General features: G+C 41.6%; 1 protein-coding gene and 1 pseudogene across 1 annotated transcript in view; both read left to right on the top strand.

Moving 5' to 3' along the window:
* Nucleotides 1–6,455: 6,455 nt before the first annotated feature.
* Nucleotides 6,456–27,882, top strand: LOC114267854 (nigrin b pseudogene; annotated as a pseudogene).
* A 43,406-nt stretch (nt 27,883–71,288) lies between these two features.
* Nucleotides 71,289–72,089, top strand: part of LOC145819153 (uncharacterized) — a 1,293-nt gene continuing 492 nt past the window's right edge. The window contains exons 1-2 of the mRNA XM_082913113.1: nt 71,289–71,426; nt 71,739–72,089. The exon at nt 71,739–72,089 is cut by the window's right edge and continues 492 nt beyond it. Coding sequence (XP_082769239.1) covers nt 71,289–71,426; nt 71,739–72,089 — 489 coding nt within the window. The remainder of the gene's footprint in view (nt 71,427–71,738) is intronic.

Genomic DNA, 72,089 nt, shown 5'->3' on the forward strand with positions numbered 1-72,089 from the left:
ACTGAGATGTACAACCCCAGATCCAGCAACTGGAAAGTTGCCCCTAGTCTGAATAGCACTGCACTGGAGATCACAACCGAGCTCTTGAATGCAGAATAGACAAAGATGACCAACATGATCACATGGACAAAGTTGATTTGGAAGTGTTTATGGCTGGACTTCAGAATGAAGTTGCCTACGTATCCCGAAAATGGGAATCAAGCCGTACGTAGTTCGGTTTAGGTTCACTCATGTATTAACACTCTCCTTTTGCGCTCTAACTTTTGCCAATGCCACCCTTTCTGGGTTTTCAACCTTGCGAGCTTAGTTTTTATTATTTTAAATTTTTCATGTTCTTACTTTTGCCTAGGTCGCCCTTTCGGGTTTTCGGCCTAGCGAGCCATTCAAGGATAGTATTTCTTTAACTTGTCCATGTTGATCGGCTGGGAGAACTCAAGGCCATCTAGGTCCATCAGAACGACAGCTCCACTCGACCAGATAGACTTGATGATGTAAAGGCTAGTCCAATTGGGTCTGAACTTGCCCCTAGGGTTGTGAATGGGAGCTCGGTTGTCTTTGAGCACTAGATCCCCCTCTTTCAAATTCTTGGACTTAACCTTCTTGTTAAAAGCCCTGGCAATTCTTCATTGATAACCCTGAATGTGATACAGTGCTTTCAGTCTTCTTTCATCAAAGTGCATGAGTTTTTCGAACCTGCTTTGTTGCTAATCTACCTCAGCTATCTGACACTCAGCCAATACCCGTAATGACGGAACCTCAACTTCGATAGGTAGAACAGCCTTCATCCCATAGACCAAGGAATACAAAATTGCCCTAGTAGAAGTTCGAATTGAAGTCCGGTAGCCCCAAAGAGAAAATGGTAGCTTATCTGGCCAGTCCCTAGAGGTTTCCACCATCTTCTGCAGAATGTGCTTGATGTTCATGTTGGCGGCCTCAACTGCTCCGTTGGTTTGCAGCCGATATGTAGATGACTTATGAAAAGCCACGTTGTATTTCTTCAACAAGTCGATCACCTCCTTCTTGAAGTGGGAACCATTATCCGAAATAATCTCATTCGGGACCCCATAGTGACAGATGATGTTGTTCCTAATGAACTTAGCGACATGTGATGCCTCCAACACAGCGTAAGAGTGGGCCTCAACCCACTTCGTGAAGTAGTCTATTGCTACCAGAATATACTCATGCCCGTTAGACCCCTTTGGAGTGACAACCCCAATTACATCAATTTCCCAGACTGAAAACGGCCATGGTGAAGTCATGTTGTACAGCTTCAATAGCGGAATGTTCATGCGGTTTGCATGGATCTGGCATTTGTGGCATCACCGAACAAAGCCAATACAATCCTCCTCCATGGTTGACCAATAATAACCCTGTCTAAGGATTTTTCGAGCTAGCATCACCCCACTCATGTGCGTTCCACACTCTCCTCCATGGATGGCCTCTATCAAGTGCTTGGACTCTTCAGCATCAACACACAGCTTGTACATCCCCAGATGACCCCTCTTGTACAGTTTACCCTCGCAGACGATGAACTGAGCAGTCATTCTTCGGACTACCCTCTTATCTTTGGCATTTGCCCCTGGTGGATACGCTTCCTTTTCCAAGAAGTTTCAAACGTCGTAATACCAGGGGTTTTGATCTTGTACCTCATCTATGGCAGCAATCAGCTCGTAGGCCGGCACGAATTTCTGTTCAATGATGATCGGACGCATCCGGACTCTGAAAGAAATGTCTATCATAGAAGATAGAGTTGCTAATGAATCAACAAACCTATTGTTCTCTCTTAACAGATGAGTGAAGTTCAGTTTTTCAAACTAAGGAATCAGAACGTCCAGGGTCTGGTGATAGATTCTCATCTTTTCTTCTTTAACTTTCCAATCACCTTTAGCTTAAGATACAACAAGGTTCGAGTCCCCGATGACATCAACCGTTTTGCCCCCAGTTCTAGGGCGGCTTCCAATCCAGCAATACATGCCTCATACTCTGCCTCATTATTCGATACTTTGAACCGGAGTTTGAATGCTAAGGGTATGCGCGAATTGTCGGATGCTATCAGCAACACCCCTATCCCATACCCGTATTGGTTTGACGCTCCATCAAAGTACATCGTCCAAGTCTTTTCTTCGACATGCATAATGGCCTCATCTGGGAGCAGATATTCAACTGCTTCATCCCCTTCAACTGGGTGGTCGGCTAGGAACTCCGCTACTGTTCTCTCTTTCACTGACTTGCGCGTCATGTACTTCAGATCAAATTTGGATAGCAGAAGCAACCAACGAGCTAGCCTACCCGTAAGTGCCGGTTTCTCGAAGAGATATTTGATGGGATCTAATCTAGAAACCAGTATTATAGAGTGAGCTAATAGGTAGTGCCTTAACTTCCTGGTAGCCCATACCAAGGCCAGACAAGCCTTCTCCAGCGGAGTGTAGCGGGTCTCGTAATCCAGTATTGTCTTGCTCGGGTAGTAGATAGCCTTCTCCACTTTGTCCTTAGACTCCTGTGCAAGCATGTAGCCCATTGTCGTTTCGGTCACTGATAGGTACAGAATCAACGGTTTCCCCGGCTCAAGCAGTGACAACACAGGTGGGTTCTATAAATATTGCTTGATCTGCTCGAAAGCAACTTGGCATCGGTTGTCCCATTGGAACTTCTTTCCTTTCTTCAGGAGACCAAACAATGGTTCACAAGTCAAGGTTAATTTCGCAATAAACCGTCTTATGAATTGCACTTTACCCAGAAAGCCCCGCACCTCATTTTCAGTCCTTGGTGGTAGCATTTCTAAGATGGCCTTGATTTTGGAAGGATCGACCTCGATACCCCTTTGTGTGATCAAGAACCCCAGCATTTTTCCTGCTGTAACACCAAATGTACATTTCTGAGGATTCAGCCGTAACTGATACTCTCTGATTCGTTGGAAGAATTTCTGTAAGGCGGTGTAGTGGCCCTCTCTTTCCTTGGACTTGACAATCATGTCGTCCACGTACACCTCAACCTCTTTATGGATCATATCGTGCAAAATTGTGGTCACAGCCAGTTGATATGTAGCCCCAGCGTTCTTCAAGCCGAACAACATCACCCTATAACAATAGGTTCCCCACAGGGTGGTGAAAACAGTTTTCTCCCTGTCTTCGGGTGCCATCAAAATCTGATTGTAGCCTGAAAACCCATCCATGAACAAGAGCAGTGCATGCCCAGCAGTGAAGTCCACTAATTCGTCGATACGTGGCAGAGAAAAGTCGTCATTCGGACTGGCTTTGTTCAAATCCCTGAAGTCCACACATACCCGAATTCTGTCGTCCTTCTTCGGCAACAGAACTATATTGGCCAACCAAGTCGGGTGCTCAAATACTAACAGGAACCCTGTGTCGATCTGCTTGGTGACCTTTTCTTTGATTTTCAGAGCCCAGTTTGGGCGGATCCTTCGGAGCTTCTGCTTAACAGGTCAGGCCTCTAGGTCAAGAGGGATCCGGTGCTGTACATTCTCAGGATCGATTCCAGGCATGTCTTCGTAGGACTACGCAAAAACATCTTTGAAATCTTTTAATAAAGCGACTAAGCGCTCGCGCTCCTCTTAAGACAACGTGGACCCGATCTGGACCAGTCGCGGGTCCTTCTCAGTACCAACATTAATTGTGGTGATTTCATCAACCAAAGGCTTTACAAACCTCTCCTACTCTTGATCAATCAAACGTTGTAAAATCGTAAGAATTTCTTCCTCGTCGTTTTCATCAAAATTTTGGAAGTCTTGATTAATGCAATAAATTAAAGGCACAAAAAAGTACTCGAAAGCCACAGCCGTACCATTCTCATTAATAACATCCAGTCTATCTAATTCATCTATTACAACAAACTCAAAGGAAAAAGAAAAAGACGGCCTGGACAGGACAATGGCATCCGGGTTATTACCCCCAAGAATACCGGACTCAGACTCAGACGAGCTGGAACCTGATTTTGACTCCACAGACTTAGTGGAATTAGATTTCGGCTCACTACTTGACCCGAAACTGCTCGATAAAAAGCCCTCCTCGTATTGCCAGACGAGGGAGGGTGTGATGGATGCATTGAGAATGACTGAAGATGGGCCCACAGCCGCTTCATTTCTGATCATGGAAACTGAGAAATTATCCCCCAAGCACTCTGGTACGATCTGAGGAGCTGAGAGGAGACAAGCCAGTGTAACCCCCATCTCAATTTCTGTGCTCTCGGAATCCTCCTCCTTGCACTACTCAGCCTCAGCTGGTGGGTCTGTCTGCTCTTCGGCAACTTCATCCCCGGACAACTAAAGATCAAAAAAGAGTTCGAAGCCGGGTAAGCGCCGCTTCTCTGAATTCATCCAGGGCTCTGGAAAGCTGCAGAATGGGAAGTCTTCCCCCTCCCAGACAAAGCGTCCATTCAGGGTCCCTTGGATAGGTCGGTGCACCAACTCGTAATGCTTCCCGACTTGCTCTTCCCTGGCTCTTCCGACCATCTCTCTTCTTTTCCTCGCCCAATCTTCTTTGGTAGGCAGATAACCTAAGCCAAAGGCATATGGGTTATGTGACACTTTGGCCGATGCTGCAACGCCCTTCCGGCCACTTCGTCCCAATCCCATCCCAGGCATGTGCAGAAGCTTGTTCATAAGGTAGACAGATTATGCACTAACGTATAGCCCCTCATCAACCCGGGCCTTAGCTAGGGTCAATTCAGACAAGAATACATCCTCCGTGCCATGCTCAATCTCCAAAACTGGTATAGAAACCTCTGGTAACAGATGTATCGAAGAATTCCCAAATATGATGGCCACCCCCTTCTCTTGGGGATACTTCAGCATTTGGTGTAAGGTAGAAGAGACAGTTTTCACCTGGTGCAGCCACGGCCGCCCAAGGAGTAGATTAAAGGTTGCAGGAACATCCAAGACATGAAACTCAATGTCCTGTTGCCCTGGGCCAATCTGAGTCTTAATCCGTACAGTCCCCATCACCTCTCGGCTGGTATTATCATAGGCCCATATCACCTGGGCCGTAGGCACAAAATCTGCGAGCTTCAACTCGAAAGCATATGCCGTTCTCGACGGACATACATTGATTGCGGACCCCGTGTCGACCAAAACCACCGGTATCCACTTCTCTCTACACTCCACAAAGATGTAGAGTGGTTTGTTATGATCTGAGCCCTCGGGCAGTAGTTCTTTGTCAGTGAAGGTCAAAGTCGGGGAAGCTCCTCCCGAGAAAACCAGCCCTACCAACTATTCGGGTGTGGTATCAATTGAAAGCTTGGCCCTATCCGTGGCTGTAAGGATGGCCTGTCTGTGAACCCTTGAAGCCATAAGTAGTCCCCAGATGGAGATGTCTGCTTGAATTTTCTTAAGTTGTTTCAATACAGCCTCCACCTCCAACAGTTTTTCCTTCTGCCTCTCCGCTTCTTTGTCCTTTCCGGACGCCTCCGGCTGGTCCATGTGTGGGGGCTTGAAGTATCGCCCACTCCTGGTCATATGGTAAACCTCCTCAACGTACCAGGTGTCATCCAGTTGGTTCTGCCCCGAGTCCTCGTCAGAGTGGGCAAGACGTAAGTCGTCGTCTTCCTACCACATCCCGTCGCAAACGACAGACAACTGTCCAGTTCCATTGCAATTGTTTTTGTGCTCACAGCACATTCCGTCCCTGCAGGGGCTTGGGCCTTCCTAGCCCTCTCAAGATCCTCGATCTTTTCTTGCTCAAGATGCTTCAATGCAGCCTTCTGTTCAGTATCTACTGTACTCAAACTGCCCGAATCCCAAGTAAAATTCTTAGCACCGGTCCTTTCCAGTGATTTCTCCTAATTCTTGGCCATTCCGGCCACTGCTGATATCCCAGCTTCTAATTGCCCCGTTCTGGTTGAGATTCTTCAATAACATCTGGCTGGTCACTAAGCCACCTTGTATTCTCTGCCGATCCATCCAAGTCGAACCAGTTGATGTTCACATCTCCTGAATCCTGCTCGTTGAAGAACTGCATATTGGCAATATCCTCTTCCAGCTCTGCTAGGTCATCTAATCCCTTACCACGTCCATCCTCCCAAACCACACTGATCTCTGCCCTAACTGGCAACTCTACCCTCGGCTTAACTTGATCTGTTGATGTGATATAACCACTCGGGTTGTACGCAAAGCTCCCAGATCCCTCAAGCTCTAAATCAACATTCCCATCTGCCTCCAAAGTCATCCCGGTTCTGTCTTCGACAGTCACCCCTACCGGTTCAGGTTGGGTTTGAGAGATGCTCAACATGCACAAGTCCGTGCTGTTTGGGATGAACACCTCAGGCTTGGGTAGGTGGGAGGGTGTGATATATATGCTTGGGTCATATGGAATGGCCGTAGTTTGGATCAGGTTGATGTGTTTAGGTGGTGGAGCTCGGTTATGTGGTGGGAGTGGGTTGGTGGTGACATTTGGCTTCTCTAGAGGTGCAATCACCTTGTTGTCAATGAGATCCTAAATCTCATGACGCAGTCTGAAGCACTAGTCAGTGTCGTGACCATGCTGTTAGTGAAAGGCACAATATTTGGCCGGGTTATGGGTTGTTGGGAGGTTATTTGGTAGTGGGCGCAGTTCCAGAGGCTTTAGATGCCCCTTTCTAATTAGAACCCGAGAGCTTTGGACAAAGGCATATACAACGGGGTAAAAGCCCTTTAACCCCGGGGTGGGTATTTTGCTGTTTGTGAGTTGGTACCGGACGCACCGGTGAAGGGTGTAGCTGTAGCAGTTTTTTTGGTGGTGGTAGTGACCATGCCTACATCAGAAGTTCTGACAGCTGCAGCACTACTCGTGCCTGCATTTGAACTACGTGTAAATGCCCTCTTGGGCTGTTCCCTGTCTTGGTCGATCAGACCCTGCTTCATAGCGTCCTCAATTTGTACCCCAATCTCATGTAAATTCGCAAAGGTGGAAAGGGATAGGACGATCATTTTTTGCATCAGCTTGGGTTGAAGGTTGCGCACAACCATCCTTATCTGATCCTTCTCCAATGGCCGATGTAACGCCCTCAAAATAAAAGCATTAAACCCATTAAATAAGACATGCATTGAGATTCAAAAGTTCCACATTCTTCCATTATATCAGAATTCTATTACATAAGTATTACATGTTAACGACAAAAGCAAATGCCCTAAGGGCTTACAACTTTCCAAGTTAACACTTGGTTACAACAAAAGAGTACTAACTCATACACATTAAGCCCTTGGCCTGAATTTACATGTAATACATCAAAAAGTATAACGACAAAAGTATGTTCGCCTCAAGCCTCCCAAGCTATGTCCTTGGAGGTGGCATGCTTCCTGTACCTGAAAATGATATTCCCATATAGGGTGAGCCACAGCCCAGTAGAAATATACTAAACCAACCATGAACAATGACTAAAATATTAGAAATTGATAGATGGTCAACACTGATATTATCACATAAATCACATATTTATGCCATACGACTTATGAGTCCAAGTTACCTTTCATTTTCCCTTTTTCAACAGATAGGCGTATAAGCACTACCCACGTTCTCACCAGATATGTATAACAACAATATCCACAGATAAGCATAAAGGCTATATCCACATTCTACAACAGATATGTATAACAACAATATCCACATTCACAGATAAGCATATAAGCTATATCCACACTTCACAAAGATAAGCATATAAGCTCTATCTTCACTTTTCTAGACAAGCATATGAGCTGTATCTACGGAGTTCATCCCCTATCTCCTCCCAACACTATCCGGTTTAGAGGTACATCCCCTATCTTCCCCTAAACCGCGGAGTACATCCCCCATCTCCTCCTCTACACATAACGTATACAAACACATTGGTTCTATATACAATCACACAATACAAATAATTAATGTATTCTATCAACCGTCAAGTTCCATGACACATTCCATTGATTAGTTTCAGTTTGCCTAATCATCATGCATTGTCTACAACAATCACGACTATCCTCCACCGATAGCCCAAAGCAGTTATTTCTAAACAGAAAATAAATGCACAATGGATATTCAATCAACATTTCATTCCCTCATTTCTCACCATTAATTATCCCAATTAATCAACAATGTAATTATTCAAAATTAGCATTTCAACCCTTAGGTTCCATTTTCATCAATGATTTAACATTTAATCCAATTCTCTATGCCAAATGTGCATTCAGGTTTATTGTGAGTAAAACCCCAACTTTTGTAAAATTACACAAAAGCCCCCAAACTTTCACGAAATTACCAAACCAACCCCATCATCTCAAAATACCAAAATTTAAAGACAAAATCCATAGAGAGGAGTAGGATATCCCTACCTCGAAGTTTGAGCCAAAAAGGAGATGAAGGCTCGAAGATCAACGTGCTCCAAATCCAAACTTTTTCAGATTAAAACAAAGCCCTCAATGCCCTCTATCTTTTTAACAAAGGCCCTAGGCTAGATTCACACTCTAGGGAGATCAAATCTTAGAGAGACTATAAGTGTAGAGAGAGAGGGTCACGGATCTAGGGTTTGATCAAAAAGAAAAGTGAAAAAGTGATGTTTAAAGTCGCTACTGCCCGCTGATATAAAACACTCTCGCTCGAGCGAAGACTTGGTCGCTCGAGCGACCAGACACAGAAAACCCTCGCTCGAGCCAAGAACCACTTGCTCGAGCCAAAAACTCAAACCTTCAGGTCTTGCAACCAGAAGCACGCTCGAGCGACAGACCTCTCGCTCGAGCGAAGAACAACCCAGACCGCTCGAGCCAAGGAAAGCTCACTCGAGCCAAGAAACACGACTCTCAGGTCCAGAACCAGGTGCAAGCTCTCGCTCGAGCGAAGCCACTCTGGCTCGACCCACCAGACACAAACTCAACTCTCGCTCGAGCGACCAACTCCTCGCTCGAGCGAAGGTCCAAAAATCTGGGCAGCAACACTAGGCTCCCAAACACAACCAACCTGTAACAAACCTACCCAACACATCCTATAACTCAAATACGAAGTAACAAGGATGCAAACAAGATAATAAACAACTACCAACATCCACGGACACATGTCCGGATCATTGTACAACAAGGGTAAACCCGGGATCGCTATAACCTCCCCCCCTTAAAGAATTTCGTCCCCGAAATTAAGCACAAGTTTTTAAAACAAGTTTCCTCCATTTTAAACAATGTTACATTTTAACATTCCACACTCCGACCCATTACCGGCCATCCCCTCCCTTTAACAAGAGGCATTCACAATATGTAAATAACATATGTACTTTCAACATGCATTAACATTGCGCGTTATCTTTCCAATTTCAACAATATATTTAACAGATATAGTGTCACAAACAACTTCCATAAAAGGCAAGTTCCCAAGCATACTTCCAATAAACCAAAACATTTTCAATGTTTCACAACTTAAGACATATAAAAAAGCTCTTAAGTTCAACAACAGTTCAAAATGTAAATACAAGATTACAAATCAACAAACAAGTCCGGATATTTCTCGCGGACTCCCAACTCACGTTCCCAAGTGGCCTCCTCCACTCCGTGATGTTTCCACAAGACTTTTACCAAAGGAATGGTCTTGCCACGCAGGACCTGATCCCGCCTATCCAAGACCCGAACCGGTCTCTCCTCATACGAGGCGTCCTCATCTACCTCTAAATCGGTCCAATCCAACACATGTGATGGATCTGGCTCATACTTCCGAAGCATACTCACATGAAACACGTCATGCACTCCGGACAACTGCGGCGGTAAGGCTAACCGATAAGCAACCTCACCAATCCTCTCAAGGATCTCAAAAGGACCAATAAACCGAGGGGATAACTTCCCACTCTTCCCAAATCTCAACAGGCCTCGCCTAGGTGATATCTTCAGAAAGACATGATCACCTACCTCAAACGCTAAAGGCCTCCTCCTACGGTCAGCATAAGATTTCTGCCGACTCTGGGCTGTAACAAGCCTCCTACGGATAAGCTCAACTTTCTCCGTCGTCTCCCTAACCAACTCCGGACCCAACAAAGGTGCATCACCCACCTCGGCCCAACAAACTGGAGACCTACACGGTCGGCCATACAAGGCCTCAAACGGTGCCATACCGATGCTAGACTGAAAACTGTTGTTGTAGGCAAACTCTACCAATGGCAAGTGCCTCTCCCACGTCCCACTGAAGTCCAGGACACAACCCCGAAGCATATCCTCGAGGATCTGAATAGTACGCTCGGACTGCCCATCAGTCTGAGGATGATAGGCCGTACTAAAGGTCAACTTAGTGCCCAAAGCACTCTGCAAACTCTGCCACAACCTAGCAGTAAAACGAGGGTCTCTATCTGAGACGATCGTCACTGGGACCCCGTGCAATCTCACTACGTCCCGAACATACAAGTCGGCAAGATGATCTACCGAATCTCTCACGCGCATAGAAATAAAGTGCGCCGACTTAGTCAACCGGTCTACAACCACCCAAATAGCATCACTACCCCGCTGAGTCCTCGGAAGACCTACAACGAAGTCCATAGTGACATGCTCCCACTTCCACTCGGCAATAGGCAAGGGTTGCAACAAACCCGCTGGCCTCTGATGCTCGGCCTTCACTTGCTGGCAAGTAAGGCACTTCGATACGAAAACAGCTACATCTTTCTTCAAACCCCGCCACCAAAACTGGCGACCCAAATCCTGATACATCTTAGTACCGCCCGGATGCACCGCAAGGCGCGAATGATGAAACTCTCGGAGTACCTCCTCTCGACAAGACTCCGGTACAAACAAACGGTCTCGGTATCTCACACTCAGGTCGGGATACACCGCCAAACCCTTCTCAACTTTCCCACTGGAAATCTTCTCTCGGAGGGATTCCACCTCAAGGTCACCTCTCTGTGCCTCTAACACTCTAGTCACCAGTGTAGGCTGCGCAACTACAGAAAACAAGGCCGCAGCCTCAACAGATTCGCCCAGTAGCAAATCAAACTCACCAAGTGCGCCCAACATCTCCCATTCCCGGATGGCTATACTAGCTACATCACTAATGGTCTTCCTACTAAGGGCATCGGCCACAACATTGGCCTTCCCGGATGATAATGCAACTCAAAATCGTAATCCTCGATGAACTCCATCCACCTCCTCTGCCTCAGATTCAAGTCTCTCTGTGTAAACAGATACTTCAAACTCTTGTGGTCCGAGAACACCTCGAACTTCTCACCATAAAGGTAGTGCCTCTAGATTTTCAAGGCAAAGATCACTGCTGCTAACTCTAGGTCGTGTGTGGGGTAATTCTTCTCGTGTTGTTTCAACTGACGTGAACCATAAGCTACCACTTTCCCCTCTTGCATTAACACACAACCCAAACCCTCTCGTGAGGCATCACAATAAACCGCATAACCCAACCCTCTCTCCGGAATAATCAAAACTGGAGCGGTGGTCAACCTAACTTTCAGCTCTTGGAACGACTTTTCACAAGTCTCACTCCACACAAACTTGACTCCCTTCCGAGTCAGTCTAGTCAACGGTGACGCTAACCTGGAGAAATCTTTCACAAACCGACGGTAATACCCAGCCAATCCCAGAAAACTGCGGATCTCAAACACACTCTTAGGCTGTGCCCAATCTTGCACTGCCTCAACCTTGGATGTATCAACAGACACCCCTTCCCCGGATACCACGTGGCCTAAGAATTTGACTTCCCTCAGCCAGAACTCACACTTCCCAAACTTGGCATACAGCCTATGGGCTCTAAGCAACTCAAGCACCACTCTCAAGTGTTTCTCGTGCTCCTCCTCAGAAGGCGAATAGATAAGGATGTCGTCCACGAAGACGACCACAAATCGGTCTAAGAACTCCCAGAAAATCCGGTTCATCAAGTCCATAAAGACTGCCGGTGCATTGGTAAGCCCAAATGGCATCACCAGAAACTCGTAATGGCCATACCGCGTACGGAATGCCGTTTTCGGAATATCCTCCTCCCTGACCCTCAACTGGTGGTACCCCGATCTCAAGTCTATCTTAGAGAAACAACGGGAACCCTTCAACTGGTCAAACAAATCATCTATACGGGGCATAGGGTACTTATTCTTAACCGTAGCCCTATTCAACTTTCGATAGTCGATACACAATCTCAAGGTCCCATCTTTCTTTTTAACAAAGAGGGCTGGTGCTCCCCACGGCGAAACACTAGGGCGAACAAAGCCCTTATCTAACAATTCCTAGAGCTGAACTTTCAACTCAACCAACTCTGCTGGAGCAAAACGGTAAGGTGCCATGGAAATCGGCGCCGTGCCGGGCACTAAATCAATAGAAAACTCTACGTCTCGATGAGGTGGCAAACTAACAAGATCTTCGAGAAAGACATCCGAATACTCACAAACCACCCTCGGCAACACAAGCTGGGTCTCACCACTCTCACCACTCTCAAAGCTGGCAAGTAGACTACTAAGCTCACTATGCTTTCGCGAATCATACCCCGGTGGCAAAACACTACCAACCCGGTCTCCCAAGAAATGGAACCACTCCCCGCTCAAGGTACATAACGTAACCCTCTGGCGGTAGCAATCGATAACAGCCCGGTATGACGATAACCAGTCCATACCCAAAATAACATCAAAACCCTTCATGGGCATGACAACAAACGGAAAAGTAATCCTATAGTCGTCAACTTCTATATCACATCCTCTAACACCTTGTTTCAGGATCAACTCACCACCCAAAGGCGATACCACACAAATAGGAGATGCCAACAATGCTAACTCCAATTCCAAAACAGATGCAAATGCAGCAGATACAAAAGAATGAGATGCCCCCGTGTCTATCAACACATTAGCAACCGAGTTGCAAAACAGAAAAGTACCTCTCACTACTGATGGAGCCGGTACTAAATCCGGCGCGGTAACAGCATACACGCGCCCCGTAGGCCCCTGGTCTACCTGCTCACCTCTCGGAGCAAAAGACTGCTGCACAGACTGGGATGACGAAGCTCCCGGATTGGCCCTCGAGGCCTGCACAGACTGAGCTGGCTGAAAACCCTGCGTCTGCCTAGAACCAGACGCTCCTGAAGTGGCACTCAACTGCGGGCAAAACCTCTTCAGGTGCCCAGGCTGTCCACACTGATAACAAGACAAGGGCTGCCCCCTGCCCGAACTCTGACTCTGCGGTCTAGCTGAAGAAGAAGCAGCTCTCTGACCTCCACCCTTCAACGGGCAAACTGAAACCTTGTGACCCGGCTGGCCACATTTGTAACAAGTAAACTCCCCCTGACCACCTCTCCCGGAGCCTGCACTCGGCACTGGGAAGGTCGATCTAGCAACACCACCCTGCGACTGCTGAGGGTTAGAACCCCTCTGCCTCCTGCCATCAGCCTGGCCATCTTGGCTCCTCTTGAAGCCTCTCTGCCCCTCATCCTCCTCCTGCATCATAATCTCCATATGAGCAGCTGCATCTACCAGGTGTCTATACTCTCGAATGTATGACCCACCAATTCTCAACTTGAGGCCCCGCCTCAACTTCCGCTCAAACTCAAAGCAACGGCGTTCCTCAGACGCCACCAGTTCCGGTGCAAACCTGGACAAACTGGTAAAAGTAGCCTCAAACTCAGCCACTGACAAGCCCTGCTGATTAAGCCGGCTGAACTGATCCCTCAGCTTCTCCCTAGCTGCTGCAGACAAAAACCTCTCCTGAAAAGCATTCACAAATGCCTCCCAAGTACCACCAACACGAGCCTTCTCGTATTTCCACCATTGACCCGCATCTCCCTTCAGCTGGAAGGATGCCAAGGTCACCTTCAGTGCTCCATCCTCGATGGCAAGCATCTCAAACGTCTTACTCATTTGCTCTAACCACTCATCAGCCTTCAGTGGCTCCTTCGGATCCCCGACAAACTCATCCGGATTAGACCGGAAGAACTCCCTCTTCAAGAAAGAAGGCCCTGCCTCAGCTGCCTGATTCCCTGCTCTGAGAATACCCAAAGCCCCTGCTATCTCTCTGGCCAAAGCACCCATGGCCTGCTGACCCACTGGCTCGGCCACATTGGCCTGACCAACTCCCTCCTGCACAGCCGGAACCTCCTCCGGTAACGGTACTTCCTGCCTCGCAGGTCTACCACGCCTAGCACCTCTTCCTCGTCCTGACATCCTAATAAAGGTAACACAGAACATTAGCACATTCATAAATGTGCCGAAACTAAACACTCGCGTCCTAATACATGGACAACTGTAATTCACTCCACGTAAGCACATAAACACATAAGCACTTACGAATTTCATTTCCGGATAATGATAGTCCCGAGGCATTACTAGAGTTCCAGTTAGAAACAGCATTGATCAAGTGCTTTTCCAACAAGACTCACAGAAACCCAAGGATCCAATCAACATCCTAGAAATTAAATCCCATACCCACATAGTCACATAAGCATGTTACCAAGTAAGCACATTACATGTGATACTACATCAAAGTCTCTATCAAGCGAGACAAACCCATTGTGATCCTAATCACTTCCCACGTACCCAAAGTATTCGAACCCGGTACGCTCTGATACCAAGTTGTAACGCCCTCAAAATAAAAGCATTAAACCCATTAAATAAGACATGCATTGAGATTCAAAAGTTCCACATTCTTCCATTATATCAGAATTCTATTACATAAGTATTACATGTTAACGACAAAAGCAAATGCCCTAAGGGCTTACAGCTTTCCAAGTTAACACTTGGTTACAACAAAAGAGTACTAACTCATACACATTAAGCCCTTGGCCTGAATTTACATGTAATACATCAAAAAGTATAACGACAAAAGTATGTCCGCCTCAAGCCTCCCAAGCTATGTCCTTGGAGGTGGCATGCTTCCTGTACCTGAAAATGATATTCCCATATAGGGTGAGCCACAACCCAGTAGAAATATACTAAACCAACCATGAACAATGACTAAAATATTAGAAATTGATAGATGGTCAACACTGATATTATCACATAAATCACATATTTATGCCATACGACTTATGAGTTCAAGTTACCTTTCATTTTCCCTTTTTCAACAGATAGGCGTATAAGCACTACCCACGTTCTCACCAGATATGTATAACAACAATATCCACAGATAAGCATAAAGGCTATATCCACATTCTACAACAGATATGTATAACAACAATATCCACATTCACAGATAAGCATATAAGCTATATCCACACTTCACAAAGATAAGCATATAAGCTCTATCTTCACTTTTCTAGACAAGCATATGAGCTGTATCTACGGAGTTCATCCCCTATCTCCTCCCAACACTATCCGGTTTAGAGGTACATCCCCTATCTTCCCCTAAACCGCGGAGTACATCCCCCATCTCCTCCTCTACACATAACGTATACAAACACATTGGTTCTATATACAATCACACAATACAAATAATTAATGTATTCTATCAACCGTCAAGTTCCATGACACATTCCATTGATTAGTTTCAGTTTGCCTAATCATCATGCATTGTCTACAACAATCACGACTATCCTCCACCGATAGCCCAAAGCAGTTATTTCTAAACAGAAAATAAATGCACAATGGATATTCAATCAACATTTCATTCCCTCATTTCTCACCATTAATTATCCCAATTAATCAACAATGTAATTATTCAAAATTAGCATTTCAACCCTTAGGTTCCATTTTCATCAATGATTTAACATTTAATCCAATTCTCTATGCCAAATGTGCATTCAGGTTTATTGTGAGTAAAACCCCAACTTTTGTAAAATTACACAAAAGCCCCCAAACTTTCACGAAATTACCAAACCAACCCCATCATCTCAAAATACCAAAATTTAAAGACAAAATCCATAGAGAGGAGTAGGATATCCCTACCTCGAAGTTTGAGCCAAAAAGGAGATGAAGGCTCGAAGATCAACGTGCTCCAAATCCAAACTTTTTCAGATTAAAACAAAGCCCTCAATGCCCTCTATCTTTTTAACAAAGGCCCTAGGCTAGATTCACACTCTAGGGAGATCAAATCTTAGAGAGACTATAAGTGTAGAGAGAGAGGGTCACGGATCTAGGGTTTGATCAAAAAGAAAAGTGAAAAAGTGATGTTTAAAGTCGCTACTGCCCGCTGATATAAAACACTCTCGCTCGAGCGAAGACTTGGTCGCTCGAGCGACCAGACACAGAAAACCCTCGCTCGAGCCAAGAACCACTTGCTCGAGCCAAAAACTCAAACCTTCAGGTCTTGCAACCAGAAGCACGCTCGAGCGACAGACCTCTCGCTCGAGCGAAGAACAACCCAGACCGCTCGAGCCAAGGAAAGCTCGCTCGAGCCAAGAAACACGACTCTCAGGTCCAGAACCAGGTGCAAGCTCTCGCTCGAGCGAAGCCACTCTGGCTCGATCCACCAGACACAAACTCAACTCTCGCTCGAGCGACCAACTCCTCGCTCGAGCGAAGGTCCAAAAATCTGGGCAGCAACACTAGGCTCCCAAACACAACCAACCTGTAACAAACCTACCCAACACATCCTATAACTCAAATACGAAGTAACAAGGATGCAAACAAGATAATAAACAACTACCAACATCCACGGACACATGTCCGGATCATTGTACAACAAGGGTAAACCCGGGATTGCTATAGCCGAGTTGTCATCATGGAGGCCTTGGCCCTCCATCGAGTGACAAAGTCAGAAAAGCCTTCTTTTGGCTCTTGCCAGGTCGCCTCAAGATCATGGGTCGTGACCTTGATCTGAGTGTTGTATGAATATTCTGCGACAAAGGCCTCAGCCATTTCCTCGCAGCTCCTTTTCACTGAGTCCTCCAGCTTGGCGCTCTAAATGGCCGCAATACCCGATAGGGTTCAGCCGAAGAGTGATAGTTTCTGGAGTCTCATCAAGCCCATCGGGCGCAAAATATCCGAGACCAGTGTCAGATGAACCATAGGGTCACCCAAACCGTCAAAACGGTCTATGTGGGGCATCTTAAACCGGTCCGGCAAAGTCACCGCCGAATCGGTGTATCCATCCTCTATGTCTGGAATGGAATTGACCCCCTGGGCCCGTTTAAACATCTTTTCCAGCTTACTCATCTTCAGAGCGGTTGGGTCCATCTCAGATTCAAACGGTGTATCTGTTGAGAAGGCCGGTGTCTTTGAAATCTGCGGTAGAACTGGTAGCGGGACTGGCCCTGTTAGAACGTCTGTATTCTCCAGGACATGAGTTGTTTCCCTGGGTGTCGGAACCCTAGGTGGGGGTGGGGGTGGATGCGAAGCAGATGATCCGGCTTGTTGCGGTTGCGGTTGCTGCTGTTGCTGGAGCCTGCCAATCAGTTTTGTTTGCTGGGCTACAACCTCTGCCTGGCGGGCAGCATCCCGTTACATGGCCTGCATGGTCTCTTGGAGCTGACACATCATGTCCTCCATTTCGACTGTAAAGTGTGGATCTGAATGAACCTGTGTATGTCCCCTCTCTGCGGTAGAAATAGAAATCAGATCCCTACTATGCATAGGTGGAGTAGACAAAGACCTCTGAACTGGTAACTGCTGTATTGGTGATCTGTGCCTGGATGATGTCCGTCTCGTAACCGGGGGTAATGACACAAACACTGGTTGTCCGTCAACTGGATCCTCGGATCGATGAAGCCTTCTACCTCTAGTCCAAAGTGCTCGGGGGGTATCTGCCTTTTCGGAAGCAATTGTGCTATACTACCTTGCAAAAAGATAAATAAAGCAAAATAAGGAAACAAACAACCAAAAAAACGGACAGCATTTCGGCTTAAAATAAAGACAACACACAATTGACATTATAAGCTGAATACACTGTTCTCAACACTGATCACCGCCCCCAAATCACTGCCTCAAATCTGGTACCCACAAATACTGATGTCCTCAAACTGATACTCAAACTTGCAAACTAATACATGCGTTCCTGTAGAGACACACTCTAAAAGCACATAGAAAGCAAGTGAGAGCCAAAACACCCCTATGGTGGGGTAGGGTTTTCCTGTCCTATTTTGTCAGGAGCTAGGGTGTCACTACGCATGCAGCGGCTTCAAACAACCTACAATCGGGTAAGCAACCTGTCCTAGTTTGGAATGGTCACTATGGCTTCCGATAAGCAACTAGGTCGAATGGTCAAAAAGGGTGCCTCGGTAAAAATTGAGATTTGTGTTCTAATCGTGGCAGAGCCCGTAACGGGTCAGCCTTATGGCACGCTTTTCCAAGCAAGCCTTCAGTAGACCGTTCAGGAATAACAGACGGTAAACACGATGTCCTAGGCGCACCAATGCAAAGAAGCACATAAGTGCAAACAAAACAACATATCATGAGTTCGAGTCAAGTTCTCTAAGTCCCTAGCAAAGTCACCAAAAACTGTAGACCGCCCGAACTCACTCCACGCACGAGGGCGTGAATTGTGTTCTAGCTACTACAGTTCAAACTCCTATCACGGTTCTGAACCTAATCTCACAAAGTGCAATGTAAGACTGATAAATAACCCACGAGTCCAATTTGGCAAATCATTTTGGAAATCAAATTTTGAATAAAAAATGTCAAACTGGACTATTTTCCCAGATTACAGAGTCGTCACCCAAATATTTTATTTTGAAAAATTTAGGAAACTCTGACTCGTGCCTAAGGCCACGTGTCCGTCATCACCAAAGTTGCCTCGGCTCGGGAACTTGGGTACGAGGGTAGAAGGTCATGAAATGAGCACCCCCGCTCGCCCGATCAAAGGATCGGCCTCTACTAAACATGATATGTTGTTTTTAAAAATACATGTGTTCTTATTCCGATTATTAATCTAGAATTACTATGTGATGCGCACAACATACAAGTATAGACTAAATCACTCAATTTAGACCAAAACATCTCATGTTTGTTTTTCGAAAATGGTTTGAAGTTGCTACTCGCAAGTAGGCTAAGACGTGGATTTGCCACCCTCAAGTGGGCTTAGAAAACAACATGATTTTGTCACTTCGCAAAGTGGGCTTAAAACGCACATTTTGATGAATTGTTCCAATTCAAGCAATGAATCCTTTATCCACAGGCATTCATGCAGTTAATCACATAAGCATATAGCCTCATGGAAAGCATGCTATCATGGCAGTTACTTACACACATGCAAGGATGCTAAAGCATAAACAATCACCGAGTACTCCGAGCCAAAACAGAAGGTAGTTAGTAATCAATGCATGATCCTAGATATGTCAACAATGCCTAATGCAACACATGCAAAATGCAACTAAGTACGCTCGACTATATAGGATGGCATATGAATGCAGCTTGATAACATGTATTCAAATTGGTATTGAAATACAATGCAGTTTGTATGATGCACCGAGCCCGGTGCATGCAATACAAATGAATGAATGCACACATGCAAGTCATAAAGTATGCTAATTGAAACATACCTAATCTAACCACTGAAAGCAGGTAAATAAAAGAGAGAAAGACGTGGGGTTGGAAGACATTCACACACACATGCACACTTATTACAACAATACGCACTCTCGCAGGAGGGTCCGAATGAAAGCTAAGCTAGTCTAAGCTACGCTACTTAACTACTCTAATAATCTAATTAGACTAATTATTACACAACCAAATCGAATAACTAGCTACAACTAATTATTACAAAACTTCAGCTAATTAACAAATGAATTAATTAAATAACAAATTCATGCTAAGCATTAAAGTATGTGAACTAGGCTACATCAGCTCTGCCTTGAAGAAATTGAAGAAGCATGCCAGGTTCCCGTCCCGAAAAGCTCTCCAAAGCTCTTTAGAGGCTCTGCTTGCAGGGTGTCTTCCAGTGCTTGCTGCTGAAACTTACCAAAACAGTGCTGCGGAGTGCACCAGTGGCCTGCTGGCCATGAGAGGCTGCAGCCGAACCCCTCTGCTGGCCAAGGATGAACATTGCTGGCCAAAGACAAAAGAGTGTCGGCCATCAGTGAGAGGGTGCTGGCCACTGGTGTGCTGTGACACCAAACTGCAATAGAGCACAAAATAGCGAAAATAGAGGGTCTCCCTAGAACATGTATGTACCATGCCCCTCCAAATCATCTCAAAACATCAAAGGAGAGGCATAATTGGATCCAAGACCATCAATCAAGCATCCAATACGTGATGGCCAAAGATCCAATTTGTACAAACTCAATAAATGCATGACAAACAAGACACTTAGGCTATCTTCTTATCATGAGGGATCAAAGGCAGTGGAGACCAAGGGAGATTGGCTCATTTCATCATGAACCAATCTTCCTCGTGTTCAATACGACATCCGATTGAACACAATACAAAGCAAGCAACATGACATGCGAACAACATGCTAATCTTAACATGAAATGCAAGATTCTAACATGCAAACACTCATGCACAACATGCTAGAATACTTAAGCATTAAAAGCTAGTGGAAGACACAACACTAGAATCATGCAAAGCAATGCTCGATGGACTAAACCAACACCAAACAGACCCCATGTATGCCAAAACAAAGGCCTAAGCATGTTGGAATTGAAGCTCAAAGGACTAGACAAGCATGCATACATGTTGGGCCACAAACAAGGTACAATGTTCAACTCTCAAACACAATCAAAGAGTGATATACATGAGAAGATGGCAATGCTAGATGCTCTGAAATCAAGTGTTTAATGATGCCAAATCACATAAACACCACAAACAAAACATGCTAAAAGGCTCAAAACTCAAGACTAGCTAAGGCACTTATACCATAGGCATACCAAGCAAGCCCAAAAGGGCCAAGATGACTCAAACCAGTCCCAAGATAGGTCAAAACAAGGCCAAAAAACATGTTGAACATAGCCAACATATGCTAGAATAAAAGGCCAAAACACCAAGTAAGCTAGGCCAATGAGCATGATTACACTACAAGTGTAAGAAGCCAATGAGGGATGCTCTAACAAACCAAAAATAGAGTTGTATCATGGAAAAATAAGACCAAAAGCACAGTGAGATGGTAGCCCAAAAGCTTAGGCATGCATGCATACAAGTTAGGCCATGATCAAGGCATAAAGCATAACTCTCCAAAAACATTGAAAGTGTGAAACATGTGAGAGTATGACTACACCACACACACTGAAATCATGGTAGAAATGAGGCCAAAACATGCAAACAACTCAAATAAAGCATGCTAGACACTTTGAAACTCAAAACTAGTGAGCAAGATTGCACTATGGCTATACAAAGCAAGGCATGCATGACCAAAACCACTTAAAACAGAGCTTAAGCATGGAAAAACATGAGTAAAAGCTTGCTGGAGCAGAGCCACAAAACATGCTAAAATGGTGGTCCAAGGCATACAGCATGTTAGGCTAACTAAGAGGATTGCACTACAAGTATGAGATGCAAGTAAACAATGACCAAACCAGTCAAAAACAGAGTTATGGCAGGTTCAAAAGGTCACAAAAACAAGCTTGAGTAAAGCTACACAGGAGTATAAACACATGCTCATTTGGTGAGCCATCAAAACATGCATGCAAGACAAGAGGAGAGGGAACCACCCCCTCCCATTTTGGGTCTCAAAACCCACTTTCCACCACTGAAATTCCTCTAGAATTCAGTGGTGAAAAGGCCAAATAAAGAAGAACTCAAAGGCCTTAAAGGATGGTACAAAGCAAAGCAAAATAAGGCACATAAGGGGGTGAAACACCCCCAACACCAAAGAGGCCTCAAACAAACCTCTTAAACACTTGAAAACAAAGCTTTTTGTAGTTGAAAGAAAGGCCTAAAACAATATGCAAGGATGACCAAATAAGCAATGAAAATAAAGCTTTAAAGAGGATATGAGACTCACCCTTGAAGCACAGCAATAACAACAAGTTTCTGAGGCAAAACCAAGTTGAAACCACTCAAATACAACCTCCAAGAACCTCAGCTCAAGAGTGAAGGTTTTTAACTAGGTGTTGTAGTGCAAAAGTGAAGAGAAAATACACTTTTAAGGCATAAACAAGCACAAATATAGAGAGAGAAGGAGAAATATAGAGAGAGAGGGATATGTTTAGCCCTAAAATTGTTGAACCTCTGTAAAGGGGGAGGAGCCTCCCCTTATATAGAGCAATGCAATGCAAAGCTTGTTAAACAAGCTTGAAATGGCCTCCATCCCTCCATGCACGTGTATGGAGAGGATGGCTCAGTGAAAACCAATTGGCTCAAAAGATCTAGCATGAAATTTGCTGAGACAAGGTGTTCTGCCGGCCATCAATGGTGGCCGACAGTGCCTCATTCATGGCCGGCAAGCCTTATCAATGACAGGTAGGGATAAATGCATGGCGGGCAGTGCCAAAAAGTGGTCGACAGTGCACCATGAGAAGCAAGCTGAAAGGACCAAGACATGGTCCAAAAATGGGGCAGAGAGGATACAAGGTTTAGAAAGCTCAAACCTGTGACGTTCCGCCGCGAAATTCGAGTACTCGATGAGCAATCGAACTTGTCATTGGATGTACCTGCAAGCATATCCAAGTCTTGAGGACGGTCAAAAATGGGGTGTCTATAGCGTTTTACAAACCAAAATTTCAAACCAAATACTAAGTGCATCATTTAACTCAGATTTCACACCAACTATATTCAATCAGACATTTTTACAAGCACTTCTAATACATCTTTCAATCCATAATCTTCTCCATAATCTTCTACATATTTTAAACTGATTTAGTTTGCTTGTTGATTTACATAATCTTCTACCTTCTAATTTTATGATTTTTTTTTTCTCCTATAATTCATTTGAGAAGTGGTTGTTTTAGTAAATTTTTTTTTAATTTCTTGTTTTTTGGATAAAATATTTTTTGGCCTTTTGCTATAAAATATATATATATATATATATAGGAAATAAGAGTTTGGTTTTGCTAAAGTAGAAAATTTGAACTTTACAAGTGAAGTTTGTGCATTATGATATCAATTTGCACTCTCTCAGTGATTTAAACCGTTTATCTGATATGATAAGTTAAGAAAAATAGGTATGCAAAAAATTGAATTGATTAGGTATAATTAATCACAAAATCAAATCACATATATCTTATAACAAATGGATGATATATTTGTAAAAACATGTATTACTCTATAGATAAAAATAATCTGATAGAATGACAATCGATATTGGATCTTTTTAATTTTTACATTAATAATTTTCTTAGTTAATTGTATAAGACGAATGATTTAAATTACCAAAATGAGTTTAAATTAGTTTCATAATGGGTCAATTTCATCTTAAAGTTGAGGTTTTCAACTTTAGCAAATGTGAACTCATTCGGTTTTTGGATAAAATCTTTAGTTCCCAAATGAGGTCTATAAAATTAGCCAGTGAAATTAATTATCTGACGACCTTAAACTTTGATTCAGCACGGAAAAAAATATATATAGAAAGATTCAACTTTCATTGAGTGTTTTTTTTTTTAATTTAAATTTTCGTATAGCAATATTCATTATCTATGAATTTATCCACAAGATTTAAAATCTTTTCACTCTCACTAAATATGATTCCTATACTTTTGCTTTTATTAACACATGAATTTAATAATTATATTTTGAAATAATTTTGTATTGTTATCATCTTAATATAAATTTCTTATATCATGGGTATGGTAAATCATGTTCGCTCGATGTTCGTACTAGTATTAAAATTAAAAAAAATAAAAAAGAGCGGCCACATGGACAATGAGGGCCGCTGGCCATGTGAACAATGAGGGTGGCTGGCTTTCGCATGGAAAAATTATTGATTGGTTTAGAGTTAGCACCTGATTATACCCTTTATCAATTATAATTTATTATTTTTTTTCTTATTTTGTAATTAGTTAATATAAATTTGTGAATTCTATCTCTTCTATCAATCACAATATTATTAAGACACCATACCGCAATACCCCAAGACCAACTAATAACTTCTCCTGCACACAATAATCTGACATAAAGAATTGCCCTCGTGTTTCTCGAGTTGAGCATCAAATTACATGAATATAATAACTTTTCCAGTACACAATAATCTGAGATGAAAAGTTGCCCTCGTGTTCCTCGAGTTGAGCATCAAATTACATTAATATAATAACTTCTCCTGCACACGATAATCTGACCTGAAAAATTACCCTCGTGTTTCTCGAGTTGAGCATCAAATTCCATTAATATAATAACCTCTCCTGTACACGATAATCTGACATGAAAAGTTGCCCTCGTGTTCTTTGAGTTGAGCATCAAATTACATTAATATTATAATATTCCCAACATTTCATCTAGAGCCAAACACACTCCTATGTTAAACTCCCTTTAGGATATCTAAACCCAACTTCAAACTTGATAGTAGGTGTGACCAAACACCCCATTTCAACACAAAAAAAAAAAAGAAAAAAAAAAAAAAAGAAGAGGTGCATATTTTTTTACTTCATTGTCTTCATTCTTCCCTCTCTTACTTCTCTCTACATTCTTTCTCGTTTTCCTTTACTTTCTTGGTGTCCAAACACCACACCCTTGCTCCACCCTTACACCATCACCTTAACCCACCATCTCCACCACCTCTGGCCACCTTATCTCGCTGGAAAAAGGGTCCGGTCAGCCACTCCTTCACTCCATCCGAAAATAGCACAATAGAAGTACCAACTCTAGATTTTTCTTAATCTTTTAAAGAATCAAAGCTTGGGGTTTATTTTCTTGATGGATTAGAGGCTTGTAATTGCTAAGAATCTTTCTCTAAAAGTTTAGTTTAAGGTTTTACATATTTTGAGTTAAAGATGATGAAATTTTTTCTATTTTAGATCTATTGTGATTTGGGGTTTGATTGTTGAGTTTTATACTCTCAATTAGTTTCTATGAATATTTTACATGTAGAAAAATGATCAATTTGATGGTTGTTTTGGAGATTAAGATTTGGGTTAATCTAGGGTTTGAATGTGATGTAAAAATAGAGAATTTTGGTGTTAGGAAATTTATATGTTGAAATTGATTTGATAAATGGTGAATTGAGTATCTCTATTCTATGGAGGAATTTTATAAATGATTGAAGTGATTTTACTTAAGTTGTTGAGTTTATGAAAAATGTTGATTTTTGACTTTTGTAGTTAATTGATGGTGATACTGTGCATATAAATTGATTAGATATTTAAAAAGTTACTATCTCAAAAATGTACAAAGAATGAGTGTTGTGGAGATTGGATAAGTTATTTGTTTGGGTGACTTGAAGTTGGAGGAGTTCTTTAGCTTGTCATTCCATAGCATAACATATTTAGGATTATTTTTGTAGATGTTGTAATTTTCATTGAAAGTTTTTTCCTAATTTTAGATCCTATTTACTAATTGTTAGGATTGGGGAAAGGCGTCTCTACACCTCTTGGGAATTAATTTGTAGAGTTTCAAATCTACGCTTTTGCTATTTTTGGAGGTGAGTATACTTATCGTGGAAATTACCTTACCTCTATCTTTATTACAAAGTTTGAAAATAATTTTTAAATTAAAGGAATTGAATGATACATTTCATTATGATATATGTATAAAAAGAAAATCTATAAATTTATTGAGGCCAATGGTTGAGTTTAAATAAATATATGATGTCATTTGTATAATGAAGCATTAATTTTTTATGAGAATTTATTTAAGTTGAGTCCTTCAAATTTTATGATGATAATGATTGAATGACAATGAAACATTATGCGATGGTATTTATTTTATTGATCATATAACCCAATATAGCCTTTGGGGCCACAAGGGCCAAAATGCTTTGAGGTCCTGGGGACTGAAATGTTTTAAGGACCATAAGGGTCGTTGTATATATATGAGAGGTCCCGGGGACCGAAACACTGAAATGAGAATTGAAGTGCTACAATGACATGAGTTATGTTCCTATGGTTATGTTTTGTGTAACGCTACTGTCATCACCTAAGTCGCGAGGTAACGCGACCCTAAGGCTATGTAATTGTTTGTATGATGAACACGAAATATTAATGTATTGAAAAGTTGCATTTTTGTTTACTTTCATTATTCAAATGTATTTTTTTTTTTCTGCCTTATGAGATTCCTTGGAAAAATCTTGATAACGTTTTATGAAAATTTTATTTCATTATTTTTATTTTTTATTATTTTGTATAAATTTCAGTTCAATTAAGCTCTTATATTTATTATCTTTATTTTGAACGCAATTGGAAGGAGCAAGTTTTATAACTCCATAGTATTAGTATACTCATTGGGCTTTAGCTCATTCGTTTTAAATAATTTATTTATTTATTTATTTTTTATTTTTTTTTTCAGATTCATAGACTTTTGTGTGGCTCGCCTCAACTTGGAAGATTAGAATTTTTTTGAAGGATCAAAGGTGGGCATCTTGTAGTTGAGGTTTTGCTTAGAGTCATTCTAGGATGTAAGTTTATCCTTTATTTATTTATTTTTTATGAAGGAGATTGATTGTAAATATTTGCTTAGAAAGTTGGACGTATTGATGGATTCGTGAATAGTATGTTTTATTTTTGGGGAAGTGATGCTTGGGAACTATCTTGTAGCATGATGATATTTTTGTCTTTGAATGGATCATCTCATATATGTTGGACAATTGAAAGGTCTTATGCACTTTTGGTGATGTGGTGATGTGATGTAAGAATTATCCAGGAATTGTTGTGTATAGGTACTATAGCGTTTGCGGTGTACCCCCTTGGCGGGGTTTTGCCTTGCCAAGATTGGGTCATTACAAATATAATAACTTCACCTGTAGATGATAATCTGACATGAAAAGTTGCCCTCGTGTTCCTTGAGTTGAGCGTCAAATTACATTAATATAATAACTTCTCCTGCACACGATAATTTGACATGAAAAATTGCCCTCGTGATCCTCGAGTTGAGCATCAAATTACATTAATATAATAACTTCTCCTGTGTACGATAATCTGACATGAACAGTTGCCCTCATGTTCCTCAAGTTGAGCATCAAATTACATTAATATAATAACTTCTCCTGCACACGATAATCTGACATGAAGAATTGCCCTCGTGTTCCTCGAGTTGAGCATCAAATTACATGAATATAATAACTTCTCTTGTACACGATAATCTGACATGAAAAGTTACCCTCGTGTTCCTCGAGTGAAGCATCAAATTACATGAATATAATATATATATCATACATATACATATATATGAATATTTATCCTCACAGCAAATAGCAAGTATAGCACCGTTTAAAAAAAAAAAAAAAAAAAAAAAAAAAAAAAAAAATAGCAAGTATAGCAAGATGAGAGTGTAGCAGCAATATTAAACATTGTTCTCGCAATTTGCAGCCTTGGAATCCAAGGTTACGTCCCGTCCTATCCCTCCATCTCCTTCAATGTGACAGGTGCCACCTTGATCATATACAAAGACTTCATGTGGCAACTGCGAGAAATCGTGTCATGGAGAACCCGTACAAATAATGATCTACCAGTGCTGAACCTCGAAAGTGATGTGTTGGTTGGGCACCGGTTCGTTCTGGCCGGTCTCAGCAATGACACTAACCACACAGTCACCTTGGCAATAGATGTGGTGAACCTTTATGTTGTGGCTTATTGTTTCGATAACGAATCCTACTTTTTCGAAGACGCTACACCACTTCAACTCAGCAATTTATTCAACAGCACCCATCAAAACCAGTTAGACTTCAACAACAGCTATATCAGCCTTGAGAAAATCTCAGGAGTTAACAGGACCGAACGTCCTCTGGGACCAGGTCCCCTACTTGACGCCATCGCAGTGTTGTGGTACAGTGGGAACTTGCCCCCATCGGTCATAGCCGAATCGCTCATTACGTTCTTTGAGATGGTCTCGGACGCGGCAAGGTTCAAATACATTGAGGAACAAGTCCGCGAAAGCATAACCCGTGCAAACACTTTTACACCAAAAGGTTTGATAGTGAGCATGGAGGACGAATGGAGGTCTATGTCCAAGCAAGTTCTGCTTTCGCCAGATGGAGAAAACTTCATTAACTTCGTTCAACTTCAAAATGACAATAACTAGGCCCTCAAAATAAACAACTTTACTGCACTCAGTCGCTATACCATGATAGCGATTCTTCTCGGCAACCAGACTACTAGTAGTAGTTATAGCAATATTGCTCTTGCCGAGGACTTCGTCAACAACGAATTGCTCAAACTCTGAAACTGCGGTAACTGCCTAAACCCCACATGTCGCCCTTAAATAATTCTAGGTAACCTCCTTTCTTCCCAAACTGGTTTAAGAGCATAAAATAAACGGTTACCCTTCATCTTCCTCCACAGATAAGTCTACTTTGTATTTCGTTTTGGACTCCTTAGTGTATTTCCTGATCAATGTGGGGGTTAATGTGATATATTGGCATATGGATTTCTTCTTCTTCATCTTCTTTTTTTTTTTTTCTTTTTTTTCTCTTATGTTGCATCTATTTTAATATATGTTAGAGGCCCCACACACGCGAAAAAAAGTTATCAAAATAATATTGTGAGAAAGATATATGAAAAAAATTATAATTAAAGAGTAAGATTAATAATAACTTCAATCAAACTGAAAATATATACAAATATTTTAAAAAGTAGTACAATATTTACAAAATATATACACGTATTTAAAAATGATATATGATGAATCTATAGAAAATTTAATTTTGGTGGCATGAGACTGAGAATATAATTGCAAATCCTACAGAAAAAAAAAAAAAAAAGACGGAAAAAAAAAAGATATAGACCAAATTAGTATAATTTAATTTATTGTGCAAAGATTAAAATAAAAATTTACTTCATTCAAATGAGAAAAAACTATAACTTTAATTTTTTGTTTATGCAATTGATTGATTGTGTTATATATGAAGACAACGAATATTAATATCATTATTTTTTTTTAAACGAAAATTAAAAATTAAAAACTTACATTTTAACATTGAGTCATGTGATTCAAAATTAGATGTCCGATTCAATAATCTATTAAAATTGTTTTGACACAAATCTGTGAAAATATTAAATTACATATAAAGAAACAAATAGTGAATTGATCTTCTTCATGTTGTCACGGTAAAGACATTTTATGATTCTTTAGAGTGAGAAATTGGTATGTGTAATAAATAAATTAAAAAAAGGAAAAATAGAAGAAAAAAAAAATTCAGTTTATGAAAAGAAAAGAAAAAAAAAATCAAATAACGCACATTTTTAGAGATCTCCCAAAAAATATATAGAAATTAGTATTAAGACATCAATAAGATAGATAAAAAAAATTAATATGAGCTGTGCGGTGCACATAATTAAGCATATTCTATCTTTTTTTATTATTTATTTTGTATGTCAAGATAAATTATTTTTTTTCAAATATCATAATAATTAAATTAAAAATACACCATGAAAAACAAATCTTTCTCAAATAAAGTCCATATAAAATTAGTTATTATAATTAAAATTGAATTTGTGTAAAACTTTATATATAAATGAAAAATGCATACTGATGTGATTTTTTTTGGAAAAAAGTAAGCCTTAGAATTAGGAGTGTAAAAATGGCTCGCGGCCCGGGGTAGGTTGGGCCCGTTTGGGCTCGGGCTCAAGCCCCTAGGCCTGGGCCATCATTTTGAAGCCCGGCCAGGCCCATTGGTGCATTTGAGGCCCGGCCCACAAGAGGCCTAGTGTCTTTTTTAGTGAAAAATAATAAAATTTTGGTAGAAAAAATTTAAAAAAACAAAAAAAAAATGGTCAGGCCCCCCAACCCTGGCCCAAGGCCACCCCATTGGCCTGCCCAAGGCTCAAATACCCCTGGGCCTAATTTCTTGGCCTGTAGGCCAATTCGATCCAGCCTGAATTTTAGCGGGAGCTCACAAGGCCCGACTTGGGCTAGGCCGAACCAGATTTACACCCCTAGTTAGAATGTGCTACATAAGAAACAAAAAAACACTACTTATATATATATATATATATATTTGGAGCACATATTTATTTTATGGGTACTCGGTTCATAAATTCAATTTAATTTTTTTTCTTCTAAGAATCCACACTTTAAAAAGTACATTAAGGAGTTTTTTAGCATTTTTGTGTTACAATGGAGTATTACATTTGGGATTATATTGATTGGAATGTTACATTTGGAAAAAATACACTAAAGAGTTTTTTTGTATATTACATTGGAATGTGTTATATTGGAATGTTACGTTTAGGGGGAAAAAAAAATACACTAAAGAGTTTTTTACCATATTACATTGAAGTGTTACGTTCTTATTCATAATGTGAGATTTGTTTCAGAAAAGGAAAAATCCAAGACCTTTATAGTGTGGATTGCTTAAATGTGTTTGGAGAAACACACTTTTATCCCTAAACAATTAAACTCAAACGTGTAAGTGACTATTATTTTGTATAATTTTCACTTTAATGAGACTTTTAGGTTCAGAAGAAAAAAAGAATAATTAAATAGTTCATAAGATCACATTTAGAAATTTATTGGTGCTTTAACTGTAAAATAAAACACAAACATGAACCAAAATAGAGACAAAAAAATAAAGGAAAAAAGTGTTTTTTTATTTTTATTTTATTTTAATCACAATGATTCATTATTTTTAATAATTCATAAGAGACTTTTGTGACATAACCAAAATTATTTATAATTATCACTACAAATATAAACCCCATAACAAATTCATAATTGTTTTTAGTAGAGAATTGTGTACATAGTCTTTTTAAAGATAAATATTTTAATAAATAATAAAATTAAACAAGATAGAGGAGCCAAATTAAAATAAAATAATCAAAATGAAGAAAACCGAGGAAGGCATAAAGGGGTGAATTTTCCACAATACCCCTTTAAAAAAAAATTGAAGTAAATCACTGTAGCAAATGGCTTAATTCTAGTATTACATAGTAGAAAAAGGATTGGGCTTTCCATTCGCTCGTGATCAATCTAGAGGGTATTGTTGAATTCGCGGGGCCCATCACAAGATCATAAGTCCCGTTTCGATAATCTGAACCGTTCAATATATAGAACTCGTTGAGTATTGTATACTTGTAAAAAAATCACGTTGATCGGATATCGATAGCTATCTCATCGGATCAGATTTCTATCAAACGTTTATTTTTTTACCATTCATTTTTTTTTTATACAAAACTGATTTGATCACATAACTATCGATATCTGATCAACATAATTTTTTACAAGCATATAGGCCCTGTTTGGTAGAGCTGTAAGAAAGTGCTGATTTCTGACTTATAAATTAAGCATCTTCTACCCCACTCAAAGAATAAGCTGATTTCTGACTTACAAAAAGCTATAAGCTGCATTGTTAAGCTAAACCAAAAACATCAAAATAGCTTAAATAAAGCTGAAAGCTGAAATAAGCAGCTTTTAAGCTGCACCAAACAGGCACATAGTACCGGACGAGTTCCACACACGGTTCAGATTATCGAAACGGGACTCGTGGTGGACCCCCATGGGCTCAACAGTACCCTCCAGTTCGTCGTGGGAAGCGAGGCCCTTGAAAATAGAAGTAACCATATGTAGGGTTGGAAATTTGTTTGACCTGGCCCATCTAGGCCCGGGCTCGGGCCGGCTCATATTGGGCCTTGCATGCTCCCGCCAAAATTTGGATCAGCTCGGGCCGACCCATGGGCCAGAAAATTAGGCCCAGGCCTAGGCCCTGGCTTATTTAGGCCTCAGGTCAGGCCGGTGGGCCTGGGCCTTGGGTTGGTGTAACATCCCGAAATAAATGCAGTATGCCATCCAAAACAATAAGTAAATAACAATATGAATCAGAGTATAATGTCTTTTTATTACATGAGAATGGATTGTACAAAAATGTGACACATGCGATATACATTCATAAATAGTGCATTATGAATCTACAACATGTGTTACGAATCAGTAAAAAGAGATAAAAGCTAAATATATAAATCATATTTCCTAAAGGCTTACATTTTTCCAATCCAAGGCTTGGGTACATCAAAGTGAGTCCTAAGCTTAATACAAATAAAGCCCTAGGTTTGTACAAAAGTGAATACAAAATAACAAAACTGAGTCTTCGGCTCCACAGTCCTTCCAAGCTAAGTCCTTGGTGGAGACATATCACCAGCACTTGAAAATGATTTTCCCCAAATAGGGTGAGCCAAAGCCAAGTAGAAATAATTTAACACAATATATGAATCTTAACAAGGATATAAGGGTGGAATGCATAAGCAATGCCCATGTCAAAACGGTTTACATTTCTTTCTCAAAATCATGCCATGCTTTATTTATATCACAATTCTCAAATCATTTTCTCTACCATAGGGAACAAGGGAAAATTCTCCAACCAGTACAACCTTTCACGGATATTTCGTCCGCGGGAAACCGTCAAATGGAACCCATATAAACGTAGTCTATACAAGCACTACTATTGTCATTTTACGGATAATTTTTCTGTAGGAATCGGCTCCCATGTATACGCACGCTTTTCGGGACTTTCACTCTGGACACACAGGTCAACTTAATTTGGTGATATACACATCTTTCCAACATTTACCCCTTTTTCTCAAAATCATATATATTTACAATGTATTAAATGAGCAACAAATGTTCAAATCATATGGATAAGAAATTAGTTTCAATTCACCTAATCCTTATGCAATTTCTATAATAATCATAGACATCCTCTACCGATAAATATTTCTAAATAGATATAAAATCTTCAATACAGATAAACTTTCTAAAATTTAAGATGCGAGTGATAATACATATCCAATTCCACCATCCATATCAATATCCATCTAATTTCACATTTCCAACATCAATTCCATTTATTTATACAAAATAAATATTTGGGACATTTAGGAAAAAATCCATTTTCTTCCAAAATCCAACCCAATCATCAAAATCAACAATTTGTTCACAACTCAATCTCATTTCCACTTCCACAACCATTTTCCATATAACCATTTGAAAACCCCTGTTTTGATTTTAAACCAAAACCCTAGGTTTGTTCAAAATCCTCAAAAACCACATGATTGTTTATGAAAAACAAATAGTTAAGTTAACAGTCATAAAAGAGTGTAGAGAATCCCTACCTCAAAGCTAGAAGACCAAGGAGAGAGCAGAGAAATCTCTAGGAAGCCGAAATCCATTTGGTAGTCAGATGAAAACAAAACTCTAGGTGAGCTCTACCTTTTTAACAAAGAGAGTAGGGTGGAGAAATGAGTAGATCTTGGTGTATTTGTAGAGAGAGAGTAAGTCCTAGAGAGAGAAGGTCTCAACTTTGGGGTTTTGAAATATTTAGAGAGAGAAAGAGATGAAAAAGTGATGTAAAAAATGACTTTTACGAACTGATATACGCATAGTTTGCTCGACCGCAAAAAGTGTCGCTTCAGTGTCCAGACACAATAAGTTGTTGAGCTCGAGTGCAAGAAGTGACGCTCGAGCATAGATTATACACTCCAAGCAGTTTTACAGACAGCAGACCAACGCTTGAGCACAAGAAAGGCCGCTAGAGCCGAGACCACTCGAGCGCGATAATCACAGCTTGAACGTAGAATACACTCTCCTAGTAGTTTTGTAGACCTGCAAAAGTATTGAGAATTCAAAAAGCCCGCTCGAGCGCAAAAATTGACGCTCGAGCGGAGGAATAAAATTTTGGACAACAAAAGTTTGAAAACCAAGCTGCCAACCTGCTCCAAACGTAACCAATACAACCTAATAGCCAAACTCAATGAGGGAAAAGAGGAATAAGATAATGTGGGGAAGTGGTTCAGAAATACTCCAGAATTCAGTCAGACGTCTTTGATTCTCTGATTGCCACTTGAAAATGAGATGAATACTCCGGTCGGGGGTGCCAGAATTAGCACTCCGACGGACAAGTCAAAATTCTCTCCACTTTCCTTCTATTTTAAGTTATCTAATCAATTATCACATACCTCCTTTGGCTAACATTCCTCCCTCTTTATATTACATCTGGGCCCAAGGGTCGAGCCCATTCTTAATCTTACACATAGTAACGTAGTTGGCCCTCTTGTTGAGGGTTGGCTTCTTACATGGCCGATTCGTATATTCGATTTCATGAGCCCCTAGTCAAGGCCGAATTGTCTTTGGCCAGGTTAACCAAATGCCTTGGCCTCTTCCTAATTAATTGAATTTGGCCTCCACAATTGCCCCCTAAACATCCGACTAATACCAATTAATCGGCATGTTTGGTTTTACGTATGGAAAGTCGAAAATATGACGCTCGCACTTCGTCCAACACTGAAGTGTCAGAATGAACGCGGTTTTAGAAATTATTATAACTTCCCGCCCCTTCGTACACATTGCTCATTTAATGCGATTTGAAGTCGCGCTATCCCTTCGAATATTTTCTGAATATGCAAGGCTTTTTGGTTGTCTTACAATATCTCTCATTCACGACCTCTGCGATTTCTGGCTGCTCCCTATTGTCCTTCTCTCTCTAACCTGTAAGATCTTCTCTTTTTTTCCATTTCTTCCTCATTCCAGCTCGCATTTTTTTTTTGTTCATTTCTAGTTAGCATATTTGAATGGCGAAACATTTGAAAGATCTCCTTTCTACGGACCGTGTTACCGCCTTTCAATGCCATTTCTCGATTCCAGATGACGTCCATCTGTCACTCGTGGCGGACAATGTAGTTGACATAGAGAGGACTGATGCACGTACGATCATCTTTTCCCTCCTGTCAATCACTGAGGGTGGAGTTCGTTTCTCCCTTCGCCTATTTTTGAGGGCCGTTCTTCGCTATTGGGGTCTACTCCCTTCTCAACCAAAAGTAAATTTTTTCCAAATCATAATGGGCATAGTAGAATTAAATCGCCGACTTAGGATTAATCTAGGAATCCATGCTATTCAGCATTCTTATGCCTTGGCGAAATCTTCTGGTTGGCAGGGACGCTAGTTTCTCAGGGCCAAGGACATTGATCACCATCTGGTGACTATGCTTGCCAGCTCTGGTAAGCATGTTGACGACATCATGGTCATTGTTCGAGGCAATTGGGAATTCGGCGAAAGAGAAGACTGCCTAGATCTTGTGCCTAGACAAAAAGGCTCACCAAGTGGCCGTACAGTCCCATTTCTTTGCGCATTTCATGTATGTTTATTCAGCTTCGGTCCCATGTACTTATCATTTCAATTGTGCAGGTAACGATTTAAAGAAAGCACTTACTTCGGCTGACGATGTTGTGCTTGGGCAAGTCAAAACCGTGCTTAGATTCTTTGGCCATCCAAACCTCAAAAAACAAGGGTGCACATGCTGTTACGATATGACCCAACATATTTGACTTTTTCGGCTGCAAATCATATCCCAATTTCGCGGGGTGAATAGCATCTTACGGCGTTCATTTTCCCAAACTTCAAGAGCCTTAGGGACATCGGCCTTGAAGGTTTGGATTTAGATCTAGGCGGTGAAGTCGGCGATCAAGTCACCGAATAGCCAAACAAGTCCAACTCAGACGGGTTTGAGGGTCATTCGGGAGAGGAAGTTGACGTCACTCTGAACTCGGCTTTTGAAGAAGTTGGCTTCGACCTTCCATCCACCTCAGGTCGAATTGACACATCTTTAAAAGACATTTTCACCAATCTAGGGGATCTACCCAGCACAGACCTTGAAAACATGGTTGGGGAATCGCTCGTACAAATGGCGAGAAGGAAAAATGCTGAGAAGATGACGGCCCGTAGGAGGGCCAAAATTGCTAGAACCGAACTCCCACCGCCTGCTCCTGTTGTTCCAGTTGAGGGAATGGAACAAGAGACTGTTGTGGCCAACTCGGTCACTGAACAACAACCAGCTGACTTAGCTGCCGAACAAACGGAGGAAAGACGCCCGCCAAGACTGAGGCTAACTTTTCTGAAGAATTAACCAATAAACGGCCTTGAATATAAGAATCCCAAGGCTTGGCGGTTCCATTTGCCATCCAACCCAGAATGAAGAATGCGCCGGTTACTGCCGATGCGTAGGCTATGAAAGACCCCGTCGTGGCCCTAAGCTTGGCTTCGTCGATTTCTTTACCAATAGATAAGGCCGCGTTCCGTGCAGAATTGGATGTGGTTTCTATAGCATTAGCTGCTTAGTCGGCGATATTGGTACGTAATTAGCAAATTCCATACTTCATTTCATTTGTATGCCGACTAACTTACCCATGATTTGTTTTTGGCGGCAGGTAGAATTACAAAAATTGGCCGCCGTCATTATGACGCCATTGAGCAAATCGGCTCACTCAAAGCCGAGATCAAAAATGAAAAGGGGAAAGCTAAAGAGGCATTGGCCGAATTGGCGGTGGTGTCTCTTAAGGCCGAATATGAGGCGAGGAAGGCAGAAGAGGAGCGAGCTAGGGCTAGTGCTGAGGAAGAAAAGGCCAGACGCACCGACCAACTCAGGGTGGCCGCCGAGGAGAGGGTGACTATAAGTGATGATGCGCTCAAATTGGCCAAAGAGGCGATCACAAAGCTAGAGGCCGATTTGGAAAAATCGAAGAAGGCGAAAGAAATCACCGACTCCGAGATCTCCAAGGCGTTTGATGCCGAAGAGAACGCGACCATAGAGAAGTATGTGGATGAGGTTTTGAAGTTTGAAAACAGAGGATTCAAACACGACTAGCTTAAAGCTCTGGCTGCTGCTAACGTGACATTGGAGTAACCGATTCCATATGAGCAGCTGGAGGTTAAGCTGTTGGAGTCAAACCTCGAAGAATAAATAGTGCTTATGTAATTTTGCTTTATGTTCAGTATCTTATGTATGTAGTTTTTGTAAGTTTTTGCTCATTTTGTTTGTAAGTTTTTTCTCACTTCGTATAGAAGTCATTTGTAGGGCAGTTTTAATGTGTAAAGTGACGGTTTGTTTTCGTATTCAGTTTATTAATGAAAATTGCCTTTTTGCCTTTATTCTAAATTTGTTAATGTAAATTGATGGCTAAATAGAACAGTGTAGTGAAATTCGGCATTAAATTTGCCCTTGCATGTGGCTATAACATAATCTGCTGAATCAAATATACGGCTCAATTGCTAAGCTTGTCTGGCCAAGTGGGGCTGTGTGTCGTGATTCAGCTATAACATCATATGCCGGCCAAATATTTATATATTTTCCCTTGCCCCATTTAGGTGCCGTTCTAGAGCCAAATAAGACATACAGCTTGTAACTTTTGACTTAACATAATTCACCGATTAAAATATACGACGAAATTGCTAAGATTGTCTCGCTGAATAAGGCAGTGTGTCGTGATTCGACTATAACATCATATGTCAAGTATTCATATATTTGTCCTTGCCCCATTTGGGCGACATTCTAGAGCTAAATAAGATGTACAGCTTGCAACATTTGACTATAACATAATTTTGCTGAATAAAAATAGTTGGACGCCGTTTTAGAGCCAAATAAGACGTACGACTTGTAACATTTAACTATAACATAATTTGCTGAATGAAATAGTTGGACCTCGCTTTAGAGCCGAATAAGATGTACGGCTTGCAACATTTGACTATAACATAATTTGCTGAATAAAATGGTTGGACGCCGCTTTAGAGCTGAATAAGACATACGGCTTGCAACATTTGACTATAACATATTTCGCTAATTAAAATATATGGCTCAATTGTTAACCCTGTCTGGCCGAATGGGGCAGTGTGTCGTGATTCGGTTGTAACATAATATGCCGCGTATTCATATATTTGCCTTTGCCCCTTTTTGGACATGTCGTTCCAAACCCGATCACAGACGCAGAGTTAGCTACGAGGCGCATCGAAAATTCTGCATCCATAATTAATGAGAGAGGTATCTAGTATTTAAGAGGTCCCAGGCATCGTGGAACTGATTTAGCACAAACGACGAAAAAGGTAGTCGATAATTTGAGAACGAGCAGAAACTTGAGTGTCGTGAGCGGGGCCATAGATGTCTTAAAGATTATTCTTCAACAGTAAAGAAGAAGGAAGAAGATAGGCAGAGCGTGACGCTGAGATGCATCGTGATGCTAGCGGCGAAGCTCCAAGAACAGGAAATATGACAGCAGAGGGAAGAGAGAGACGTAAGTCACCCAGACGTTGGAGTAGGTCCCCCTGAAGAGGTGAGGTGGCGCGGTCCCCCAGAGATGGGGTGCAGCAACGAGGGGGCTTAAAGACCGCTAGTGGGCAAGCCGCTCCACGGAGTGAGCCGAGCAGACCATCGTGCCCACTAAATTTTTCGGTCTTTATTAGGAACAAGCCAATGACCGAAACAGACTCAATAGTCCGTGATCCTAACGTGGCGGTGAAATTCACGCGGCAAATATTTCTGCCAGAAGTGCAGCAGTCACTAGTCGGGCGGGGTGATTATGAGATTTTCAGGGAAGGCATACATGGATCGATCCGAGGACTGTACAACGCGTATGAAATCAATATACGCTTGCGTGCGGTAAAAAGAGAGCTCGAGCAAAAGGAGGGACGCATTTGGGATTTGGAGCGCCACGCGGAGAAAGCCAAGGTGGTTGAGTCGCAGTTGGCGTGTGCCGCAAACTCGGTTGTCACGGACAAAGTCAACTAGCGCCTACTAGATCATGCTGTGGCTGATAACGAGATGACAAATATGTTCACTAAAGAGGCTATAAGAACTCGGGCCTATGAAGAAGGCTTTTTTTACAGCCGAAAAATCGGCATTGAAAAGACTAAGGAAAAATTGGCAGAAGATGTTTGTCAATGCGAGAACCACGGCTTCAAGAATAGTTGGATTAGGGCTTTATATGTCGCGGGCATCAATTTGGCATCACCACTATTTCAGAATTACAAGTTTCCCTCTGAAGCTTATGATGCCGAGAAAATCGATGATGAAGAGGATGCCGAGTCGGAGAAGACTTAGATATCAAGAAATATGTTGTACTTTTGAATTTTGTTAAAAGCCACGTACTTTTACTTCTTTGATGAAATAAATAAATATTTGTTACATTACTTTGTTTAATATTTTTATCAACGTGTGTGATAATTGCATGAAGGATTACTCGGCCGTTTGTGGTCACGCAAGAATGGCACTCCGAATTTGGAGGCTTATTCGGCCCAAACGTGAGATCCATGAAGGGCGCTCCGAATTCGAAGGCTTATTCAGCCCGATCATGATATCCACTAATATCGCTCCAAATTCGGAGTCTTTGTGTTGGCCAATCGTGATACCCACAAAGGGCGCTCCAAATTCAGAGTCATTGTGTTGGCCAATCGTGATATCCATGAAAAGCACACTGAATTCGGAGGCTTATTCAGCCCGATCGTGATATGCACGAAGGGCGCTCCAAATTCAGAGTCTTTGTGTTGGCCAATCGTGATATTCACGAAGGGTGCTCCGAATTCGGAGACTTATTCGGCCCAAACGTGAAATCCATGATGGGCGCTTCGAAGTCAGAGGCTTTTTCATTATCCAACCATTATTAATGAGACAGTGATAAAAAGGGCATTGCATTGCGGAATTTGTAAATATGTACATGTTAGCATAACAGCAAAAATTAGAAATAAACTAGCACACCATACAAGTTGGCTTAATGATAAAATTTACGCAAATGTGTGGAATTCCAGGGTCGTGGCAAACTTCTGCTAGCCATGTTTGTAAGCCGACACGCCCCCGTTCCAGTAATTGAATCAATTTGATAAGGACCATCCTAGTTGGGGCCTAATTTACCGTATGTCGATTCTTAGTAGCAGGAAGCACTTTCTTGAGGGCCAGTTCTCCAGGTGTATAACGACGTAACTGCACAAGCTGGTTATATGATTTGGCGAGCTACTGCTGATATCGCGCCATGCACGCAAGAGCATGATCTCGGCGTTCTTCAATCAAAGTCAGATCTAGGGCTAACATCATGTCATTGCGGCCCATGTCAAAAACCTTGGATTTCAGTGTGGGTAGGCAGATTTCAAGAGGGATAATTGCCTGTGTCGTAAAGCACAAAACGAACAACATTTCTCCAGTAGATCGCCTTGAAGTAGTGCGATGAGCCCACAATATGCTGGGCAACTTTTTAACCCATCAGCCCTTGTCTTTTTCCAACCGTTTTTTAATGCCATTCAGGATCACTTTATTGGATGCCTCAGCTTGACCGTTCCTTTGTGGATATGCCAGCAAGGAAAAGTAGGGCCGAATACCGTATGTGTTGCATAACTCCCGATAGATGCCGCAATCGAATTGGGTACCGTTGTCGGAGACAAGTGCTCGGTGTACCGAATCATGTTATGATGTTTTCCACACAAAACGTTTAACATCGACATGTCAGATATGTGCTAATGCCTCTACTTCGACCCACTTTGTAAAATAATCTGTTGTGACTATCAGGAATTGCTTGTTCTCTGGAGCCCGTGGTAATGGTCTGACGATATCAAGTCCCCACTGAGCGAACGGCCAAGGACTAGTAATGGAATTTAATTCTTCGACAGGCAGATGAATTAAAGGAGAGAACTTTTGGCATTGTTCGCACTTCTTTATGTACTTCTCGGCATCTATTCGCATGGTTGGCCAATAATATCCCTGCGTTACAGCTCGATGGGCCAATGAGCGTCCTCCAGAATGGGCACCACAGCTACCTTCATGTATTTCGGCCAATAGTTCCTCAAATTTATCTGGGTGAACACATTCCAGGTATGGCCCAGAAAGAGATTTTTTGTAAAGCTTTCCCTGTGGATCCAGATAGTATCTCAGGCCTTTAGTTCGCATCTCGTGGGTTTCTTTCTTATCCGTTGGGAGCTGTTCTGAGGAAAAGAATGCAGCGATAGGGTCCATTCAACTTGATCCTGGTTCAATGATGTTAATTTGAACTGGTTCAGAAGAGGTGATGCTCGGCTCTAAGATGAACCCTACTTCGATTGTTTGTTTGACTTCTGAGTTAATGGCGGAGGCTAGGCAAGCAAGGGCATCCGCATGTGTGTTCTGATCCCGAGTTATCTAATTCAACTCGTGGTGGTCGAATTTTGTGAGCAAGGAATTCACCGTTTTCATGTAGGCTGTCATGCGGTCATTTTTAGCTGCATACTCTCCTTTCAACTGGTTGATGACTAATTTCGAGTCATAGAGAACAAGTAACTGTCGTGCACCAAGGTGAAGTGTGTTATGAAGGCTGGTTAGCAATGCTTCATACTCGGCCTCGTTATTTGATGCATCAAAGCCCAGTTTGACCACTTGCTCGATTATTGCCCCTTCCGGGGTCATGATTACTACGCCTACCTCGCTACCACGTCGGTTAGATGATCTGTCACAGTTTATCTGCCAAATGTCTCCAACATATATTCGCTAGTCAGGTTTAGGTTGTACTTGCTAAGACTTGAAGTCGCCATGGCATCCCGTGAACTTGGCTACAAAGTCGGTGAGCACTTGCCCTTTGATGGTAGTTCTAGGCAAAAACTGGATATCGTACTGGCCGAGTTCCAAAGCCCATTTTGAGACTTGCCCTGATGCTTCCACACTACGGAGCGCTGACCGGAGGGGATAGTCCGTTAATACCCCTATGGTGTGAGCTTGAAAATAGTGCATCAATTTTCTTGCAGCCACTATGAGAGCAATGATAAGTTTTTCAAGTGGTATATATCGTGTTTCGACGTCGACCATTGCCTTGCTTACATAGTAAATTGGTCGTTGCTCCCCGAGTTCTTCCTTTAATAGCACGACGCTGACCACCTGATCAAATATCGCCAGATACAAGATGAGCGGATCGTCTGCCGATGGAGTTGCCAAGAGTGGTACTGATCGAAGATAAGTTTTCAAGCTGTCCAGCGCGACTTGGCACTTAGGGGTCCATTCAAATTCTTTGCCCTGCCGAAGTGTGTGAAAAAATTGTTAGCAGTGATCTGAGGAACGGCTAATAAACCTATTGAGGGCGACGGCTCTCCCCATTAACTTCTGAACTTCTTTGACCGACCGAGGGGAGCCGAGTTCTAGAATTGCTATGATCTGCCTCGGGTTGGCCTCTATTTCGTGACAGTTGACAATATAGCCAAGAAATTTGCCAGATCCAATGCCAAATGCACATTTTGAAGCGTTCTGTTTCATCTTGTGCTTTTGGAGAATGCCGAAGGTCTTTGCTAAATTGACTATATGGGCGTGCTTTTCCTTGGATTTCACCACCATGTCATCGATGTATACTTCCATGGTGCAGCCGAGTTGTTCTTTCAACATAGTGGTAACTGGTCTCTGGTAAGTTGCCCCGCATTTTTTAGTCCGAAGGGCATGACCTTGTAGCAATAGGTTCCCCTTGGGGTGACGAATGCAGTCTTTTCTTGATCCTCCAGATGTATGGCAATTTGATGATAACCTCTGTAAGCATCCAAGAAGCTCATACGCTGATGATGTGCCGTTGTGTCCACAAGTTGGTCGATTCTTGGAAGAGGAAAACAATCCTCTGGATAGGCCCTGTTCAAGTCCGTGAAATCGACACAAACATGCCAAGATCCATTTTTCTTCTTTACAATCACGGTATTGGATAGCCATGTGAGATAAGTAAATTCACGAATTGCCCCAACATCAAGCAATCTGTCAACTTCATCAAGAACGGTCAATGCATGCTCCGTGGCTAACCACCGACTTTTCTGAACAATCGATTTGACTTTTGGATCGATGTTTAAACGATGCTGGGCCATGAATGTATACTTCTTGTCCGAACGTCTTGTGCGCCTACTATCCACTTGATATTGTTCGTTTGAACAGTGCAAACATTGGCCGCTTGAATGGCGAGAATCACGCCGGTTGTCTCGTTTAGTCCGAGTCTGAGGTTCGGGGCTCCTAGACAGAACGGAGCTAATTGGTTGAGCCAGCCCAGATGGAGCCTATTTAATGACTTTATGCCCAGCCTTGACGCGTAGGGCATCGTCTTCCACCTTACAGTATTCTTCAACTTTCTTCATTAGCGCCCAGACTGTTTTGGGAGGCCATCTGGTCAACGAGCTGCGGAGAGCACTATCAGGGTGTAATCCCATCTTGAAGGTGGTAGTGGCCATGGAATCATTGCAGGCATCATCCACCAAGTTGAAACATTCCCGATAGCGCACCGAATACTCACAGAGGGTCTCTTCTAGTTGAATTTGCATTGCCCAGAGAGAATCTGCTTGCTTTGGATGAACTTCATTGGTGATGAATCTTGCCCTAAAGGATTTTTGGAGTTAGTGAAAGCTTTTTATCAACGTCGGCTCCAGTTTATAATACCATTTGACGGCCAACAGTTCCAGGCTGCTTGGAAACATTCGACACATAAGGGTTTCATCATTCGCATGCAATGCCATCGCTTGTTTATAATGACGAATGTGGTCAGTGGGATCTGATTTTTTGTCGTATAGAGTGAATGTTGGTGCTTTGAACTTTTTAAGCAACACAGCCTGGCGATGAGTCGCACGAAGAGGTCGTGCCTATCCTCTTCCTCCGAATCGTCACTTCCTTTCCCTCGCCCGTGTCGTACATATGGACTTCCTTCGGATGAACTAGATACTTCGGCTCACCTCTTCTTTCTAGGTTCCTGAGATGGTGAGTCGGAATCACTACCGTTATCATGTTTCCGAAGTCGACGTCGTCGATCATTCTTTTTTGGGGATCGACCTCGGTCATGGTGTGCGGCCTATTGGGATTTGGCTAACTCCAGGGCCAATTTCTTATGCAAGTGCTCGTTCTCAGCCATCATATCTTCTAGACGCTGTTCGTTTCGTTTTGATTGATCCATGATCATCTGCACAGTCTCTTACACAGAAGTTGAGGGTGAGGTTTGAGTTACTGGGTCGAAGTTCAAGGCCCATTACGCGGTGATATTCTCCGATCCCAGCATGTTTCTTAGGGCAATGTCATCTCTTGGTGTAACATCGTCGGCATCTATCGAAGGATCATCGGTCACGCCTACGATGGATGCATTTGAGTACTCCCATAGATGGCACCAATTGTGGCGAAGTGGTTTGGAAATACTCCAAGATCTAGTCAGATGTCTTTGATCCTCTAATTGCCACCTAAAAAAGGGATGAACACTCCGGTCGGGGGTGCCGAAATTAGCACTTCGACAGACAACTCAGAATCCTCTCCACTCTTCTTCTATTTTAAGTTATCTAATCAATTATCACATACCTCCTTTGGCTCACATTCCTCCCTCTTTATATTACATCTGGGCCCATAGGTCGGGCTCATTCTTGATCTCACACATAGTTACTTAGTCGGCCCTCCTACTGAGTGTTGGCTCCTATTCGGCTCCTTACATGGCCGATTCGTATATTTGGCTTCATGAGCCCCTGGTTAGGGCCGAATTATCTTTGGCCTGGTCGACCAAATGCCTTCGCCTCTTCCTAATTAATTGAATTCGGCCTCCATAGACAAGAACAACAATACAAAACCATGAAAATCGAGTCCAGAATATCAAATGGGTCGGGTCTAAAACCAGAATCGCTATAATCTCCCTCCTTAAGGAATTTTATCCCCGAAATTACAGTTTAAACTTTAAAACCATGTTTACACCAATTACAACAATGATAATCAATCAATTCCAATACTATGATTCATCCATCGGTCATTCATTCTCATCAATATGATAAACAAGTTCTCAATACTGAATATACAATTCATATTTCCAAAACATATACAATGCTTAAATTTAGTCAACATAACAAAAGTTTCAATATATGCTTGAACATTAACAAATAGGTCCGGATACTTCTCATGGACTTCCAACTCATATTCCCAAGTTGTCTTCTCAACTTTGTGATGTCGCCACAATACTTTAACCAAGGGAATTGTCTTGCCTCGCAAGACTCGGTCTCCAGTATCCAAGACTCTTATCGTTTTGTCACGACCCCATTCCGCCCAGTAATCCGAGATTACCACAGGCCAACTTACCAAGCTCACACAATCAGAGTATACATATGGGGCTTACATGTGCGGAAGCAATAAATTTAAATCTGATTCGTCCATAAGAGCTGTGCATAGATCAAATGAAATGGCATACATTTTAACATGGTTTTACAACTTGAATACAAATAAAACAAAGTGCAAGTTACATCTTGATCAAAAGGCTTCTCAAGTCGACATATACCAAAGACATGAAATAGAAAGCTAAGAATCATAATCTTCAAGATGCTAGCAAAATATGAATCCAAACACAACTTGCAAAATACATCTAGGCGTCACCGCCTTCTTGCTCGTCACCTACATATATATGAAGAGAGGGTGAGCTTGGATACTCAGTGAATGATATTAGTAATAAAGGTTTGAATGAATATAATTTGAGATCTTTATCAAAACAATACATATCATAGCTTGTACAAAATCAAGGGATGAACCAAGTTCATCTATCAAGTCTTTCAAAGCTTCAAGGGATGCTTACTAGCATCAATATAATACAAGGGATGACATTCCTGACAAAACAAGGGAATAATCGACCAAGAATAGATTAGACAAACCCACCCGTACAAGACCGTCAGTGGCAAGAGAAATATCTCAAGCAAGGGTACTAGTTGCATTATAGTCCCCTAGCACTAAGGACTTTCCAAGAATGTCATCAAAACAAGATAATACTTGATACAAAACTAGGGATAATCATTCATACTTAAACAAATACTTTTTCAAAATGAAACAAAGCAAAGCTTTTATCAAACATTATAACATAGCTTCATTAAAAATACCATTCACATAGCTCTTCAGGTGTAGGGCTTAAGGCAAGAATCCAAGACCTACAAATACATGGCAAAGTCCACTGAATGCATTTCAAGAAGACAAGAAGTAATGCTCAAAGATGGTTGTGCAATGCATCCTTAAAACAAGCTCTACATGAGCGTAAATGATCCCGGCATTTCTTTCAAAACTAGGTCAAGACAAAGCAAAACATGTGCTGGGAGTTAAAACACTGTTTTTCATCTCGGGAAAACATGCTGGGTACCAACCAAGTCTTGGCCGAGGACCCACACCTCTTGGTCGAGGTGTGGTCCCGGTGACTACATTCAGGGAAATGAAGTCTGGAAAATCTGGGTTTCCTTATGGAGAACACGAAGAATATGAACATGAAGAACATGAATGCTAAAATCATAACTTCTTTATTCAAAATCTGAGATTTCATGATATGAGTTCAAAAACATGGACCTGGGAACCCATACTTGAAGATTCCATGAAAACAAACACAAAAACATGGATCTTGATATAAACTTTCGGATCAAAACGTGGGTTTTTCTTGAAGAACACAAGAATATCATTTTCTCTTTCTAAAACCAAACTTCAAATCAATGCATGGCTCATGAATCATGCTAGATCATGCAATGTGATCAGATCAATATAAAGAACAATAAGAGTAGATCAAGACTCTAACCTCAAAACATGAATCCAACGGTTCAAACTCTAAGAATCAAGCTTGGAAATCTATTCTCACTCTAAGAACTCCTTCTTCCTCTCTTCCTAGAGCTTCTATCTCTTCTAGGACAAAGATATAGCAAATGATATGTTTTCTCTACTGCCGGCTGACTTAACCCTCTGTTGGGACACATGGCACTGCCGGATTGGATTTCCTCAAAAAGGTGCCTGAGTGAAAAGACAAGGATATGACAAAGTGTGTATGACAAGTAAGGTGACAAGGTCACTCTGACAAGCCAAGGATCTCGGATCAAGACATAGGCTTCGGCAAGTAAGCTCTCAGTGATCTCAGCTAGGAAGGATAACACTTGACCTAGCTGTGCCACACCTCGGCCTAGATGTGCCACACCTCGGTCTAGGTCATACCAGTCCAGGAACAAGATCACTAGGTGCAAGGATCAAAGATCTAGGACGTCTAGATGATAACGCGCCGGCCCAGATGATACACGTCTCGGCCTAGGTGATGCACACCTCGGCCTAGATGATGACATCTCGGCCAATGTGCCAGGGTGAAGGTGGAGGTCAACCAAAGTGGATTCCAAGATGGTCCTAAGTGTAAGAGATTCAAGGGTGTGACTTAGGCTTAACGCACCAAGCAAGGAACAAAGCATACCAATAATACATAGGTAAATCACACAAGCACAAAACAAGACAGGGACCTTTACTTAGGCAAAACAATTCAAAATCTACAAATGCAAGCTCATCAAGACAAAATCATGCAGATGTACATGAACGTGACTAAGACAAGAATGAGGGTCATTACACGTTCTCTCCTCATATGAGGCATCCTCATCTACCTCTAAGTTGGTCTAATCCAACACGTGCGATGGATCCGACTCATACTTCTGAAGTATACAAATATGAAGCACATCATGAACCCCGGAAAGCTGTGGTGGCAAGGCCAAGCAATAGGCTACTTCTCCAATCCACTCAAGGATCTCAAAAGGTCTAATAAATCTAGGGGACAACTTCCCACTCTTCTCAAATCTCATCAAACCCTGCCTAGGGGATATCTTCAAGAGAACATGATCTCTTACCTCAAAAGGCAAAGGTCTCCTTCTACGGTTGGCATAACTTTTCTGGCGACTCTGGGCTGTAACCAACCTCTTGGGGATATGTGCAACTTTATCCGTTGTTTCCCAGGCTAACTCTGGACCCAACATTGGTGCATCACCCACCTTGGCCCAACACATAGGGAATCCACACAGTCGGCCATACAAGGCCTCAAACGGTGCCATGCCTTCACTAAGGGCAAGTGCCTCTCCTACGACCCCTTAAAGTCAAGAACATAATCCCGAAGCATATCCTCGAGGATCTAAATAGCACGCTTAGACTGCCCATCAGTCTGAGGATGATACACAGTGGTAAAAAGGTCAATCTTGTGCCCAAGGCACTCTGTAGGCTCTGCCACAATCGAGCCGTAAAACGCAGATCTCTATCCGAAACAATCGTCATTTGGACCCCGTGGAACCTCACTATGTCCCTGATATAAAGGTCAGAAAGATAATCTACCGAGTCACTCACGCACATAGATATAAAGTGCATCGACTTGGTTAACCAGTCAACTTCCACCCAAATCGCATCAATACCTCGTTAAGTCCTAGGAAGACCCATAACAAAATTCATCATGACATGCTCTCACTTCCATTCAGCTATAGACAAGGGTTGCAACAAACCTGCTGGCCTCTGATGTTCGGCCTTTATTTGTTGACAAGTAATGCACCTCGATACAAACACGACTACGTCCTTCTTCATCCCCCTCCACCAAAGCTGGCGACTAAGGTCGTGACACATCTTTGTGTCTCCCAGATGCACCGCAAGACGTGAAGGGTGAAACTCTCGAAACACTTCCTCTCGACAAGACTGCGACACGAAAAGGTGGTCACGGTATCTAACACTTGAGTCGGGATACACATTCAAGCCTTTCTCTACTTTCCCACTACAAATCTTCTCTCAGAGGGATTCTACCTCAAGATTGCCTCCCTGCGCTTCTATCACTCGGTTCACAAGTGTAGGTTGTACAACTGCTGGAAACAAGGTTGCTGACTCAACGAACTTGCCAAGATGAAAGTCAAACTCCCCAATAGTACCCAACATCTCTCATTCTCAGATGGCAATACAAGTTACACTGTTAATAGATTTCCTACTCAAGGCATGGGCCACAACATTGGCCTTCCCTGGATGATAATGTAACTCAAAATCATAAACTTCTATAAACTTCATCCACCTCTTCTGCCTCAGGTTCAAGTCCTTCTGTGCAAACAGATATTTCAGACTCTTGTGATCAGAAAATACCTCAAACTTCTCACCATACAAATAATGCTTCCAAATCTTCAAGGCAAAGATCACCGCCTCTAACTCTAGGTCATGAGTAGGGTAGCTCCTCTCAAGTGTTTTCAACTGCCACGAGCCATAAGCTACTACCTTCCCCTCTTGCATCAATACACAATTCAAACCTTGCCATGAAGCATCGCAATACACTGAATAGCCCAAACCCCTCTCCGGAATAATCAATGCTGGAGCAGTAGTAAGTCTAACCTTAAGCTCTTGAAAGACTTCTCACAAGTCTCGCTCCATACGAACTTAATTCCTTTCATCGTCAGTCTAGTTAACGGTGAAGCTAATCTAGAGAAATCTTTCGTAAACCGATGGTAATACTCGACCAACCCCAAGAAACTACTGATCTCAAAAGCATTCGTAGGTTGTTCCCAATCTTGCACTGCCTCTATCTTAGATGAATCTACAGTAAACCCTTCCCCCGATACGACATGGCCTAAGAAATTAACCTCTCTCAACCAAAATTCACATTTCCCAAACTTAGTATACAGTTTGTGGGCTCTAAGCAACTCAAGCACCACTCGCAAGTGTTCCTCGTGCTCCTCCTCAGAGGCTGAGTAAATCAAGATGTCATCCACAAAGACCACTACAAAGTGATCTAGGAACTCACGAAAAATCCGATTCATCAAATCCATAAACACGGCCGGTGCATTGGTTAGCCCAAAACGCATCACTAGGAACTCATAATAGTCATATCGCGTACGAAATGCCATTTTCTGGATGTCCTCCTCCCTTATCCTCAACTGGTGATAACCCGATCTTAGGTCTATCTTAGAAAAGCAACAAGTCCTGCTCAACTGATCAAACAAATCATCTGTATGAGCCATTGGGTACTTGTTCTTAGCAGTTACCCGATTCAATTTCTGGTAATCAATACAAAGTCGCAATGCACCATCTTTCTTTTTGGCAAAAAGGGCCGGTGCTCCCTTTTTGGCAAAGAGGGCCGGTGCTCCCCAAGGCAAAGTACTAGGGCAGATAAAACCCTTATGTAGCAGCTCTTGGAGTTGAATCTTCAACTCACTCAACTTGGCGGGTGCAAATATATATGGTGCCATAGAAATCGGTGCCATACCAGGCACTAAATCAATTGAGAACTCAATCTCACAGTGAGGTGGTAAACTAGTAAGGTCTTTCGGAAAAACATCCAGGTATTCACAAACTACCCTTGGCTATTCAACTCGGACCTCGTCACACTCGCTACCCATGAAGTTTGCAAGGAAACAACTAAGCTCACTTCACCTACGTAGATCATACACCGGTGATGAAACTCTATCGACTCTGTCCCCTATGAAATAAAAGCAATCACCGCTCAAGGTACATACGGTAACCCTCTAACGGTAACAATCTGTGGTAGTCCAATGCGATGATAACTATTCCATACCCAAAATAACCTAAAAACTAGACATGTCAATCAACATAAATGCAAAAGGAAATCAGCGACCAGCAACCTCTATGTCACAACCCCGACACCCCTACTCCAAAATAATCTCACCACCAATAAGTGACTCTACACTGAGAGGCGATGTTAACCGAACCAACTCTAACCCCAAAGCTGATGCAAATGCAGACGAGATAAATGAATGGAATGCACCCGTATCAATCAACACATTAGCAATGAAGTTGCATAACAAGCAAGTACCTCTCACTACCGAAGGCGCTGGTACTATGTCTGGCACGGTAATAGCATATATATGCCCTGAAGGTCTCTGTTGTACCTGCTCACCCCTCGGAGCATAAGCCTGATGCACTGATTGAACCAAAGAAGTTCCCTGATTGTCCCTTGAGGCCTGTGCTGACTGTGCAGGTCGGTGGCTCAATGTCTGCCTCGAACCAGATGCACCAGGTATGTCATCCAACTGAGGAAAAAATATCTTCATGTGCCCTGCCTCCCCACACTGATAACAAGTGAACTGATGCCCTCTCCCCTGGCTTTGGCTCTAAAAATGATTCACAGACGGTGCAAACTGCTGCCCTCCTCCCTTCTGCAGGCAAGCCGGAGAATTGTGGCCCAATTGGCCACACTTAAAGTAAGTGAAATCTCCCTGACCAGCTCTCCCTGAGCCGGAACTCGGTACTGGAAAAATGGACCTCGACTGAGCTCCTTGGGACTGCTATGGGTTAGAACCCCTCTACTTCTTACTGTCCCCCTGAACATCTTAACTCCTTCTAGAGCCCCTTATCTGCTCCTTCTTCATCTGCATCGCGGTCTCAAGATGCATCGTTGCCTCCACAAGGCATCCATAATCTCTAATCATTGGCCCGACCACTTTGAACATGAGCCCGGTCCTCAATCTCTTCTCGAACTCTAAACAACGGCACTCTTCAGTTGCCACAAGTTCCGATACAAACCTCAGCAGGCTAGTAAATGCGGCCTCAAACTCGGTCACTAGTGTGCTGAACTGCTTGAGCTGAGAAAACTAGTCCCTCAGCTTCTTCCTAATAGTGAGAGGTAAGAACCTGTCCGGGAAGGCATTGACAAAGGCCTCCCAAGTCACTCTAATGCGCCCTCGTGCATACTTCCACCATGACCTGCATCTCCCTTCAACTGGAAGGATGCCAGGGTCACTCTCTGTCCATCGTCCTCAATGCCAAGCATCTCAAACGTCTTCACTATCTGTTCTAGCCACTCATCTGCCTTCAGTGGCTCCTTGGGATCACTCAAAAACTCGTCCGGATTTGACTGAAAAAACTCTCACTTCAAGAATAACAGCCCTGCCTCAGCTACTTAGGCCTGGACTTGATTCTCAACTCTGAGAATGTTCATGGATTCCCATAATGCTCCGGCCATTTCGCAGGCTAAGGCGCCCGTGGCCTACTGACCAATTGGGTTGGCCACATTGGCCTGACTACCCCCTTCTTGTTCCGCCAGAATCTCATTCGGTAGAGGCATCTCATGCCTCCTAGGCCTACCACGCCTACCACCACCATGTCCACGTCCTGACATCCTAATGAAGGTAACAAAAGGGATTAGCACTTTTGCAAATGTACCAAACTTAACTCACTTGCGTCCTAATGCAGTGGACAATAATAATTCACTCCACATAAGCACATAGTCACACAAACACATACGAATTTCCTTCATAGATAATGATCGTCCCGCGGCATTGCCAGAGTTCCAATTAGAAACAGCAATGATTAAATGCTTTTCTAATTGGACTTCTAAAAACCCGTAGACCCAATCAATATCTTAGAAATTAAATCATATACCCACATATTCATTTAAACATGCTATACATACAAACATCTCTTCTAAGTGAGACAAACCCATTGTGGTAATAACTGCTTCCCACGTACCCAAAGTATTCAAACCCGGTACGCTCTAATACCAAGTTGTAATGCCCCGAAATAAATGCTGTATGCCATCCAAAATAATAAGTAAATAACAATATGAATCAGAATATAATGTGCCTCTATTACACGAGATTCAATTGTACAAAAGGGTGACACATGAGATATGCATTCATAATAGTTCATCCTAAATTTACAGCATGCGTTACTAATCAGTAAAAAGAGATAAAAGCTAAATAGATAATCATATGCCCTAACGGCTTCCTTCTTTCCAAGCCAAAGCTTGGGTATATCAAAGTGAGTCCTAAGCTCAATACAAATAAAGCCCTAGGCTTGTACAAAAGTGAATACAAAAGTGAGTCCCATTTCCATTTTCCATACAACCATTTGAAAACATCTCTTTTGATTTTAAACCAAAACCCTAGGTTTGTTCAAAATCCTCCAAAACCACAAGATTGTTTATGAAAAATAAGTTAAAATCATAAAAGAGTGTAGAAAATCCCTACCTTGAAGGTAGAAAGCCAAAGAGGGAGCGGAGAAACCTCGAGGAAGCCGAAATCCAACTCTATTCGGATGAAAACAAAGCTCTAGGTGAGCTTTGCCTTTTTAACAAAGAGAATATGGTGGAGAAATGGGTAGATCTTGGTGTATTTGTAGAGAGAGAGAGTAAGTCCTAGAGAGAGAAGGTCTCAACTATAGGGTTTTGAAATGTTTAGAGAGAGAAAGAGATGAAAAAATGATGTAAAAAGTGACTTTTACGAACTAATATACACACAGTCCGCTTGAGCGCAAGAAGTGACACTCGAACTGTAACGCCCTCAAAATAAAAGCATTAAACCCATTAAATAAGACATGCATTGAGATTCAAAAGTTCCACATTCTTCCATTATATCAGAATTCTATTACATAAGTATTACATGTTAACGACAAAAGCAAATGCCCTAAGGGCTTACAGCTTTCCAAGTTAACACTTGGTTACAACAAAAGAGTACTAACTCATACACATTAAGCCCTTGGCCTGAATTTACATGTAATACATCAGAAAGTATAACGACAAAAGTATGTCCGCCTCAAGCCTCCCAAGCTATGTCCTTGGAGGTGGCATGCTTCCTGTACCTGAAAATGATATTCCCATATAGGGTGAGCCACAGCCCAGTAGAAATATACTAAACCAACCATGAACAATGACTAAAATATTAGAAATTGATAGATGGTCAACACTGATATTATCACATAAATCACATATTTATGCCATACGACTTATGAGTCCAAGTTACCTTTCATTTTCCCTTTTTCAACAGATAGGCGTATAAGCACTACCCACGTTCTCACCAGATATGTATAACAACAATATCCACAGATAAGCATAAAGGCTATATCCACATTCTACAACAGATATGTATAACAACAATATCCACATTCACAGATAAGCATATAAGCTATATCCACACTTCACAAAGATAAGCATATAAGCTCTATCTTCACTTTTCTAGACAAGCATATGAGCTGTATCTACGGAGTTCATCCCCTATCTCCTCCCAACACTATCCGGTTTAGAGGTATATCCCCTATCTTCCCCTAAACCGCGGAGTACATCCCCCATCTCCTCCTCTACACATAACGTATACAAACACATTGGTTCTATATACAATCGCACAATACAAATAATTAATGTATTCTATCAACCGTCAAGTTCCATGACACATTCCATTGATTAGTTTCAGTTTGCCTAATCATCATGCATTGTCTACAACAATCACGACTATCCTCCACCGATAGCCCAAAGCAGTTATTTCTAAACAGAAAATAAATGCACAATGGATATTCAATCAACATTTCATTCCCTCATTTCTCACCATTAATTATCCCAATTAATCAACAATGTAATTATTCAAAATTAGCATTTCAACCCTTAGGTTCCATTTTCATCAATGATTTAACATTTAATCCAATTCTCTATGCCAAATGTGCATTCAGGTTTATTGTGAGTAAAACCCCAACTTTTGTAAAATTACACAAAAGCCCCCAAACTTTCACGAAATTACCAAACCAACCCCATCATCTCAAAATACCAAAATTTAAAGACAAAATCCATAGAGAGGAGTAGGATATCCCTACCTCGAAGTTTGAGCCAAAAAGGAGATGAAGGCTCGAAGATCAACGTGCTCCAAATCCAAACTTTTTCAGATTAAAACAAAGCCCTCAATGCCCTCTATCTTTTTAACAAAGGCCCTAGGCTAGATTCACACTCTAGGGAGATCAAATCATAGAGAGACTATAAGTGTAGAGAGAGAGGGTCACGGATCTGGGGTTTGATCAAAAAGAAAAGTGAAAAAGTGATGTTTAAAGTCGCTACTGCCCGCTGATATAAAACACTCTCGCTCGAGCGAAGACTTGGTCGCTCGAGCGACCAGACACAGAAAACCCTCGCTCGAGCCAAGAACCACTTGCTCGAGCCAAAAACTCAAACCTTCAGGTCTTGCAACCAGAAGCACGCTCGAGCGACAGACCTCTCGCTCGAGCGAAGAACAACCCAGACCGCTCGAGCCAAGGAAAGCTCGCTCGAGCCAAGAAACACGACTCTCAGGTCCAGAACCAGGTGCAAGCTCTCGCTCGAGCGAAGCCACTCTGGCTCGACCCACCAGACACAAACTCAACTCTCGCTCGAGCGACCAACCCCTCGCTCGAGTGAAGGTCCAAAAATCTGGGCAGCAACACTAGGCTCCCAAACACAACCAACCTGTAACAAACCTACCCAACACATCCTATAACTCAAATACGAAGTAACAAGGATGCAAACAAGATAATAAACAACTACCAACATCCACGGACACATGTCCGGATCATTGTACAACAAGGGTAAACCCGGGATCGCTATAACCTCCCCCCCTTAAAGAATTTCGTCCCCGAAATTAAGCACAAGTTTTTAAAACAAGTTTCCTCCATTTTAAACAATGTTACATTTTAACATTCCACACTCCGACCCATTACCGGCCATCCCCTCCCTTTAACAAGAGGCATTCACAATATGTAAACAACATATGTACTTTCAACATGCATTAACATTGCGCGTTATCTTTCCAATTTCAACAATATATTTAACAGATATAGTGTCACAAACAACTTCCATAAGAGGCAAGTTCCCAAGCATACTTCCAATAAACCAAAACATTTTCAATGTTTCACAACTTAAGACATATAAAAAATCTCTTAAGTTCAACAACAGTTCAAAATGTAAATACAAGATTACAAATCAACAAACAAGTCCGGATATTTCTCGCGGACTCCCAACTCACGTTCCCAAGTGGCCTCCTCCACTCCGTGATGTTTCCACAAGACTTTTACCAAAGGAATGGTCTTGCCACGCAGGACCTGATCCCGCCTATCCAAGACCCGAACCGGTCTCTCCTCATACGAGGCGTCCTCATCTACCTCTAAATCGGTCCAATCCAACACATGTGATGGATCTGGCTCATACTTCCGAAGCATACTCACATGAAACACGTCATGCACTCCGGACAACTGCGGCGGTAAGGCTAACCGATAAGCAACCTCACCAATCCTCTCAAGGATCTCAAAAGGACCAATAAACCGAGGGGATAACTTCCCACTCTTCCCAAATCTCATCAGGCCTCGCCTAGGTGATATCTTCAGAAAGACATGATCACCTACCTCAAACGCTAAAGGCCTCCTCCTACGGTCAGCATAAGATTTCTGCCGACTCTGGGCTGTAACAAGCCTCCTACGGATAAGCTCAACTTTCTCCGTCGTCTCCCTAACCAACTCCGGACCCAACAAAGGTGCATCACCCACCTCGGCCCAACAAACTGGAGACCTACACGGTCGGCCATACAAGGCCTCAAACGGTGCCATACCGATGCTAGACTGAAAACTGTTGTTGTAGGCAAACTCTACCAATGGCAAGTGCCTCTCCCACGTCCCACTGAAGTCCAGGACACAACCCCGAAGCATATCCTCGAGGATCTGAATAGTACGCTCGGACTGCCCATCAGTCTGAGGATGATAGGCCATACTAAAGGTCAACTTAGTGCCCAAAGCACTCTGCAAACTCTGCCACAACCTAGCAGTAAAACGAGGGTCTCTATCTGAGACGATCGTCACTGGGACCCCGTGCAATCTCACTACGTCCCGAACATACAAGTCGGCAAGATGATCTACCGAATCTCTCACGCGCATAGGAATAAAGTGCGCCGACTTAGTCAACCGGTCTACAACCACCCAAATAGCATCACTACCCCGCTGAGTCCTCGGAAGACCTACAACGAAGTCCATAGTGACATGCTCCCACTTCCACTCGGCAATAGGCAAGGGTTGCAACAAACCCGCTGGCCTCTGATGCTCGGCCTTCACTTGCTGGCAAGTAAGGCACTTCGACACGAAAACAGCTACATCTTTCTTCAAACCCCGCCACCAAAACTGGCGACCCAAATCCTGATACATCTTAGTACCGCCCGGATGCACCGCAAGGCGCGAATGATGAAACTCTCGGAGTACCTCCTCTCGACAAGACTCCGGTACAAACAAACGGTCTCGGTATCTCACACTCAGGTCGGGATACACCGCCAAACCCTTCTCAACTTTCCCACTGGAAATCTTCTCTCGGAGGGATTCCATCTCAAGGTCACCTCTCTGTGCCTCTAACACTCTAGTCACCAGTGTAGGCTGCGCAACTACAGAAAACAAGGCCGCAGCCTCAACAGATTCGCCCAGTAGCAAATCAAACTCACCAAGTGCTCCCAACATCTCCCATTCCCGGATGGCTATACTAGCTACATCACTAATGGTCTTCCTACTAAGGGCATCGGCCACAACATTGGCCTTTCCCGGATGATAATGCAACTCAAAATCATAATCCTCGATAAACTCCATCCACCTCCTCTGCCTCAGATTCAAGTCTCTCTGTGTAAACAGATACTTCAAACTCTTGTGGTCCGAGAACACCTCGAACTTCTCACCATAAAGGAGGTAGTGCCTCCAGATTTTCAAGGCAAAGATCACTGCTGCTAACTCTAGGTCGTGTGTGGGGTAATTCTTCTCGTGTTGTTTCAACTGACGTGAACCATAAGCTACCACTTTCCCCTCTTGCATTAATACACAACCCAAACCCTCTCGTGAGGCATCACAATAAACCGCATAACCCAACCCTCTCTCCGGAATAATCAAAACCGGAGCGGTGGTCAACCTAACTCTCAGCTCTTGGAACGACTTTTCACAAGTCTCACTCCACACAAACTTGACTCCCTTCCGAGTCAGTCTAGTCAACGGTGACGCTAACCTGGAGAAATCTTTCACAAACCGACGGTAATACCCAGCCAATCCCAGAAAACTGCGGATCTCAAACACACTCTTAGGCTGTGCCCAATCTTGCACTGCCTCAACCTTGGATGTATCAACAGACACCCCTTCCCCGGATACCACGTGGCCTAAGAATTTGACTTCCCTCAGCCAGAACTCACACTTCCCAAACTTGGCATACAGCCTATGGGCTCTAAGCAACTCAAGCACCACTCTCAAGTGTTCCTCGTGCTCCTCCTCAGAAGGCGAATAGATAAGGATGTCGTCCACGAAGACGACCACAAATCGGTCTAAGAACTCCCGGAAAATCCGGTTCATCAAGTCCATAAAGACTGCCGGTGCATTGGTAAGCCCAAATGGCATCACCAGAAACTCGTAATGGCCATACCGCGTACGGAATGCCGTTTTCGGAATATCCTCCTCCCTGACCCTCAACTGGTGGTAACCCGATCTCAAGTCTATCTTAGAGAAACAACGGGAACCCTTCAACTGGTCAAACAAATCATCTATACGGGGCATAGGGTACTTATTCTTAACCGTAGCCCTATTCAACTTTCGGTAGTCGATACACAATCTCAAGGCCCCATATTTCTTTTTAACAAAGAGGGCCGGTGCTCCCCACGGCGAAACACTAGGGCGAACAAAGCCCTTATCTAACAATTCCTGGAGCTGAACTTTCAACTCAACCAACTCTGCTGGAGCAAAACGGTAAGGTGCCATGGAAATCGGCGCCGTGCCGGGCACTAAATCAATAGAAAACTCTACCTCTCGATGAGGTGGTAAACTAACAAGATCTTCGGGAAAGACATCCGAATACTCACAAACCACCCTCGGCAACACAAGCTGGGTCTCACCACTCTCACCACTCTCAAAGCTGGCAAGTAGACCACTAAGCTCACTATGCTTTCGCGAATCATACCCCGGTGGCAAAACACTACCAACCCGGTCTCCCAAGAAATGGAACCACTCCCCGCTCAAGGTACATAACGTAACCCTCTGGCGGTAGCAATCGATAACAGCCCGGTATGACGATAACCAGTCCATACCCAAAATAACATCAAAACCCTTCATGGGCATGACAACAAACGGAAAAGCAATCCTATAGTCGTCAACTTCTATATCACATCCTCTAACACCTTGTTTCAGGATCTACTCACCACCCAAAGGCGATACCACACAAATAGGAGATGCCAACAATGCTAACTCCAATTCCAAAACAGATGCAAATGCAGCAGATACAAAAGAATGAGATGCCCCCGTGTCTATCAACACATTAGCAACCGAGTTGCAAAACAGAAAAGTACCTCTCACTACTGATGGAGCCGGTACTAAATCCGGCGCGGTAACAGCATACATGCGCCCCGTAGGCCCCTGGTCTACCTGCTCACCTCTCGGAGCAAAAGACTGCTGCACAGACTGGGATGACGAAGCTCCCGGATTGGCCCTCGAGGCCTGCACAGACTGAGCTGGCTGAAAACCCTGCGTCTGCCTAGAACCAGACGCTCCTGAAGTGGCACTCAACTGCGGGCAAAACCTCTTCAGGTGCCCAGGCTGTCCACACTGATAACAAGACAAGGGCTGCCCCCTGCCTGAACTCTGACTCTGCGGTCTAGCTGAAGAAGAAGCAGCTCTCTGACCTCCACCCTTCAACGGGCAAACTGAAACCTTGTGACCCGGCTGGCCACAATTGTAACAAGTAAACTCCCCCTGACCACCTCTCCCGGAGCCTGCACTCGGCACTGGGAAGGTCGATCTAGCAACACCACCCTGCGACTGCTGAGGGTTAGAACCCCTCTGCCTCCTGCCATCAGCCTGGCCATCTTGGCTCCTCTTGAAGCCTCTCTGCCCCTCATCCTCCTCTTGCATCATAATCTCCATATGAGCAGCTACATCTACCAGGTGTCTATACTCTCGAATGTATGACCCACCAATTCTCAACTTGAGGCCCCGCCTCAACTTCCGCTCAAACTCAAAGCAACGGCGTTCCTCAGACGCCACCAGTTCCGGTGCAAACCTGGACAAACTGGTAAAAGTAGCCTCAAACTCGGCCACTGACAAGCCCTGCTGATTAAGCCGGCTGAACTGATCCCTCAGCTTCTCCCTAGCTGCTGCAGACAAGAACCTCTCCTGAAAAGCATTCACAAATGCCTCCCAAGTACCACCAACACGAGCCTTCTCGTATTTCCACCATTGACCCGCATCTCCCTTCAGCTGGAAGGATGCCAAGGTCACCTTCAGTGCTCCATCCTCGATGGCAAGCATCTCAAACGTCTTACTCATTTGCTCTAACCACTCATCAGCCTTCAGTGGCTCCTTCGGATCCCCGACAAACTCATCCGGATTAGACCGGAAGAACTCCCTCTTCAAGAAAGAAGGCCCTGCCTCAGCTGCCTGATTCCCTGCTCTGAGAATACCCAAAGCCCCTGCTATCTCTCTGGCCAAAGCACCCATGGCCTGCTGACCCACTGGCTCGGCCACATTGGCCTGACCAACTCCCTCCTGCACAGCCGGAACCTCCTCCGGTAACGGTACTTCCTGCCTCGCAGGTCTACCACGCCTAGCACCTTTTCCTCGTCCTGACATCCTAATAAAGGTAACACAGAACATTAGCACATTCATAAATGTGCCGAAACTAAACATTCACGTCCTAATACATGGACAACTGTAATTCACTCCACGTAAGCACATAAACACATAAGCACTTACGAATTTCATTTCCGGATAATGATAGTCCCGAGGCATTACTAGAGTTCCAGTTAGAAACAGCATTGATCAAGTGCTTTTCCAACAAGACTCACAGAAACCCAAGGATCCAATCAACATCCTAGAAATTAAATCCCATACCCACATAGTCACATAAGCATGTTATCAAGTAAGCACATTTCATGTGATACTACATCAAAGTCTCTACCCAGCGAGACAAACCCATTGTGATCCTAATCACTTCCCACGTACCCAAAGTATTCGAACCCGGTACGCTCTGATACCAAGTTGTAACGCCCTCAAAATAAAAGCATTAAACCCATTAAATAAGACATGCATTGAGATTCAAAAGTTCCACATTCTTCCATTATATCAGAATTCTATTACATAAGTATTACATGTTAACGACAAAAGCAAATGCCCTAAGGGCTTACAGCTTTCCAAGTTAACACTTGGTTACAACAAAAGAGTACTAACTCATACACATTAAGCCCTTGGCCTGAATTTACATGTAATACATCAGAAAGTATAACGACAAAAGTATGTCCGCCTCAAGCCTCCCAAGCTATGTCCTTGGAGGTGGCATGCTTCCTGTACCTGAAAATGATATTCCCATATAGGGTGAGCCACAGCCCAGTAGAAATATACTAAACCAACCATGAACAATGACTAAAATATTAGAAATTGATAGATGGTCAACACTGATATTATCACATAAATCACATATTTATGCCATACGACTTATGAGTCCAAGTTACCTTTCATTTTCCCTTTTTCAACAGATAGGCGTATAAGCACTACCCACGTTCTCACCAGATATGTATAACAACAATATCCACAGATAAGCATAAAGGCTATATCCACATTCTACAACAGATATGTATAACAACAATATCCACATTCACAGATAAGCATATAAGCTATATCCACACTTCACAAAGATAAGCATATAAGCTCTATCTTCACTTTTCTAGACAAGCATATGAGCTGTATCTACGGAGTTCATCCCCTATCTCCTCCCAACACTATCCGGTTTAGAGGTACATCCCCTATCTTCCCCTAAACCGCGGAGTACATCCCCCATCTCCTCCTCTACACATAACGTATACAAACACATTGGTTCTATATACAATCGCACAATACAAATAATTAATGTATTCTATCAACCGTCAAGTTCCATGACACATTCCATTGATTAGTTTCAGTTTGCCTAATCATCATGCATTGTCTACAACAATCACGACTATCCTCCACCGATAGCCCAAAGCAGTTATTTCTAAACAGAAAATAAATGCACAATGGATATTCAATCAACATTTCATTCCCTCATTTCTCACCATTAATTATCCCAATTAATCAACAATGTAATTATTCAAAATTAGCATTTCAACCCTTAGGTTCCATTTTCATCAATGATTTAACATTTAATCCAATTCTCTATGCCAAATGTGCATTCAGGTTTATTGTGAGTAAAACCCCAACTTTTGTAAAATTACACAAAAGCCCCCAAACTTTCACGAAATTACCAAACCAACCCCATCATCTCAAAATACCAAAATTTAAAGACAAAATCCATAGAGAGGAGTAGGATATCCCTACCTCGAAGTTTGAGCCAAAAAGGAGATGAAGGCTCGAAGATCAACGTGCTCCAAATCCAAACTTTTTCAGATTAAAACAAAGCCCTCAATGCCCTCTATCTTTTTAACAAAGGCCCTAGGCTAGATTCACACTCTAGGGAGATCAAATCATAGAGAGACTATAAGTGTAGAGAGAGAGGGTCACGGATCTGGGGTTTGATCAAAAAGAAAAGTGAAAAAGTGATGTTTAAAGTCGCTACTGCCCGCTGATATAAAACACTCTCGCTCGAGCGAAGACTTGGTCGCTCGAGCGACCAGACACAGAAAACCCTCGCTCGAGCCAAGAACCACTTGCTCGAGCCAAAAACTCAAACCTTCAGGTCTTGCAACCAGAAGCACGCTCGAGCGACAGACCTCTCGCTCGAGCGAAGAACAACCCAGACCGCTCGAGCCAAGGAAAGCTCGCTCGAGCCAAGAAACACGACTCTCAGGTCCAGAACCAGGTGCAAGCTCTCGCTCGAGCGAAGCCACTCTGGCTCGACCCACCAGACACAAACTCAACTCTCGCTCGAGCGACCAACCCCTCGCTCGAGCGAAGGTCCAAAAATCTGGGCAGCAACACTAGGCTCCCAAACACAACCAACCTGTAACAAACCTACCCAACACATCCTATAACTCAAATACGAAGTAACAAGGATGCAAACAAGATAATAAACAACTACCAACATCCACGGACACATGTCCGGATCATTGTACAACAAGGGTAAACCCGGGATCGCTATACGAACGTCCAGACACAATAAGTTATTTCGCTCAAGCCCAAGAAGTGACGCTCAAATGTATATTACACACTCTCAATAGTTTTGCAGACAGTAGACCAACGCTTGAGCTTAAGAAAGGCCGCTCGAGCCGAGACCGCTCAAGTACAAGAATTATCGTTCGAGCATAGAATACACTCTCCCAGTAGTTTTGTAGACCTGCAAAAGTATTGAGAATTCAAAAAACCCGCTTGAGCGCAAGAAATGACGCTCGAGTAGAGTAAAATTCTGGGCAACAAAAGTTTGAAAACCAAGCTACCAATTTGTTCCAAACGCAACCAATACAACTCAATAGCCAAACTCAAGGAAGGAAAAGAGGAATAAGACAAGAACAACAATATAGAACCATGAAACCTGAGTCTAAAATATCAATTGGGTCTAGTCTAAAACCAGAATCGCTATAGTTGGGTGGACGTTAACATTTTTTTTGTTTTTGTTTTATTTTTATAAATTTTTTCCACCAAAATTTTATTTTTTTTCCACTTAAAATGACACTGGATCTCGGCGCGGGCGGGAACTCTGGACAGACTTTGAGTGGGCCAATAGGGTGAGCCACGGGCTAGCCTAGGCAGGCAGGGCCTACAGGTCGGGCCGAGCTTCTACATGACTGCCCAAGCCCAGGCCCAGGATCTCGGGCTGCCTTAGGCCTGGGCCTAACCAAGCCGAGCGCACGCCAGACCACGGGTGCGATTTGAACTGCCCACAAACCACAGGTCATTTTTACACAGATAGCCATATGAACAATAACGAGGGGAGCTCGCCCTCACATGTTAATCTGCCATGAAGAGTTGGCCGTCAAATTACAAAACAGTTCAAACATAGTAGAGTAAAAAGAACAAAATACGGAGGAAAAATAGGTATAAAAAAAGAGAGCCATGTGAATAATAAGAATATAATATAATATAAGGCAATTAAAGCCTTTTGAACAGTGAAATTACTGTTTGTTAGTGGCTTCTATTTTGTTATTTTTACACAGAATATTGTTATTAAAAATAAAAACTAGATTTAATTTTTAAATTCAGTGATGTGGCAATTAACTAGGATATTAACGGTAATATTTTATCATATTTTCACTAATTATCAACCAATCATATTACTTAAACATCATTGGATTTATAAAATAAGTTTAAAGAGTGAACTAGTATATCATTTTTCTTTTACCAATAATGCCCTCAGTGTTTGATGTTTGAATACATTTAAGATGAGATGTTTTGGGCAATTAATCTAGCTACGCCCTCAAATGTAATGTGTGACGTGAAATTTTAAATGTAGTTACTTTTTTTACATTCTATTTTGTTGACATTGAAATCAAAGTTCTGTTTCATTCACTATTTTCTATGTCCTTTTTTGGGATTTTGAAACTCTTTGGTCCATTTAGTTTAATTTTAGAATCATAATTTGAATCTAGAGTTGTAATTTAAGTGTGGAGTCGTGAGTTGAGTTTTGAAATAAAAAAAATAAAAATTGTTTGGTTATAAGTTTTAAAAAGAGTTTTGAATTGTTGAATTTTGAATTTTGAAAACAGTTTTGAGTTTTTCAATTTTGAGTTGTATTTTGACTTTTTTTTGGATTTATTATTTTTAAATATTTAAAAATGTTTAAGAAAAATTTATTTTTTATTTTAAATATATAATTTTTATTTTAAATATTTTAAACTCAACACAACTACATAACTTAAAACTCAATTCAAAAACTATTTTTAAAACTCATAACTAAACACATAATTCAAAACTCAATCAAAAACTCTTTTCAAAACTCATAACCAAACTATTTTCAAAATTTTGTTAAAAAAATCAAAAAATATTTTTTATTTTGTTCTTTAAAATTATTATTTTTTTTATTATTTTATTTTTTCAGAAAATAACTTTTGTTATTTTTTTAAGTGTTGGCCAAATAATTTGTTATGATTTAGATATATACGGCGATCCAAATATTTTTTTAAATTAAAAATAAATAAATATTTAGAAAAGATTAAAAAATTTAAAAAATATTTTAATCATTGATAAAATAAAATAGGAAATAGAAAATATATTTGAAACAAAAAACAAAATTTTAAAATATTTTTAAAAAATACAACTCAAATATTTTTTAAAAAAATATGTTCACATTAAAAAAATACATCTCAAAACACTTTTCAAAACTCATAACCAAATAAATTTCTCATTTCAAACTCATAATTCAAAGTACAATTTCGCACTGAAATCATAATTCTAAAAACAATTTAAAAAAACAAAATAAAAAAATATTTTTTTAAAAAAATAAAATTTTGATAAAAGTTTGGTTATAAATTATGAAATTTTTTTTATTAAAATTATAATTTCAAAAATAAATCAAACTCAACCTTATATTGTCTGCATCAACTTTTTCTGTTGCCTAGATGCTATATACACTATAACAAAATGCACTTTCGGCAACCAAAATTGGTGACTTAAAAAAATTTAGTCACCAAAAGTTGTAGAATTGGCGACCAAAAATTTTTTAGTCGGCAAAAGTAAAATATTTAGCTACTAATTTTTTTAGTCATGGTATATTGGTTACTGGCAACTAAAAAAAAATTAGTCGCTAAAAAGGCTAGAATTGGTGACAAAAAAGAATTTTAGTTGCCGTATATTGAGTTTTGGCTACTAAAACCATTTAGTCGTCGAAAAGAAAATAAAAAAATTATTTTTTACCTTTGGTGACCAAAATTTTGGAACCCAAAAGTTTATTTTCAGCGGCAAAAAAAAAAAAGAAAAAAAACTAGTTGTTGTATATGGAGTTTTGGCTACTAAAACCATTTAGTCGCCAAATGGAAAATAAAAAATTATTTTTTACCTTTGGCGACCAAAATTTTAAAAGTTTTATTTTTAGCGACAAAAAAGAATGTCAGTCGCCAAAGAGTTAAAATTTTTGGAGGGAGACATTTCAAACATTTTGAAGGAATTTATAAAATACTTTCAGCGACTAAAAAATTTTAGTCGCCAATAACCATCTATATAATTAATATCTTACGCTCTCACTCTTCTCTCCCAACCCTAAACAAAACCAACGCCTCTCTCTCTGTCTCCTCGGCATCCCTCTCCCTCTCTTCAGATTCTTTTTTTTTTTTTTTGAACTATTACTCTCTTCAGATTCTTCTCCCTAATCTTCTTTTCATTCAACCTCTCTCTCTCTCTCTCTCTCTCTCTCTCTCTCTCTCTCTCTCTTTAAACCTACATTCCTGTAGCATCAGATTTGGCGTCCCTCTCTTCATCAATGAACTCGTCGACGACAGTGGAGGGCTTCCGGCGTTGGCCTTCTAACATCCCTTCTCTACATCGACTAAGTAGCTTTGTTTACCCAAACACATTAGCAGCCCTAGATCATCAAATCTCCTCCATTGACAACCAAGAAAAGGTAAGTTTTTTTTTTTAAATCTTTTTTTTAAAATAAATTCTCTCCACTTAACTTGCATTTGATCCCCATGATGAAAAGCTGTGTGATATGAATAATAGACTTGCTAAAATTTTGTATGAATGTTGAAAAATGGAATTGTTGAAACACATTAGCAACCTCTGTGATATTCCTACATAATGAACATTTTGCATTGCAAGTGTATGATGAAATGCCCCAATGATTTATTTATTTTTATTTTTAAAAACAATGAGATACATGTGAATGGGAGAAAATGGCCAAAACACGTGAAAATTAAGTGATTTAGAAAACAAAGCATGTGTAATATGTTTAATTAAATTTAAATCTCATAAGCCAACCATTACCTGTGGAATATATTTTTGCTACTTGTAGAGCCAATTCTTGTATTGGATTATTATTAGAATATCCAACAGAGGTGTAACCCATCTAAAAGTTCTAAGGGCTATAATAATTGTGAAGTCCTCCCACTCATTTTGAGAAGTGGAGCATTGCTTTGAATTTTGGTACAATAACATAAAGGGCCATAAAATAACCATACAACTTTGCCCTTTAAAATATAAAGATCATATTCCCAATGGTAAGTCTCTCAACATCTAGTTATTATTAGTCCTTATTAATTTCTATTGTTTTACATTCAACATGGGCACTAGGAAGACCAAGTACTACCTTCTTCATTTATTTACATCACTGATCAAAAAATTTCACCTCACATGTCCTAACTCCAAAGGTATTAACCAAGAATTCAGTGCAGGGGAGAAACGAATTGTGCAGGGGAGCTAATATGGATTTTTGTTGATTCTTTAATGCCTTGGTAAATTTTATATGTTAAATGTTCATACCATATGCATGTTTAATTTTCTATGTCATTTTTTCAGCTCTTGGCCACTTTTAGTTCTCTTTGTTTAATGTATATAATTTATGTTCTAATTAGTTCCGTTTTGTCAAATCTTAATTCTTAGAAACTACATAAAGATTGTGAATTTTTTTGTTTGATATGTTCTTGGCAATTATTGAGGAGTGTGACAAGATGGAATAAACATGCAAGTTCATACCAATGTTGAATGTACAGTAGTTGCATTGACTAGTTTTAAATGAGTGTCAATCTAAAATTGATCTATTACCTAGGCTTTTGCTAATTTGCATTATAGTTCACCAATTTGATTTTTGGTTTGTGGACTGGACCGCTGAAGTCAAGTCCTGAGTCATCTATACTGTTACAGAATCACACAAATGGATATTGATATTGATATTGTATATATATATTTACAAGTGTCACTCCAGCTTTAATAAGCACATGCAAGATCATATTTTTGATGTTAGTCTATTGACTAGAAGTGTATAACCAAACAGACAAGTCTATTGTGAAGAACTTCTCATCAAACAAAAGTAGGAAGTGAAAAAAAAGAGAATCAGTGTTTTGGAGATGTGGGGTTCTGTAGACACCCCAAATTTTGACCACTCGTAAGACTTAAGCGCTTTATTCCGAACACTCGATGATGAAGATTACATTGTGTAAGTGGTCCGAATTCTCAACAAAGAAATTCGATTTCAAGCTCTAAACAATCCCAGCCTATCATAGCCACTGTATTTCTACCCTAGAAACTCAATTTTTAACATTGTACCAACCTGCATTGAACCTGAAAGTGAGGAATAGTGGAAATGCACTGAGGCCTGGCCGTGCCTCAGTCATGGTCGGCCGTGGGTACCAATGGCCTGCCGGGCATCTTGACTTTTCAAAGCAGATTGTGTAAATATCTGCCAGCTATCTATTTCAGCAAATATTTTGATCTGCAGCTCAGTCTCTATAAATAAGAGGCTATTGGACTGAATTGAAGAGGTTGATAGGTTGAAATAGATGTCAAAGTTTAGAAATATCAAAGGGTAAGAAAATATCAAAGAGTTGAAATCCTTCATTCATAAGTCATCTTCATACTCTCATATCATCCATCCATACCATATCAAAATAGAGCTTGGACTTGGAACTTTGATTGAGATTTGGAAATCATAACTCAAACTTTATGGTGTTGGAATCAAGTTTGTTAACTACGAGCTTACCTCTCTTTCAAAGGTATAATTTTACACTTTCTTCTTTCACCTTCTTCTACTCTTTTTCTCTATTTTTCTTGTCTTTATATACTGATTTTCAGAGTTGAATTGAGGCCCAAAAACATGTTTTGAGGTCTTGAAATTGGAGGGGTTGGCCACCCCTCCTTAGTTTTGCTTACTAGCTTTGTCTCTCTTTGTTTTGCTTATCTTTTTATGCTCTTTTAACATGGTTTTAGCTACTAGTTTTTACATTTTAGGGGTTGTTTTAGAATTGTTTTAAATTATTTAATTACTTCATGCTTTGATTAGTTCATTTGTTATCTCATAAGTTCACTTACATAACTTGTTGCATGTTGTTTTAGCTTTTCTTCAATTCATTTCAATTTTTTAGTCTCTTCTTAATAATCAAGTTGTCACTCCTTTATTTCATTCAAGAGTTGTTGCAAATGGTTGATGGTTATTCAACACATGAACTAGAGTTTTGTGCTTAATGGCTTAATCTCTACGGAGATTCATCGTCAACGTCGTAATCTCTTTTTCATGTTAAGAATTACTTCCCATTTGATGCTTCTCTCCTTTTAGTGGACATAATCATCACCTTGGACTTAATGGACTAATGAATGGAAATGACTAAACAAATTGGTTTAAAATTGGATCAACACACATAAAGAAAATGACTTAAATTGTTTAGGCTTGGCTGGACATTATGCCAAGTTACTCGAGTCATGAATGAACATACACTAATTCATGGTGTTTTTGATGATTCTTGAAGTGTCTCTACCACCCTCTTTGAGTTCACTCCATGACAAGAGGGGAGGGGTAGTCATATTCATTACATTTCATTGAATGTTGTCCAAAATTGTACCCGAGATCACCAGGCAATTAATTTGCTCATTGATGGTGTTGGAATCAATTTCAACATTCTCTCGAGATTTTTCCATGACAGAGAGGTGTAAGAGGGGCAAACAGAGTCCAGAACACTCTGTGTAATAACCCGACCCTTATATGTGATTCTGATATATTGTTAGTCCCTTAGTCTGTGGTTTCAAATGCTTTATGTGAAATTTCATGAAAAAAATTAAGTTTAATTCCATGGATTTTATGATTTAAAACTCGTATATGTTTAATAAGAAAAAGTATATGTTATGTTTCGAATGTTTGGATCAGAAATTGAGGACCTTAGAGGCTTGATAATTTGAAATAGATTTTATATTTGAAATCAGCATAATTTTTAGGTAATAATAAGCATGTCTGTGAAATTTCAATTTGGCATGATTAAACGATTGATTTTTGTCCTCATTCACTTTTATATATATACATATGGTTCCCTTGATGTTTGACTTAGAGCCCTTAACCAAAGCATCCTGAGAGAGAGGGAAGAGAAGAGTCCTTCAAGGAAAGAATTGGGAGAATTTAGGAAGTTGTAGGAAACTTGATTCAAGGTATGTTTACTCACTTCTATTTAACTCCTCTCTTCGAATTGAGGAGGGATTCCTCTATAGTATTATGCTAGATAAGTAATTGAATTGTATGTCTTGTATTGAAGTGATTTGGAATTGTGTTGGACCATCTAATGAGGTATCTCATAGGAATTGTATCTTATTTTCTTCCCTAACTATCAAACTTGAAGCCATCCCCATGGTTACATAAGTGTATGCATGTGAGTTTGTGTGTGGTTATGTGTAGAATTGCAAATACTGTGGAATTGAGTTGTGATTATAAGTTTAAAGATTAAAGATTCAAGTGTACTAAACTTAGTATATGTTGCACTGTTTGTGTACATATATTTTTATATCAACTAAGAGCCTTATTCAAGCCTTGGAGAACCTTACTAAAAGTTGGATTTTATGGGAAGTTCGGATTGGAAATTGAAGCAGATCGCCGAACGTGCGGGAACCCTTGCTGCACGTGTGGGGGTCATGGCCGCACGCGCGGAGAAAGATGAATTCTGAGGTTTTGGCTACTGTCTAAAAGGCACGTGCGAGGCATCACTGCCGCACGTGCGGGGCTCACAGCCGCACGTGCAGCCCATGCTGAAAAACTTGGGTTGCTTCGTTTTACGTGCTTAACCCTCTGATGTTGTCAAAATATGTATTTGATGTCTTTTTAGTAATTGTAAATTTGTAAATTCGTTCGAAGTAAAACGAGTCCGGAAATGGTTTCATAAGGAAAGGAACTAACATGTGAATTATGTATATGGACAGGGCACACTCCGGGAGGAACTAGCGCTCCGCCACAACACTGTGAGTAGTAGTACAACCAACGTATTTCTAGGCCGATGGCCATTCTGTTATTTCTGGGCCGATGGCCGTTCTGTTATATCTGGGCTGGTGGCCACTCTGTTAATTCTGGGCCGATGGTCGTTCTGAAAGTAACACAGTATCGGGGCAACCATATGAATTCTGTGGTTACATACGCATTATTACGTATTGTAATTTGTGTTATGCATTGAACTGTTTAAGTACTATTATTCATTGAGTGTAGCTCACTCTGTGTTTTGTCTGACGCTGTAGGTAATCAACTGGGAAGGTCAGTCCTAACCCTGATACCCGTCTCCCTTTTGTCAACCTAGATATAGGCAAGCACTTGGAGAAGACCATGCACTTTAGTGAAGTTTGGTTGGGCTTTTGGTTTGTCCTCTAATTGCCGACTATGGTGGGAATGTAAATAATATTTTTGTTTTACACCCAATCCTAAGGCTGGGTCTGTATATACGTATATATATAACCGATGCTCAGATGCATGTTTCTGTATATTATTTTCCTGTTAAGATGTTAGTGATCCTGGCATGGTAGTGATAGCTCAATGGAGATTGTTTTCTGTGATTTGATTATATTACTGCTTCCGTTCATGCCCCGTATGTTATGTATGTCAGGTTAATTGTCTATTTCTGAGTAGGTCATTCCCAAACTTTTAGGGGCGAGTAGATGGTGTGACAAGTGGTATCAGAGCACGAGTTGCCATCTCACACACAGATCCATTGAGCTTTAGGGTGTCTAGAAAAGATTTAGGTATCATACATGGCATTCTGGAGGTATATGAAAGATTGTTGGCAACGTTAGGCGTACTCTGTTAATACTAGCAATTTTGAACTATGTCTATGGTATATATTGATTGCTGTGTAGGTTATGGTGAGAACAAGAGCAAAAGACCCAGAAGATGCCACTTCTACAAGGTTGGACAGGATGGAAAGAATGATTATGGAAATGGCTGAAACCCTACGGCAACAACTGCAACAGCCACAGCAGCAACCGCCACCGGCACCGGCACCTCCACCTGTAGTGCAAGATTTCCATGCTGAAGACCGGACCATTACCCTTACCAAGGATTTTAAAAAGATAAAACCGCCGTCATTCAAGGGAGGAATAGAGCTGATGAAAGCTGAAGCATGGGTGTTGGGAATAGAGAAATTGTTCGAAGTTTTCCCTTGTACCGAAGCCCAAAAAGTGCAACTAGTTGCCTTCACTCTTGAGGACGAGGCACGGAGATGGTGGATGCTTACGAGAACTATACATCCAGGATTAGCATGGGATAGATTCTTGGAGTTGTTTTATGGTAAGTACTTTCCCCAAAGTATACGAGACAAGAAGGTGACCAAACTTGAAACTCTCAGACAAGGGAACAAGACCGTTGTTGAATATGAAGCTCAATTTGCAGAACTAGCATAGTTTGCACCTCACATGGTGGACACAGATTACAAGAAGATGCGTAAATTTGAAGGGGGCTTACGGAGCGCTATACTGGACAAGGTCAACATGTTGAAGTTACCCACTTATGTCGATGTGTTGGAGAGGGCTGTTATAGCAGAAGGAAACCTCGTTACTCAGAACTGAATTTCTGAATGGAAAGGGAAGAGGCAGAATATTCAGTGGTCAAAGGGGACAACTACTTTTCCAAATAAGAAGCAAAATTCAGGGACCTCCAACACAACCACTTCTACTCAAGATTCGGCCCCTGTGTGTTCAGAATGTGGAAGGAGGCACCGTGGGGTTTGTCACCGACTGTCTGGAGCATGTTTCCGATGTGGCAAAACGAGTCATCTAATAAGGGATTGTCCTCAAGGAAATTGACAAAATAACAACAAAGCTATTATAAGTTCAGTAGGGTCTGCACCAACTTCCAACACCAAGTCAGTTGCAAAACCTACTAACAACAAAGACACTGCGAGGCAAGGCAGGGTATTTGCATTGGTTCCGGGGGATGTGCAGAATGCTGCGACAGTGGTGTTAGGTACATTTATGGTTCACGGTTATTCTGCTCATGTATTGTTTGATTCTGGCTTTACCCATTCTTTTGTGTCAAAATTATTTGCACAAAATTTAGATAAATCTGAGGAACATTTGTCATATATGTTATGTGTGCCTTCACTTTTGGGAGACTCTATGATTTGTGCTTCTGTATATTTTGCTTGTGAACTCCAACTTGAGGATATCCGGGTATATGCCAATCTGTTACCTCTTGACTTGACCTATTTTGACATT

Source organism: Camellia sinensis, chromosome 2, assembly GCF_055761805.1.
Source record: "Camellia sinensis isolate YWXY chromosome 2, ASM5576180v1, whole genome shotgun sequence".
In the NCBI taxonomy this organism is placed as follows: Eukaryota; Viridiplantae; Streptophyta; class Magnoliopsida; order Ericales; family Theaceae; genus Camellia; species Camellia sinensis.